Source organism: Coptis chinensis, chromosome 3 (assembly GCF_015680905.1).
Source record: "Coptis chinensis isolate HL-2020 chromosome 3, ASM1568090v1, whole genome shotgun sequence".
In the NCBI taxonomy this organism is placed as follows: Eukaryota; Viridiplantae; Streptophyta; class Magnoliopsida; order Ranunculales; family Ranunculaceae; genus Coptis; species Coptis chinensis.
In genome coordinates, this window is record NC_141458.1 from 44,014,058 (window position 1) to 44,086,146 (window position 72,089).

The window sequence follows — 72,089 nt, forward strand, 5'->3', positions numbered from 1 at the left end:
AAAACTAGACTTGTGGTCAAAGGCTTTATACAAAATGAAGGATTGAATTATTTTGATACTTACTATCCAGTTACAAGAATAACTTCTATAAGGATGCTAATAGCAATAATATAAATACATGGATTTGAGATACATCAAATGGATGTAAATACGGCATTCTTGAAGGGTGAGTTAGACAGAGAAATATACATGGAACAACCCGAAGGGTTTATTGCTCCTGGACAAGAAAGGAAAGTTTGTAAGCTTGTTAAATCCTTATATGGATTAAAGCAAGCACCTAAGCAATGACATGAGAAATTTGACAATGTAATGTTGTCAAACAGTTTCAAAATAAACGAGTGTGACAAGTGTGTCTATGTCAAAAGCACTTAAAAGGGATGTATCATTGTTTGTCTCTATGTAGACGATATGCTAATTCTGGATAGTAATATAGATGTCATAAAATCTACCAAACAAATATTGTCTAGTAAGTTTGACATTAAAGATTTAGGTGTTGCTGATGTTATCCTAGGAATTAAGATCTCTAGGATGGAGGATGGACTTGTTCTATCACAATCTCATTACATTAAGACGATTCTTGAAAAGTTCAAGAAATATAACATCATACTAAAAAGGTCACCAGTTGACGTAAATCTTCATTTAGCCAAAAATATTTGAGATAGCATATCTCAACTAGAATACTCTTGTATACTTGGTAGTTTACTGTATGTCATGAACTGTACAAGGCCTGACATAGCATACTCTGTGAGCAAGCTAAGTCGATATACGAGTAATCCTGACAGAAATCATTATACTGCAATACCGAGAGTTTTAGGATACTTAAAGTATACTCATAATTTTGGTCTACACTATACAATATATCCAGCCATTCCAGAATGGTACTGCGATGCTAATTGGATATCTAACACTAATGACTCAAAGTCCACAAGTGGATATGTCTTTACACTTGGAGGTGCAGCTGTTTCTTGGAAATCCTCAAAATAAACGTGCATAGCGAGGTCCACTATGGAATAAGAATTCATTGCATTGACAAACCGAGAAGAAGCATAGAAGAAGATATTCCAACCGGCTTAAACCCTTCAAATTTTTTAGAGGATATTCCAAAATGATTAAAACTAATTATTACTTCCAATCTATGTATTATATACACTAAAAGTGACATCCAATCTGATATTGGTAGAGCATTTTAAATTTTTGGTTAGCATGTATAACGGAAGTCTCACTATACACATAAATGAGTTTGTTAAATATTTTAGACATAATACCGTAATTTAGACAATTGCTTGTTTTAATGGAGTTATCTTAATCGACTATGTAAGGTCAAAAGATAATATTGCGGATCCGCTTATAAAAGGTTTAACAAGAGAGCAAGTGGAAAGATTATCAAGGGGAATGGGCTTAAAGCCTTTTAGATAATCAACCAAGAGTCCTCATAATGGAAAAACCAACCTAGTTGTCTGGAGATCCCAAGATCTAGGTTCAATAGGCCAACTGAATTATGTTTGTGACTCAGTTAGCATTAGAGAGTAATATTATACTCTAACCCATTCCTATATAAGACAGTGCATATCTGCCGCGAGAACCAGGATAAGTCAAGCTTTTAATGATTTACTATATTTTAGAAAGTTATGTTATCCAAGTGGAGTATTGCAATATACTCTTTATATAAATCACTTATGTTAGTGCGAAGTGGGGCCGCTTCTATGAGAATTTTAAAGGCAAATGTTTTAAAAGCACTATCTGAAACCAAGAAGTGTTCAAGGCCAAAATGAACACAAACGTGAGAACCAACAATATTCGAGAAGGTACTGCGTGAAGATGATTGTCTAGGTTTATACAAACGGCTGACAATTCAAGGACATTAATTGAAGTCTACTGATCGTCCAATTAAATCCGATCGTCTTTCACTAAGACAAGTTCAAGGCCTCCCATGCTACTTGACCTGATGCGGTATCTTTTCATTTGTAAAAGAATATAAATTCGATGTTTATGATAGAATAAGCCAAATTTTCATTCATGTGGGGGATTGTTAGAAAAATGGATTTGCACAAATCCATTGAGATATGAATTAGTAATTTGTCTCCCAAGTTATCCCACATTAAGATGAAATGAGTTTTTTTTAAACAGTACGTAAAGTGAGAAAAACCTTTTCGAAATGATGCACTGGTTCCCTCCCATGCTACTTGACCTGATGCGGTATATTTTCATTTGTAAAAGAATATAAATTCGATGTTTATGATAGAAGAAACCAATTTTTCATTCATGTGGGGGATTGTTAAAAAATGGATTTTGCACAAATCCATTGAGATATGAATTAGTAATTTGTCTCCCAAGTTATCCCACATTAAGATGAAACGAGTTTTTTTTTAAACAGTACGTAAAGTGAGAAAAACCTTTTCGAAACGATGCACTGGTTCGAAATAGTGCATTATGTCGAAAAAGTGCGATATTTCAAAATGTGCACTGGTTCGAAACAATACATCATGCTGAAAAGGTGTGACCTTTCGAAATAGGCATTTGGTTCGAAACAGTGATTTATGCCGAAATGGTGTGTCTTTTCGAAACATGTGACTTTTCAAAGAGTTACTTACTTTTTTCCAAGAGTCACTGTGTTGTTTCAAAGAGGCACCACTTACCTATAAATAGTGGATGAATTTGGAGAGAAAGAGACACCATATCACAAAGAGTTATGATATTTATCTTCTCTCTCTGTTCTTCTTAGTCAAATATTATGTTGTGTTCGCTGATTCTATAAAAGGAAATCCATTCTATTTTAGGAGATAGTTTCCCATCAATCTTCAAACACCGTGAGGGAAAAAATCTGTCTTAAAGACATAATGTATCCACACTAGGCTCAGATTTAACTAAGAAGAACAAGACACATATAATATAAATGACTTGTATAGTTTGGTAATTGGTAAAGAGTAAGTACAATTAAATTGTATATTCCTAACAAATACTACTACCACACATGCTAACTAATGTCCATGTGTTCAACAAATATGCAAACACCACTATACATATGCACAACATAAAATAAATTAAAATTTTCATGTTAGTCATAAACATAAAATGTGAGTGTGCTTGAAAAGTCACGTGGGAGTTTTTCGTAATAGTTACAATATTTTGATTTTGATTTTGATTTAAGTGATAAAAACTTAAATAAGGGTAATATCTTTTTCAGCCGTGATCAACCCGGTTTGTAGTGCAGTCTTAGTAGCCTTAATTATTCGGCGGAACCAAACTAGCCCTAATTAAAACGCAATTTTGTCATAAGGGCCCGTTTTCTGTTCAATCAATTGATCGTCATAAAATTTTCGTTGGTACAAATAAAGGTTCTGTCACGTGGGTGGGTCCAGTAGCAGCTGGTTTCCGATCAAAAGATTTTCGTTGACTAAAAGACATGGCGGAAGAACATTTTGACGTCCTGACCAAAACAGGCGAAAAAGCCGGGATCACTAAATCCAGGTGAAACAAATTATTATTATTATTATTATTCCAAATTGAATCTCATTTATTGTTATTATTATTGCGAATGGCAGGGGACTTGTGCATAGAGACGGGGACTACCATCGAGCAGTTCACGTGTGGATATTCTCAGAAACAAGTCAAGAATTACTTTTACAAAAACGTGCCGACTGCAAAGACTCGTGGCCTGGATTATGGGACATTTCTAGTGCTGGACATATTTCTGCCGATCACTCCTCACTTGTAACTGCTAGGTACTTGTTTTTATTAATTATTATATCTTTGGTTATAATCAATTAATTATTAATAGTTTTATGTTGTTTGTTTTCAGGAGGGAGCTTCATGAAGAGCTGGGGTTGCTTCTTCCAAAGGATGCATTTGAATTACTATTCGTTTTTCTGCAAGAATGGTTGGTGCTACTTTTTATGCAGCGTTGAGCATTTTTTATGTTTAAGATAACTTACAAGAGTTTTATTGTAAATAAATGATGATTGCAGTGTCATAAACGATGGTAAATTTATCAACAATGAGTTCAATGATGTATACCTTGTTACAACTCTGGCTCCAATCCCTCTGGAGGCTTTTACTCTTCAGGTGAGATTATATCTATACAAGTTATTGTTCACCTCAAGTCTGTGCTGGTAAATTAGTTTCATTGAGCGTCAGGGGCATTTTGGTTGAGATACTTTTTCCTTCAAGTTAACTATATGGCAAATGATATATTCTCTTGTTTTGTTATATTTATTTTTTATTTTTTCCCTGTAGGAGTCAGAAGTTTCTGCTGTTAAGTATATATACTGGAAAGAATATGAGCAGATCCTTGCAACTGAAGATTCTGAGTATGTCCCGTATGACATGAAGGGGGAATATGCTCAGCTATTCAAAATAATCTCAAAAAGGTAGCAAGTTGCATTTTTTAAAGAATTCAATAATTCATTGCTTCATTGAATGCTGAAAATGTCTTAGTTTTCTCTGTTTATATATGTTGGATTGAAACAAGTTTAGTAGCTATAATCTAAGTGGATTTGGTCATTTAGTCCCATGCAGATTAGAGTTTAGTTTGCTCCAAATTGTCTCGCTATGAAAGAGGCATGTTTTAAAAAACTGTATCTTTGATGTCTACTCTGTTTACTAGTGCAATCACTGGTTTTTACTGGACTACTTTTGATAGGTCTATGTGAGGTTTAAATTAAATGCATGTCGCATGGCCATACTTGATTGCAATATTCAGTGGGATGGAGTGAACTTTGGGATTATGTTTGGTTTGAATAGGAGTTATATTACACTGTATGACAAGGAAGATTTTAAAGCTGTTCTCACTAGAGATTGTTTTGAAATGCAACTATTATTCATTTTTGAGGAGATACCATCTTTAGGAAGTTGATGATGTTCTCATACATTCCTGAAAAGAGACATCATCTTTAGGAAGTTGATTGTTTTCTATAAATTTGTTTAACATATTGCGAGGAGAATGGAGAAAATGGCCGAGGAGGACAATTTCAATAGAGAATGAGGAAAAAGAGTTACACATTCCTTTCTGGTGAGGAACTTCCCATCTGGTGATCTGGGGAGTTTCCTAGTGTACAAGTAAATTTATTAGTTAGCTTCTAATGCATCAACAATCTTTGCAAAAATGGATTCTTTTTGTGCCAATTAATTTTATTCTCACGTTTCAGCTGAATATCTTTTGAACTCATCCCTGAGAAAGTATACATCTTTTTCAAACTCACACAGATAGACAATCATATGGATGAACTACAAGTAGCTTCTTAACTCTCTACCTGTTTATAGAGCTATTACAGGAGCGTCAAATCTCTTCCCGAAATAATGTTTTTTATCTCTCTCTCACTAGTGATTTGATGAAGCACATAATTTCTTCGAAGTAATGTGCCATCTTCAAGTTCATTCCATGTTTTTGTTGATAATTTTGATTGAAATTCCTTAGGTACAATATGGATATGAAGCAACACAGCCTGACTTTACAAAAGCAGCTTGATCGATATGCTTCTATTTGTCTTGATGCAGAGGTATATAACACCGTAATCTTGCATAATGACATTGCCTTGATCGTTTTTATCAGGACATCTGGTGATACTACTTTGCTATTAAACATGTAATCATTTGCTTAAAATTATATGCCTTGTGTTCATTATTGTAAAGAAAAACCATACTATCTTTTCACACACACACACTTTCTTATTGTAGGAAAATAGATTATTCTAAAAGAGATGACTATACATGCCTGTTTTGTGGGGCGACAGAACAAAGCCAACACCTGGTTGGGAAATCATCATTTTGATCTAGCACGTTCCGCTTAGGCTGTCGTTTATTAGGCCATCAAATATTTGCTGAACTTGCTTAAAACAAAACCTAACTGTGAGACTGAAATCTGTATTTTGATCCAAAATATTCTTCTAGTATTAATTGGAAATCCAGGTTATCTTACTGATCAAAAAATGAAAAAAAAGAAGGAAGTCCAGGTTATCTCGTTATAGGCAAAGTTCTGTCTGTCAGACATTAATAAACTGCTAAGTAGCCTAAAGTAGATTACAAAAAGTCTAGGTTACATGGACACACCATATTTTGAAAAAAATCTGCGTCGGATACGTATCCACGTGTCCGTGTCGGACACATATTGCATGTAATTTACCTCAAATTTTGATATCTTGCCGTGTCCGACAATTCGTATCCGTGTCCGATACAGCGTGTCAATGTAACCTAGCAAAAAGTAGGGAATGTATTAATATGAGAGACTTCTTGTTAAGGAAATATATACTCACAACATATACAGTAAGTCAGTAATAAACATAGCGATCTGTTAAAGATATGAAAGGGGTTCCCAAAGGAATAAGTGACTTCTTGGCCAAATGGGGTATGACATATCTCTATCGACAAAATAGTGGGAGCGTCTAGAAGAGCTGTATCTTCTGTGTTATATTGTTGTGTAATTGTTTCAATATCACATGCTGTAAATGTGGACTAAAGGGTGATGCTTCTGGTAATTCACCTCTATGTTTGTCATTTATTTAAGTAAAGGGCTGCTACTCTGAAGTTACAGTATGATGTCTCTGTTTTTTCCATATTTTTTGTCACTTTTTTCTCCATACAATTTTGTAATTTTTAATATGAAAATATAAATTATGTGGTACTTTCTGATTTAAGCTGAAAAGAGAATTAAGTTATGTGCTTTTCGAGGCTATTTTTTTCATTCAATTTACGGTCAGTATTTAAGACCGACTTCACAAAATGCTAATAGAAATTTGACTCGCTCTTATTTGATATATGTGGTACTGATCTTCTCATATTTTTCTGCTAATTTTTTATTTTTTCCTTCCATAGTTGACTGGACTTAAAGAATCTGACAGGGAAGTTCTTGTCGTACTTATTGAAGCTGCAGTTGTAATTGATGAAATCTTCTGTCAGCAGGTTTGTTATTACCTTTCACTGCATACTGGTGTTATGTGTATACATAGTTGTCAACTCTTGAATCGGAATGGGAATTGTTTTCTATTTTTACTAAATCGTATGGAAAAATTACAATTACAATTTTTAATTTTTAATTTTTATACATGTCAAGATTCTAGTTCTTGCTTGATACAATGCAAATCTCCTGAAAAACCAATGATCTGCCGGAATCTTTCATTTTCAAGTGCAAAATTTCTTGGTGAATGTATGGAAAATTAGATTTCTTTATCTTTGGAGCATCCAATTCAAAACCATTTGGCCATGAGTGGAGCAGCCCCAGAACTTATATACTGTTACACAAGGCTTTAAAGGTCTCATGAGGGACTGTACTAAGCAAAAGACAAACCAAGAGGTATATGGAAGTAGTAACAAGGCGATTAGAAGGTGGCCTCACAGTTGACGTGTTGGAAAGCAAAAGGACTCCTACCAACATTCCTAACTAGTACTTTTCTGTTTTTCTGGTTCCAAAAGGGGTGGCTAAACATTTAATGGAATTGTTTAGAAGGTTCTTGTGGGGTGGTGAGGAAGGAAAGTTGAAGACTGATTGGGTCGTGGGATAGACTTCGCCTTTCTAAGGAAAATGGTGGGTTCTGGTGTAGGCTTATTTTGCTAATGATCAAAGATTTGTTGGCTAAATGATTTTGGAGGTATGGAGAATAGGAGGGTCATTTGTGGTGGAAGTTGGTGATGGAGAAGTAAGGGGAAAGAGAAGCCAAGTGGTGTTTGAAGGAGCATAGGAATCCCTATGAGATTACTTTATGGAGGACTATAGCAAGTCGTTGGGACGATTTTGAAAAAGGAATCACTTTTCTTCTCGGTACCGGAGACTCCATTTCCTTTTGGGAGGACATATGGGTGAGGTTAATCCGGTTAGTGTGTAATTTAGTAGAATTTATTCGTTGTCGTCTAATGAAAAAGCTAAGATTTTGGTTTTATGAAAAGAGGGGTAAAATGGGTTGAATGGAATGTTACACTTTGAACTTTAGAAGGGGTCTGAATGATTGGGAGGTTGAAAGTTAGAAGACCTTTGGACCTCCATTCCCCAATTACGAAGTACTTTTGGAGAAATTGGATTTAGTATTAGACGCATGATATCATAGTGAAATAAATTTATCATGTACTGGCCAAGGAATATGCTTTGGAGGCAATTAATAATGATGATGTCCCATACAAGCGTGTTTGAAAAAAATTCTGGCAGACTTACTGTTTAAAGTTTCCTTCTTTTGTTGGGTCGCTTACTTGGGAAGGATTTAAACTATTGATAGCCTAGACAGAGGACTGTAGATCCTAACATTTGCTCATTTTGCGATTGGGTGGAGACTGTAGATCAGGTTCTCGTTATTTATTCCTGGGCATATGGTATCTGGAATTTATTTATTTTTTCCTTTCACAAGCCTTGGACACATCCTTCTAATATTGATATTGGGGAAGGACATTATACTTCACCGCTTCCTTCTAAGGCTTTTGGCTAGCTGAGCATCTACCGGTAGCCATTATTTGGTCACTTAGGAAATAAAGAAACTAAGGGGAGGTCAAGGAAACAAGTTTTGATTGGAAAATAATTTACCCTCCATCTAAAGTATCAGCTTCATCACATGATTAAACAACAAGGAGGAACAGCCAGCAAACGTGCACAGCAAAAACGAAAAAAAATCCCAAACTGAGAATGACAGAAGGCTTTATTACCTCACAGGACGGAATGCCATCTTCCATCCAACCTTTCACTCAAACCCAACCAGCAAACTTAGAGAAGAAAAATATTTTCCAACAAACATTTGTTCATCAGAGCTCAGGTCCAGCAGCAGCAGATAACATCACAAAGGACTGGAGATGACGTTATGAGTCACCAGCCTGCCTAAGATCAGAGGTTTTCTGCTACCATTAGAAGAACTAAAGATTTTATTGCTTGAATAATCAAGTGCATGAAGGATTACAAAAACTCAACCACAGGTGAGCTACGTGGGACTGAACCCATATACTCTACCCTCCTTGTGTGTTTGTGTGTGTGTCTGCATCTGCTTCTAAATTTTACAGTGTTCCAGTTTCCATTTTTACCTACCATTTCTGATGGCTCTGGTGTTTACGTGAATACAAAAAATGTACATGGTTTGTTATCGTCATCGTTACAGTATAAATTCTGTTGGGGTATTGGAGTTGATGTTTTAGTTTATCTTTGACAGGTATGGTACGACAATCCGGCATTGAGAGATTGGTTGAAGGAACATTCTGATGACTCTAACTTGGATAAGTTAAAATGGACGTATTATTCAATTAATAAGAGCCCGTGGTTAGTGATCTCTTCCTCTAACTCTTATCATCTCAATAAGACAGTTTAAGTATCTGGATTTGGAATAGTCTTGGAGGATTTTAATCCTTGGATATGGAAGTAAGAAGAAGAAGAAAAAGGAGAGAAAAGAAGAGAACGAGAGGAAGTGAGGTGCCTGAGATGTACCATTAAGTTTTTGTGTGCTCAAAAACAATTTCAAATTATAATGCAAAACTGATAACTATGTCGTAGCTACCTTCATTTTGTAACACCTACATCCAGTAGTTGGAGAGTGAACGCTATTTGTGTAAATTTGGAAAATCTGTTGAAAAGAATCCTGATTTGTATCATCATAAGCTTCCTATGATTTTATGTGATCAAGACTGAGCTGTTAACTATTAATCCCTCTACTAACAGGTCTTCACTCGATGACAATGAGGCGTTCTTGACAACTGCAGACTCTGCTGTCAAGTTGCTTGCAAAATCAACAAAGACTGTTCCTGGATGGAAGGGCCTTGAATATAAAGTTGCATTCCCCATTCTGAAACCCCCTGGTGCAAATTTCTATCCTCCGGATATGGACAAAAAGGTAAAGCCTGCATTTCTGATTTCATACTTTTCACATATTTATCTCACGATACTTCTGAATCTGTAGGTGTTAGATGGAGCCAAAACTTAGACCCCGTTAATGGATAATGACTTGTGAATCTTTTGATAGTCTTTTGTTTCTAACTTGTCATAGGAATTTGAGTTGTGGAAGAGCAGTCTAAAGGATGATGAGTGTCAAGCTGCTACCGGGTTCTTTGATGTTATTAAAAGACACAGCGAAACTAGTTTGGATGCTTCTATGGACAGTGCTACACATGGTAGTGGTGACAAGGTTGTGAGTTCGATTAATGATCTTTACAGTTTACCATACTCTCAAGAGTATAAGCATTTTCTTACAAAAGCGGCTGAGCTGCTGAGTAAAGCAGGGGATCTCACAGACTCTCTGAGGTAATCTCTTTGCTGAAGTCAAATGTTTTATCTCTTGGGATCTATTTGCACAAACTGTTGTGGACATTGAATGTCTGGTAAAACCTCTCTCTCTTTTTTTTTTTGGTAGTTTGAAGAGGTTTCTAAGAAAGAGAGCTGATGCTTTTCTTTCAAATGACTACTATGATTCAGACATAGCTTGGATGGAATTGGTCAGTATGGTTCTTAAGCTCATGAATATATGCTCAGTATTTGCTAGTGGTGATTTGGTCGATTCTTCTGGCATATACAATTGCATCTCAATAGCTCAAATGTAGGAAACGATTACCACTATGAAAACAACCTTATTATTCAAATAGGAGGGAATAAAACCAACTCTATTACCCTTTCTCAGCCCCCAACACCAAATCTTCCATTAAACAGGGAAATATATTCAAATCAATGTAAAATAAAAGAAATGTACTCAGGCGCGCTTCAGAATCTCATGGAGAAAAACGATCCTAAGCTATAGCCTCTCTTCTAGTTGAAGAGGCTTATGGTTCACACTAATGAGATGCGCACAACCCATGCCTCGAGGCTTGATTTCTGAGCTGCCTTTCTCGGACCTTTTTTCAGACTTGAGGCTTAAGCCTCAGTGGAGGCCTTTTTTTAAAGCTGTTTTGTATTTGTATTTGTATTTGTATTTGTATTTGTATTTGTATTTGAATTTGAATTTCCAAAACCGTTTCTTTCAAGTTTGCCAAGACCATATAAGTCCCATGGTTTTTATTTTATTGAATTTTCTGAGATTGAATTTTCTTTTGCTGTTTTTTATTTTATTCCTTTTTAGTATTTTATAAATCGATGCTATGTTAATACTTAATACATGTCTTATTGCTATCAACTTTTGGTTGGAGGTTGGAATGGAAATTTTGTTGCTTAATATTCCAAATATCCGATACCTCACCGCCTCGGGTACAAAGTCTCACCATTAAAAATGTTGTCATCCGTCTTGAGCCAGTTTGAGTCTTTGAGAGCGGCAATGTGAATGAGGACAAGTTTGGTGCTGCATCCCAATTCAATTATGGTCATACAAAGGCACCCACACCAGGGTCATACATCATCCAATTCAATGAATATAGTAAGGGCTGGGAAATAGTAAGGTTTGGGTTTATGACTTGACATGGTTTCTTGAAGCCACATCACCACATGAACAATGGGTGATCCCACATTCATACTTATTCTGTTTGCCATGGCTACACATGATGTTCTCCACCCCATGGACACCCAGTCCAAGACCTTCTGACTATCTGGTATTGCCATCATAAACTGCTAACAATAGTTTTTGCCTTCTTACTGTCCCAGCTTCTATCATACATTCCTACCTCAACTTCTCTTCCCTTTTGGTGTGGTTCCCAACCTCAGCTCATAATCCTCCTCATGTTGTGCTTCACTTCCCAATTTGGTATTTACGAGTTTGAAGTATTACTAAATAAAGTAGGAAATCGTGAATAGTTTTGAGGTTAATACTCCTTGTAAGTCTTAAAACATTGCTTATTATATATTAAGACTGACTTGGTTATTAATGTTTAAGCCTGACTCATCTATATGCCTCAAAACAGGAAAATCTTAATGAGCTTTATCTATATCCTCCATCTCCTTTTGATATCATAATCATCTCGAATGCTTTAACCAAGAAATAGATGTTGCAACATAAATCAGATTCCAGAATCCTACTTCAACGGCCATTTCATCAGTCAAAGCATGACTGAAAAATGGTTTTTGATTTGTTCAAAATAGTTATGCAGAATTTTACGTTCTTAGCGTTACATTTTCAAGCTATGTTTTGCTTTTAAACTGATATAACTATATAGTGAGTTTGAATAGATTTCCACCGGAGTAATTCTTCTAGTAGTTGGTTTAGATAGGATCTGGCTTTCCTTGACCCCTGGTGTTTTTTTGACCTATACCTAATCTAGGAAGCACGGATACCGATACGCGACACAAATACGACACAATACGGATCGCGGACATGACATTTTTCAAAAGTATAGGACACGGATACGTCATGGACACGTTTGAATAATATATATATAAATATTATATAATTGAGCATTTTTCACCAAATTCAAATTAAAATGGCAATTCTACTTCATAAAATGACTAATTCAAACACATTAAGCAGCAACTTACATGTATAACTTGGATTCACTTCATCTTTCTTCTCTTGCATCTCTTCTTAACTTGGATTTTATTTCACTTGTTTTTTTTTTGTTGAAGTTCCAGAAAAATTTCTTGTATGTGTGAGATTACTGTCCCCCGCGTGTCCCCTGCGTATCCCCCGCGTGTCGTAATTAAAAAATTAATTATAAAATCGGATACTCCAAATCGCATATCCGACATGTATCAGACGCGTATCGGGGCGTATCCGTGTCGGACACGGATACTTCACCCTTAGGGACGTATCGGTGCTTCATAGTACCTAATTTATAATATCTGGTGTCAGAGGTTCTTGGATGTAATTTGATTCTTTATCATCTTAACAACTTCTAATATCCACTTGCCAATGTGTGTTTTGGCTGTTTGTAGGACTCCAAACTCGACGTCACTATTGGCCCGTATGAGACATATGAAGATACCCTTTTTGGATACAAGGTATAGCTAACCATATATAACAATATAAAGCTAACCTTGCCATCTTCTGTTTCATTAATGTAGCAATTATGTAAATTTGTTTCTTGCATCTTCAGTTCATCTATTATGTTGTTTCTCTATCACAACTAAACACACTATTCACCAGACTTTTAGCACTATTACAACTTTCAACACTATTTTCTCACTTCTCTTTCTCAGCCGCCCTTTCTCTCCCTCGGACCTTTTTTCTTTTTCTTTTCTTCTTTTTTCCTCTCCTCTTCTCTTTTATATAATCCCTCACCCCTTTCTAGCCCTCCATTTGTCCCCCACCCCCAATCTTACTTACCTCATTCATTCCATTCCATGCGTAGGGTTTCCGTACCGCGACCACATGCCTTTGCTCCGATCCTGTACACTGCGGCTAAGTGCCATAAATTGACCTGGGCGTATCTACCCGCTGATATCTTTGGTCCCTTATCCTACCACCACAGATGCCCCCTCTCGAGTCCGCGATCCTCCTGCGATCGGGGGTCGGGGCCGGCTCATTCTATCTTTCTGTTGTGGCCTTCCACCTCCCTTGCATCGCTGGATTCACACGCCCCCCCGTGCCTCGCCTTCGCCCATTCGATTCCCCGTGGTTCCACGCCACATCTCCCTCGGTTTGGTCCTTTTGGTGTCTCCTCGATTTCAGCTCCTCTCAAGTTACGGTTTTACCCTTCCCTTTTTATAAAAGCCCGCTCAATTCTTCCTTCTTTCTCATTTTGCCTTCTACTCTCCTCTAGATTTATTTTCGCCACCACTCACTCATCTTCTCTTTTTGGTTACTCCGATCAAGTGCGCGGTCGTACCCTGTGTTTTCCTTCCGCTAAAGCTCCTGTATCAGCCACTCTCCCTTCCCCAGGTTGGTCTTCTTCTCTCTCTATTTCATTTTTCTTTTTGTACTGTGCATTCCCATTTTAAACTACGATTCTCTCTTTCCCCCATCTTTGTCATGTTGTGACCGTGTGTCTTCTTCCCCATTTCTGTCATTGACAACTTCTGGAGAGTCATGTATGCCGCGAACCACTACAATGAATCTGGGATACCCAAGATAACGGTTCGCGATATGACCGCTCACTATTACATAAAAAAGAGCACCAAGGACGTCAGTGTGGGATATCATTTCTTCTGCGTCCGCCCTAGAAAACAATCCTTTGTCCTCCGTGTCACCTCTTCATATAAAGTATGACACCATTATCCGCTGTACATTTCAGGAAACTTCCTATCCGCGGATCTTTCTCCTGAACTGACCTTTAATCATCTGGCCTTCCTTTCCAGTGGTGAGTCCCCTTTTATTTACTATTCAATATGTATGTACCGTGGTCCCCCATCTGATCTTGTAATTCTTTTCTACAGGTTGGCGACCAGACTCGAAGTTGCGACCTTACGACTATATCTCCTCCACTATTTTCCAAAAGATCCGCAACCTGGGACCCTCCCAATCTGCAGTTTTTGGAATTGATCCCACTATCGCCGCTCCGCTACTGTCAGACCCCCAATTGAAGGCTATTGGAGGGCATAGTGCCCCCTTTTTCCGTCCCCCTCCTCCCAAGGAACGAAACCTCAGAACTCACCGCCTCCCCCAAAAAGACGCCATCCCCCCAAGAAATCCCAACACCCCACAGTAACTACCCGCCAACCCCCACTTTATTCCTCCAACTCCCCTTCCCATTCCACAACTCATCCCTTTTACAAATCCCTGACCACTTGGGAAGATCAATAGCTATCCACTCATTCTCTCTCTGCGGCTTCCCCCCACTCTGACATGGGTGCTAACAAGAGGAAGTTATTTGACAGCGACTCGGACGAGGATGCCGTCACCGAGGTTGACCCCACCACTGTCGCCCGCTCATTTCCTGGCCCGGCTTCCAAGCGTCCGCGGCATTCTGCATTTGATGAGCCCCCCGCCAATCTGCATACTTCAATACCTGCTGCCCCCACCCGTCCAGAACAGCGGCCTAGTAAGGAGACGACTTCCGATCTGGCAAAGGGGTCACCGACCACGCCCCTCGCTTTACGCCTCTACCTTCAAGGTCCGAAATCGCATCGTAAATGCCAATGATTCGTCCTTGGAAAACCCTGCGGTGGCATCCTCCCTGTTCTATGGGTCTCACCTTCCCAAAGATCTCGCTTACGCAGAAGGGGGCTCATTAGATCATAACAGAACCTCGTTCTACACTGGCTGGGAGAATGTACTCTTTTCCTCCCACTAGGTAGCTTTCTTCCTCTTTTCTAGATAGCCTGACCCTTACTATCTCTTTCAGATGAGCTTGGATATCTCCTACATGATCCGCGGCCTCTTTGGTGCTAAGTCCAAAATTGAATTACTGGAGAAAGAAGTCGTCCGACTTGAACAGCTGAATGAGGCCGCGGAACTGGATAAACTCAGATCCCAGGACGAGCTCAAGTCCGCTGAGGCCTCTCACCTGGCATATATGGATAAGGTTAATGACCGCCTGAGTCACCGCCAAAACCCTACTCTCGCAGCATAACTAAGCCACCTCAGCTCTCTCCCAGAAGCACCAAGAAGACACAATGGCCCTTCTCAAGCAGCATGAATCTGATATGGATGAACTTCAGGATCATTTTCAGGCACTGGCCGACAAGAGGGTGGTCAAGAAGATCAAGGAGGAGTATGACTGGCTTATCAAGGAAGGCCGGCTCCTTCCAGAAGCCCCTCTCGCCCCTTGGATCCGAGGTCGCTGTGGTACCCGTGGATCCTGCTTCCTCTACTGCGGTCACTGCTCCCGAGATAGCGGAGTTGGTGGTTAGGGCCATTAATGCGGCTGCGGATGCTGTTATTGAGGAGGCCGCTGATGACGTGGTCCGCAAAGATGTTTAGATTCCCTTTGAGCATAGTTTCTGTGTGCTCTGTCTTGTTTTTATTACCGTTGTCTTTTGCTACACTTGTTACTCTACACTTTTATTCTCCCTAATGATTGTTGATGAGGATTGATTGCCTTCTTTTGATTGTGATTGTTGTGTTATTTGCCTTGCAAAATCAGTTTTGTTTATGCTTTATCTCTTTGTGGGCCCAATACAATGTAATGCACTTCTCGTAATGAAGCTCATGTTCCCACATTTACTCCTCCCTATTGAAAGCAACTCAATTTACCTTATCTTTTTTGGCTTAGCCACTTGATTGCCCTTGACTGTGTTGGGGCACCTCACCTTCTCCCCACTCAGGTCGGACCCCTCGTCCGCGGCATGTGGCAACTCACTTGCCTTGGATCTCATGTCCACCAGCCGGGTCAACTCACTTTGCCTCGGTTTGGTTGGGACCTCATATCTACAATGGGGCAGCTCATTTTTGCCCCAGTTTAGTTCGGACCTCTCGTCCGTGAAGGGCTCATCCCCTCCACCGCCTTTACTCTGAAGGGCAAGCGAAAGTTAATGCAACATTGTCCATCCCAAAAGTGCCATGGTTTTATATATTTACAAATAACTCATGCAGCTGATGACCTCTCGTATTACATTTACTCGTGAAATTTTTTCAACAATCTCACATTCCAAGGTCTCTCTTACCATTTTTCCCTCCATGGTTTGTAATTTGTAAGTACCTGTCCCTCCAACATCAACCACGGTATAGGGCCCCTCCCAATTTGGACCCAATTTCCCCTCACTCGCTTTCTTTGTGCTAGAAGTCACTCTGCGAAGCACCAGGTCTCCTACTTTGAATCTCCTCAATCTCACCCTCTTGTTGTATTGCCTTTGGAGGCGGTGATGATACTATTCCAGTCTTATGCGCGCGGTGTCCTTTCTTTCTTCAGCCAAATTCATGTCCCTGGACAGGATGCTCCAGTTTGACCCATCCTCGACAGCTCGGGTTTGGGTGGTAGCCGTAACCATTTCTGACGGTATCACGGTCTCTATGCCATATGCCAGTGAGAAAGGAGTCTCCTTAGTGGTTGTCTGTGGTGTAGTTCGATAAGCCCACAACATATATGGTTTAATTCGTCGGCCCAAACCCCTTTTTAATCCTCCAATTTTCTCTTGAGATTGTTGAGTATGGTTTTCTTGGAAAACTCAGCCTGTCCATTGCCCTCGGGGTTGTATGGGGTCAAGAATCCCTGTTTCACATGATAGACTTGTAAAAATTCTTTCACTTTAGAGCCGGTGAACTAGGTTCCGTTGTCCGCGATAATAGCGTGGGGTAGCCCGAACTGACATTATGTTCTCTCACAAGAATTTGACCACTTGCACCTCTTTCACTTGCTGCAGCGGCACGGCCTCAATCCATTTGGTAAAGTAGTCAGTAGCAGCCAACATGAATCTCCTCTTATCATTGGCCATGGGCAGTGGCCCCACTATATCGAGGGCTCACATCGCGAACGGCCAGGGACTAGACACATTATGCAGCAGCTCAGCTGGGGCAAATATCAACTGAGAAAACCTCCGACATTTCTCACACTTTTTGGCAAACTCCACAGCGTTTCTCTTCATGTGAGGCCAAAAGTATTCTTGTGTTAACAGTCGGTGGGTGTTGTCCTGCCCGCTGAATGGCTCCCACAATCTCCCTCGTAACTCACGAGCTCTCTTCTTGCGCCGCCTCCTCGACATTTTTCGAAAGGCGCCCTTGAAATTTTTCCTCAGATAATTCCCTCCCGTCAGGCGTACCTCTGGGACGCTTGTTCCAGTCTTCTCTTCTCTCTCTTATCAATCACCTCGTACCCAGATAAGAATTGCTTGATAGGCTCCATCCATCCTTCATCCTTTTCCGCGGCACTCAAGATCTCCTCCGAGGCTCCTCGTTCTTTGGCCTCAATCGATTTTCTTACTTTGATAATCCTCTCCTCTGACCCTGGCATGGCTGCGGCTGCATAGGCCAGAGCATCTGCATGACGGTTCTCCCCGCGGTTTAAGTGTACGAATTGGATTCGTGTGAACTTCGCCGCCCACCTATGTAAGACTTCAAAATATTTCGCCATTCGGGGACATCTCGCCGCGAATCCGCCGTTCGCTTGACATACCACCAGATTCGAGTCTGAGTATACGGTAAGTTCCTTTACACCCAAACCCTCAGCCATTCTCAAGCCCGCAATCACCGTCTCATATTCTGACCCATTATTTGAAGCCGCGAATCCCAACTTCATTGTTTGTTCCAATCTATTGTTTTCCGGCGTAACCAGTACCACACCTATTCCGCTGCTTGCATCTGTTGCCGATCCATCCGCGAATACCTTCCAACCATTCCTCTCATCCCATGGGTTCAAGTGATCCTGTTTCTCTTCTCGTTCGGGCTCTAAGACCATCTCTTCCCCCCACGTAGGATCTTCGCAGAAACTCGCCAAAACTCGGGCCATCATCTTTCTTCTCCACCGGGCCCGATTTGATATTGGATCTCATATGAACTCAGCATCACGGCCCATTTTAGTATTCTTCCTGATTTTTTAGCTCTCAGAGCTTGTTTAAGGGGCAAATTCGTTACCACGATCACTGCATAAGCTTCGAAATACGGTTTCAACTTCAGGGCTGAGAATATTAAGGCAAGAACATACTTTTCCACTCGGTTGTACTTAGTCTCCGCATTTAACAAAGTCTTACTCTGGAAATACACCGACTTTTCCATCTTATCCACAACGCGAACGAGGACCGAGCTGATCGCATACTCCGTGACCCCCAGGTACAAATACAACTTCTCTCCCATTTCGGGCCGCGACAACAAAGGTGCTTCCCCAAGATATCTTTTTAACTCTTGAAACGCTTTCTCACACTCTGCTGTCCATGCAAAATCTGTAGAGTTTTTCAACAACCTATACAGCGGCCTACATTTGTCGGATGATTTTGAAATGAATTTGTTTAGGGCCGCGACTCTCCCTGCCAATTGCTGCACTTCTTTCACCGTTTGAGGCGACGATATTTTCCACCAATTACCTTATCTGTTCGGGGTTAGCCTCTATTCCCCGCTGTGTCACAATATACTCCAAAAATTTTCCAGTGGTGACTCCGATTGTGCATTTCTTTGGGTTGAGTTTCAAATTGTGCACTTACAGTATCCTAAATGTCTCCCTCAAACCCTCCAAGTGCTTTTCCTCTGACATGCTTTTCTCCACCATATCGTCTATGTATATCTCAATTCTCTTTCGAATTTTGCTCTCGAACATTTTCTCCCCCAACCGTTGGAAAGTGGCTCCTGCGTTTTTTAACCCAAATGACATTCTCGTATAGCAGTAAGTACCCCCTTCCACCACAAAAGGCGTCTTTTCCTGGTCCGGTCCATACATCGCAACCTGATTGTATCCCATGGATGCATCCATAAATGAAAACATTTTGAACTCCGCAGTTCTGTCCACCAACTCATCTACTCGCGGCATAGGATAATTGTCCTTGGGGCACTCCAAGTTTACATCCGTAAAGTCAACACACATTTGCACCTTGCCATTTTTCTTTGGGACCGCGACTATATTAGACAACCAGTCCGTGAACTCCACCTCCCTTATGATTCCCGCTCATTTCAGCTTGGCAACTTCCTTCCGGATTCCTTCCGCGTACTTAGGTCTCACGCTCCTCATCTTCTGTCTTACTGGTTTCGCATCCTCCCTCATGTGCAGTCGGTGACATGCGAAATCAGGGTCCAACCCGGTGATATCCTCTATCCCCCATGCAAACACATCCCTGTTCTCCGACAAGCACTGTACCAACTTACTTTTCCACTCTTCCGACAAATTCGACCCTATTGATGTAAATTTCTCTTCTTTGCCTGCCCCAGGTTTACTACCTCCACCTCATCTAAAGTCTTCGGACCCATCACGACCTCCTCCTCCCCCTCCACCGCCCCGCACTGTAATTGCTATACCTGCCTTTTCCTGCGGTTCAATGATTCTCCTCCAGGTCCGCGGACCATCTTTTTAACGGTATCCTAATGACTGTTCTTCGATGCCACCTGATCGCCGCGGACTTCATACATTCCCATTGAAGTGGGAAATCGAATAACTTGGTAATAGGTCGAAGGCACCGCTTTCATTTTGTGGATCCACCTCCTTCCTAGGATCGCGTTGTATTGGGAGTTAGAGTCGACCACCATAAATCTTGAGAACACAATCACAGGCCCTGTCGTCACTGGTAACAAAAGCTCTCCCATAAGCTCCGTGACACTCCCATTAAACCCATACAAACTGGACTGCGGCGGCCTTAGTTGCCCCGGATCGATCCTCATTTCATCTAACGCTTCCCTAAACAGCAAGTTCACCGCACTGCCACAATCAATCAGTACCCTTTTGACCATGTAATTGCCCATCGCCACTGTAATGACCAACGCATCTTCATGTGGAGTATCGACGGCGCGGAGATCTGCACTGGAAAATATAATCTTATCTTTCCCGTTCATTGTCCCTGCACTATATCGCGGTCCTATGGTCGACTCATTGACTTGCTGAATACTTGCCGTCTTTCTTACCTTATCTCTGTGGGCGTTGTGACTTAGAACTTCTCCACTAAAAATAACATTGATGGTTCCCAATATTCTCCCTGGAGCTGGCACCGGCTCCACATTCGGGGCCTCTGCTATAAACTCTCTCATCATTCCCTTCTGTATCAATCTCTGGACCAACCATTTCAATGCATAACAATTATTAGTTTCATGATTGCGTACTTGGTGGTGGTACGCACAGTAACTTGTTTGGCATTTCGACAAGGATAGTTCGCGGTCCCTCGTACCCTTGCATGTTCTTGATCAACGACAATATCTTACTCAGCGGCCTGTTTAAAGGCGTATGTTCTAGCTCGCGGTATGACTTCCTTTCCCTCTGTTCTCTCTGCGCTATCTCTCTACTCCTTTCCGGACGCGATGGATGTCCGCGATATCGTTCATTACCTCGGTCCGCCGACTCTGTCTTTCTGCGATCACCTTCTTTCTCTATCGATGACACTGCCTTTGCCACTCTCTTAGAATCCTTCTGCATTGTGTCCTCGTATCTAATATACTTCTCTATCTGCGGATATAACTAGTGCAAGGTCGCGATCTCATTCTTTACAATGGACTGATGGACCCTTGTTCCAGGCCGCAGACCTCTTTCAAACGCTATCACTGATGTCCTTTCATCCAAATTCTCCACCTTCAAGGTCTCGGCCTTGAAGCGGCACAAATACTCCCTGACCGATTCCACAGACCTTTGTCTTATATTAAACAAGGCTGCGATGTCCACAACCCGCCTTTTTTGATGTATAAAATGATCTATAAACGCTTTCTCCAACTCTTGGAAGTTAGTTATACTCTTCAAAGGCAACCGATAATACCAGTCCGAAGCTCCCATTTTCAAGCTGGCCGGGAACATCATGCACCGCAACCCATCGTACCGTGACTCTTGCCAGAGTGACATCTATTGCCTAAAATGATGAATGTGATCTGTTGGGTCAATTGTTCCATCGTACCTTTTAAACCTTGGTTGATTGAACCATTTTGGTACCTCTGAAGTCCATATCGCATCCGCTAGCGGGTTGCAGTTCAATCCAGCCACCACCTGACTGGCTGCGCCTGTTTGATTCTTCGTCTGTTGAAGATTTGCCTCCCAGTCGTTGTTTATCATCTCTTGGACTTGCTCCATTGTTAGTCCAGCCACTTGGTTTTCCACCAGATTTGGTCCGTGCTCCTCCTCGTCCTCAATTTTCTCACTCTCCGACCCCTCACTTGGCTCTTCCCCGACCTTTTCCTCCACCCTCTCTCTTTCTCTTCTCAGCTCCTTGTTCTCCTCTCTCAGCCTCTCAATCTCTTCTCGCATCAGCCGTGTTTCTTCTGCTGCTCGACCCTCCTCTCGTTCATCCCCTTCCTCAATCACTGCTTCCGGCATCAGTTCGTGAACCCTCACCTTCTTTGGTCTACCCGCTGCTCTCTTCGGTGCTATTTCTATGCTGCTCGTATTTTCTCCACAGACGGCGCCAAATGTTGTTTCTCTATCACAACTAAACACACTATTCACCAGACTTTTAGCACTATTACAACTTTCAGCACTATTTTCTCACTTCTCTTTCTCAGCCGCCCTTTCTCTCCCTCGGACCTTTTTTCTTTTTCTTTTCTTTTTTTTTCCTTTCCTCTTCTCTTTTATATCATCCCTCACCCCTTTCTAGACCTCCATCTGTCCCCCCATCTTACCGCCCTCTTCATTCCACGCGTAGGGTTTCCGTTTCATGCCTTTGCTCCGATCCTGTGCACCGCAGTTAAGTGCCATAAGCTGATCTGGGCGCATCCGCCCGCTGATATCCTTGGTCCCTTATCCTACCACCACATGTTAGATCCGTCTTTTACTCATTGAATTCCCAATCTGACAAGTACAAATAAAGCAAGAGGGAAAAAAAAGAAAAAAATCTGGGTGGAACCAGAACAAAAAGGAAGTGACACAATATGTTTAAGTAAATTATGCTGATGGCTTGAAAATGGAAGGCTTTGTACTGACATGTGGTTTTGCTTGAAATATTATGCAAAACGCAGACACATGAGAATGTAAAAGGCGAGTTGAATAAATGGAATGGACATATATAACCGGTCTCCATGTTTGCAGATCAAATAATAGCAAATGAATGAAATTACTTGAGGAATTAGTTACTTTAATGCAAGGCTTTAGATACCCGATGTGGGATTTTATAAATCTCAACACGCCCCCTCCCGTGTGGCGTATTTTGAGCCAAACACGTTGACAATTTTTAAAAGGGTGCGTAAATGGGCCCTTTGGGCCACAGAAATAGTTTTGTCTGTACCATAAATTTGGGCATCCAACTCAAATCCAATTGGCAATAAGTAGAGAGGCCCCAAAATTTATTTACTTTAATCCAAGGCTTTAGATACCCGATGTGGGGTTTATAAATCTCAACAGGTTCAACTAGAACCTGTTGTATTTGTTTGTATTTTTAGGTTTTACAGTTGATCTTATTATTTTCATGGCATTTTACTAGGCTACATTTGAAGCATTCATTGGAATACGAGATGATGATGCAACCACCAAAATTAAACTCTTTGGTGATTATTTGCAGGTACACCTAATTAATTTTTGAATTACTTTGATTTTCTATCCTAAGATATTTATAAGAGTGACACTATGTGACTAGGTCCTCGAACAAAATCTTCCTTTGGATGATTCATTCAAATCAAAAGATGTTGTTGCTGCTCCTATTCGTGTAATACAACTTGTTTATAACGCAGGGGTGAGTAGTTGGTTTCTTTTAATTATTTTTATTGTTTTTTTTCATTTCTTGATTTTGTTTGTTGAAATCTAGCTGTAGGCCATTTTAAGTATGTGATAGAAATTGAACTTGTCTACTCATAGCTACTTATTGAATTTTCTCTTAAAAGAGTTCAAGAGGGCCAATAACAACTTGTGAAACACTTTTTGAAAATTCTATGCCTTTTTTCTTAAAAGTGTCTGGTAAACATAGTTGGCCAATCAGCTAAGTTCCATCTTCCCGGGACTATCTTATAAAGACTGCAATATTTTCCTTGTTATGTATTTGGTCTAGGAAATTCAAAAACTGTCCCGCTCGTGGGTCCTGATCTCAGTTTATCAGTACGGATCTGCTTAAAGTTGTTTTTGATCTCTTTGATGATTTTGGTAGTTTGTGCAACAAATCAATTGCATATTTGGTGTTGGAAATTGAAAAACTATCCTGCTCGTGAGTCCTGATCTCAGTTTATTAGTACGGATCTGCTTAAAGTTGCTTTTGATCTCTTTTATGATTTTGGTAGTTTGTGGAACAGATAAATTGCATATTGCAACCGATCTTGTTAGATAGTGTATTGCAACATATTTCAGAATCAGGTATGATCGCTAATGGTAGTGTCAACTAATTCAAGACAATTCTAGAAAACCTAGTAGATAAAAACAAGTAACATGTTATATGTGCATACTTAAATGAAGCCAACATCAACTTCCTAGAGATTTAAAATAATGAATACAGATGGTTGCTGAAAGCATGGGAAGATGTTCAACCAGTTCTAGTTAGACCCTGGTTCTCAAATGTGAAATTAGTCTGTTTTGATTATTGAAAGATGAAATTTTGTTCAAGTTTTATTTAATTTTTATTATTATTTTGACGTTAACTTTTAATATTGAATTTCATGTGTACTACACACAATGGACAGGAGCGGGTGTTCCTTAATTTGTTTTTAGCAAGTTTGGGTACACAGAAAAGATAGGATACAGTTTTAAGACCTCTGGTGCACATACTGTTTTTTTACTGAACCTGTGTAAACAGAATGGATTCACATAGCTTAGAGAACATTACTGTAAATTTAAAATAAGCAGTGGTTTGTGACAGTTTTTAATTTAGTAATTGTGCACTCGCTACTCCTATTTGTACTCTTGAGTCCTTCAAGAAGTATATATCTCTTACTAAAGAGTAGTTAAAGTGGTTATATTCAGATTTGATCTAGAATTATATCCGACTTGAACCTTAGTAGGTTGCGTAAGTTTTCATTGTAAGATTTGTAGGATCTGTAGAAATAGTTTGCCCAGGTACCAGAGTATATCCGGATCTGACCCATTTCATTCCCTGTTCAGATTGATTTAGTCATCTCTATATATTTTGGCTTCTTGTCTCTTAGTGTGGGAAATATTTTCTTACAATTCTACAAACTTTATTCAGGATGTAAAGGGTCCTCAAACTGTCGCTTTTAATTTGCCAAATGATGAGCATATAGTAAATAAGCGTGGAACATCAATGGTGATGTTGAAGAATGTCTCAGAAGCCAAGTACGTGTGTGTGTGTTTTTTCCTTATTATAAAGTTCATTCCTGGCCCATTCTTTTCCATCTCACAAGATTTGGTGCAAGGTCTGTTCTGCAAAAAATTAAACTCCTTGTTCTCACTGAGCAGGTTTAAGCTTATTCTTCAACCTATAGCTGGCTTATGTATTACCGAGGAACAGAGGAAACACGTTGATTTTGAGTCTTTCTTCACGCATACAATTTGTCATGAATGCTGTCATGGGATTGGTCCTCATACCATCACACTCCCGGGTGGGCAAAAGTCTACTGTGAGATTGGTGAGTTACATTTTCGGTTAGCTCATTTAATTGTTCAAATTTGTATACAGAGCATGATCACTGTGCTGTTGCTTAAATTATTCCTTGCTACACTTCATCGTATCTTGCTTTATGTTATCAGATATCTATATACCAAGAATGAGTCAAATATAGTAAAAGTAGCTATTGACTAAGAGAAGAAGAAGAAAGTCTGGAGAAGGAGAGAAAAGACTATACGGTCTTAATTAGTCTCAGCTTTCTCTCACACCTCTATATATAAGAGAATAGTAGGGTTTACACAGTAAAAGCATTAAAAAGAAGAAGAAGAAAGTCTGGAGAAGGAGAGAAAAGACGATACGGTCTTAATTAGTCTCAGCTTTCTCTCACACCTCTATATATAAGAGAATAGTAGGGTTTACACAGTAAAAGCATTAAAAAATATCCGTCTTTAGATGCCCTCAAATAATTCCCCTAGAACTCTAACAATAAAAGACTGAAGATCAACACTAGCAGAGCTACAATATCAACTTGATTGAGATACGCAGTGTGACATCAGCTTTTTGTGACAGGACAGAAAATGATACTCATGCTAAAGTTCACAAGTAACACACAGAAATACTCACACAGACTTACCTATCCAGGGGCATAAATATCCATGTCTTTTTATTTTGGCATATGTTTGGTGATTTGATGGTTTTAGTAGCTTAGTTGGGGCTTTTATAAATTAAGTTGAGGTCTACTTCTTAGAAGGTGGGTTTCTACCTCTTAGGTAACTTGGCATACAGATTACGAAATATGAAGTCATGATTTACGGGTCCGTGGGGGAAGAACTGTAATAAGATTGTTGTATCCTAGCAATAAGTTTATCTTTTCTGTCAAGTCTTTTTGCTTTTCTGTTCTTCTTGGTTGGATATGCCTAGTACTATCACTCTTATTCCTCAGCATCTTGGTCCTATCATTTGGAGAGTTACGTAGGTGTCCACAGGTCAGGTATTGGGTTTACTTCAGAAGTGGGTCTTGGTTCTTTCTTTTTCTGTGGGAAGAGGTTATCTACTAGCTTTATACCCTTAACTAACGACATATTGAAGGCTTCTCAGCAACACAGGAAGAGGTTATCTTATCATTAGAAGCTTAAATGTTTCGGTGGTCCAAAGTCTTTAAGGAATTTAGGGTGGCTTTTTACTTATTTGTAGCTAGAAAGGATTGGTTGCAATGAGTGGATGTTGTGGGAATTTTCTGTTCCTTTGTGTACTTGAAGGCACTCCCAATTCACTCTGTATCTATCAGTGAATTATCATTTTATCAAGGAGAAAAGGGAAAAAAATAATTGTGGGGTCAGACTTCTGTCTTACGATTCGATGCATGACTCCAGTAATTAATTTATGAATTTCAACACGCCTCAAGGGAGATAATATGTGTAATGAACATTGCCTACTGTGATTTGATTTCTAATAAATCTTATTTTGTCCCATTGGTTGCATGAAGGAACTTCAAGAACTCCACTCAGCTCTGGAAGAAGCAAAAGCAGATATCGTCGGCCTTTGGGCACTTAAGTTTTTTGTCAAGCAGGTTGGTAACTTAAATGTTAATCTCGTCATTGATGGGCTCGTGAGCATGCATAGGATTTAGTGACGCCTTGATGACGTTACTTGAGCTACATTTACAATAATGATACAGAGAGTCACTTTTGATTGCATCACATACAATAGAAGAAATTAGGATCTCTGACAGATACCACATGGTATCTATACTAAACAAACATCTAGGGAATACCCTACATCCTCATAAATGCAATTTGATTTATAATGGATTTTACACAAGATAGAAAAGCTATAAATGTTGAATTTTAACATTCAAAATACACAGAATTTCATAATTGGTACTTTGATTACTATAATAAAGACCAATTAAAAGATTTTAAAAATAAAATTTATGATTATATAAATCATAATAAAAAGGTCATACCTTTTGTACAATGGTTTGTGATCTCACAACAAGATTTACAAGTTGATATATTAGAAAGTTTTCAAAAAATATGGAAAACTATAGATGATAAAGAAATTACATCTGCACATCCACCAACATCATCTGTGTATTAAAAGATAGTTTGGAAACTGTGGCTTATATTAAACCACACGAAGATACTACGAAATGATTAACAACTTCTGATGTTAATAAGATTTGTAGACAAAATAATTACACTAATTTGTGTTTACAAACAGTTGGAGCTCAGTTAATTAGAATTGAGTCAAATATTGAAACAATTTTAAAATATCGACCTAGAAATGAAAATATTCATTCATAAAAATTCCTCAATAAATGGTAGTTCTTTAAAACCGAACAATATACCAAGTTTAATAAGACCTTCATTTCAACCTCCTTTGGAAGTTCAGAATTTTAAACTTGGACTTGGACAATCATCCAAGGATGATTTCTTTGAAAAATTACAAAACCAATTAAGTAAATTGATCATTAATGTTTTATGTCAGCAAGATTCAGAATTAAATCAGAAACTGAATAACATATAACTCGTGATAAAATATTTGAAATACAGATTAATTTTCAATCATCATCAAATCTTAATAAAATTGCTTATGAAAATAAAATACAGAAAACTGCTTTTGCAAGACCAAGTAGGTATTATTATCCTACAAGCTAGAAATTTGTGTGAGAGGATAGGCATTGAAGTTGAGTACAAGATGGAAGTAACCAAACTGTGTCCTAGGGTCTCCCCATCGTTGGAAGGTTTAAATTGATCATAAATGGAGCATTGAATGGCATTGGAAATGGTCATTGTGGAGTAATTAGGGACTTTCATGGTCAGGTCGTAATGGCGTTTTCTGGTACAGGTGGCTCGGAGACGGCCATCTTTCATGAACTTAAAGCTATCGATCAAGGTCTCATCATCTGCCTAAATATGAGTCTGAAAGGCATTGAAGTGGCTTCTGATTTTCTTAGAGCGGTTCAGTCCGTCAATAAGATTGAGAAACCTCCTTGGTTTTGTGAAGACTCGGTTGTTTCAATATCCAAGTTGTATTGCCAATTCACCTACATCTCCATAGTCCATGAGTTCAGGGAAGCAAACAAAGCTGCTGATTATTTAGCTTCTTTAGTTGTAATGTAGAATATCCTTCTCTAGTTGTTTTTACTCCTCCCTTAGATAGAGTTCTTTAAGACCATGTAGAGAACGATGCTTCTGGTGTACAATATGTAAGACATGGTTCTTGATATATAATAACCTTGAGAATAATTTAGACCTCCCTAATTGGGATTATTCCAAGGAGTCTGTTAGTACACTTAACAGCATCAACAAGGATAAAACCTTGGAGTCTGATTATATCAGCACCATTGCGAGTTCTTCGCAATCTCCTTCTAGAAAGTTTAAAAGTACTGGTAAAATAAAAGTACGATATGATGATCTAGAGTTACCTTATGTCTATAATAACAGACATAAGTTCTTTACAAACTAGAAGCTTCATAGTTTTCATAAGTCCATTATGGACAATGTTATCAAATCATTTGAACAGAATGATAAGAGGAGTCTTATTCAGACCCTCAAGATTACTGCTAAATATTTTAGCAAAAATAATTAGGCTGCAACTAGGAATTGTACGAACTTTCAACAGTTCCGAAAGTTGAAAGAATCTCATAATTTAAAGAGATCTCTTGATTGTGTCTTGGAGTACTCTCTCCAAAGACTTTTCATAATCATTTTGGAATAAAGCCAAAATCTCCCTTCCATCACCATTACCAGAATTAATCAAGAACCTTTTACCCTCCCATTATCAGAAATGGATTGATAATTGGAATTCTATTGTTTTGGGTACGTGTCCGTTAATTGTAAAAGACATTGCTCATATTACAGAAGGAACACAACATGCATCCGAATTTACATGTTTATCTTATTGATACTTTTTGGCAGCATTTTTATTCATTGGATATATATATCTTATTGATGAATTACTAGAGATGGGATTTATCAAATCCATGACAATTAGCACAGATGTGTCATTAGAAGTAGGAGATAGTGACAGGACGTTCTTTGCTTTTCCCCTGGTCACAGCTATAGAAAATGCTATGATAAAATAACATCAAAATGTGTACTGTGAATTTACCACAACATGTCCAGAATACGAGTATGAAACTTATCTAGCAATACATTTGGTCAGAATTTACAGACAGAGCTTCTGATATCTCAAAGGTTATTACTTACTGTTTTGGAAGCCAAAGAGAAATTTAACGTCATTACTCAAGAGGAAAGATATAAAGAAATGGCAGATATTCGGGCCATTGGTCTCTATCAAATTAAAAGGACTATCAAGCTTAATTCTGTATAGCAGAATCATAGATTTAGACTTTTGTCTGAATCTGATAGATATTTTATTTAAACAAAACTATTGGATTATTCTAATAGAACCAAATTTTATGAAAATTTGTGTAGAAAGAATTGTTTTCCAATCAGCTCTTCTGCTAGGGAGACATGGAATCTCATTGAAGAAGTTGCCTCGTATGATTTTCTCACTCACCTTGGGGATTTTACTTCTGCCTCCGAAACAGAAGAAGTGGAAGATTACTTAGTCCTTGCGCAAATTGCTGCTAATTTACAAACCCAGTTTGACACTTCTGACCAATAATCTTATTGGCAAACATTATCGCCCATGAGAAGGACATAAAACAGAAAGATAAAGATTCTTATCCTTACAACAGGATTACCTAAACAAGAAATGCTTTGTCAAGGTGGACCTTTGAAAGAGACATTCTAACTTTTGTTTTTTTTTTAAGTTAAAAGATGAATAAAATTTCAGCATTATAAAGATTCTTATCCTAAATTTCAGTATTATAAGGATTCTTATCCTTCAACCGAAAGTAAAAGATAAGGTGGCCCAGTCGACTGCAACCACTACATCACACGTAGTTACCTTCTGTGCGGACTCCAAATTATATTTTTACATCCGACTATTATAAAAGGAATACTTCATTCTTGTTGAGGAATATTTTTCAATTTTATCTTTCAGTTTACCTTTGAATTTTTCTTAAGTCAAATGTGCTCTCTCTTTCCCCCCTATAACATAAACATCCATCTATATAAATAAAATCAGTTTGTTTATCAAGTGTTTTTGTTGCACCTGATTAATGTAGAAAGATCAGTCAGCAGTAAGAACACTTGATAAACAAACTGAACTTTTAAATATATGTGGAGAATTATGTTACAGGGGGGAATGAGAGCTCACTGGACACTGGAATGTAAAAACAAATTGAAAGATATTATTAAAGGATATTTCTCAACAAAGGTGAGGTATCCCTTTTATAGTAGTCGGATTTCAAAATATAATTTCAAGTCTGCACAAAAAGTGGCAACGTGTGCTGAATTATTGCAGTCGGTTGGGCCATCATGACAAAACATACTTGTCTTTCACTTTCGGCTGAAAGGATAAGATTCCTTATAATGCAAAATCTTATTCACCTTTTGACTTATGAGAAAAACAAAAATTAGGATGTCTTCTTCAAGGGACCATCTTAAGGATTATTCTTATCTTGATAAAAATGATGCCTCTTTCTATTTTAGATCCTTTTCATGGGTCATGATGTTTACCAATAAGATTATTGGTCAGAAGTCATAAGTTGGGTTCGTAGATTCTCAGCAACTTAAGCAAGGAAAATATCTTCTTCTTCCACTTTTTCTGTTTCGGAGTCAGAGGTGAAGCCACCTAGATGAGTGAGGAAGTTATACGGGCCTTCCTTTTCAACGAGTTTCCACGTCTCAAGAGCATAATAACTTAATGCATAAGAATTCTTTTTCCACAAATTCTCATAGAATTTGGTTCTATTGGAATTATCCAATGATTCTGATTTGATCAGAAATCTATTAGATTCAGACAAAAGTATAAACCTTGGATTCTTTTGTACCGAACCAAGTCTGATAGACTATTTAATCTAATGGAGACCAATGGCAGGAATATCTGCCATCTCTTTGAATCTCTCTTCTATAGTAATGGTGTGAAATTTCTCTTTGGATTCCGAAAGAGTGTAAGCCTTCGAGATATCAGCAGGTCATTGTCTGTAAATACGGACCAGATGAACTACTGGATAAGTTTCATATTCATTATATTCTTGGCGGCTGTGGTAAATTTACAGTGAAAACAGTACAGTGCCATTTCATCATAGCATTTTCTATAGCTTTAACAAGAGAAAAAACCAAGAATGCCTTGTTAGAATCTCCTGCTTCCAAAGACACTTATGTACTTATTGTGATGGATTTAATAAATCTCATCTTTAATAGTTCATCAATCAGATACATATCTAATGGCTGAAAATGCTACTAGAATGTACCAGGGAGAAAAATATGCAAATTTAGATGCATGCTGTGTGTTCCTTCTGTAATATGTGCAATGACCTTTTACAATTAAAAGACAGGTACCCAAAACAATAGAATTCCAATTATAAATCCATTTTTGATAATGAGATGGTAAAAGATTTTGGATCAATTCTGGTAATGGTGATGTAAGGGAGATTTTGGCTTTATTCCAAATGATTATGAAAAGTCTTTGGAGAGAGTACTTCAACACACACAATCAAGAGATCTCTTTAAATTACGAGATTCTTTCAACTTTCGGAATTGTTGAAAGTTCGTACAATTCCTAGTTGCAGCCTGGTTATTTTTGCTAAAATATTTAGCAGTAACCTTGAGGGTCTGAATAAGACTCCTCTTATCATTTTGTTCAAATGATTTGATAACATTGTCCAGAATGGACTTCTGTGAAGTTTCTAGTTTGTAAATAATTTATGTCTGTTATCATAAACATAAGGTAACTCTAGATCATCAAATCGTACTTTTCTTTTACCAGTACTATTAGATTTTCTAGAATGGGATTCCGAAGAAATTGCAATGGTGCTGATATAATCAAACTCCAAGGTTTTATCCTTGTTGATGCTGTTAAGTGGACTAACAGAGTCTTGGGAATAATCCCAGTTAGGGAGGTCTAAATTATCCTCAAGGTTGTTGGTGTATTCAACAACATCAACAATATCCTGTAAGGATCTAGAGGCCACTAATGGTTGCTCTGTAGGCTGTCCATATAATGGAGTCTCCAATGAACCAAATTGGAGCATTCTGTATTCTGTAAAAGATAACAAATAGCATCTTAGATTTACAAGATATAATCCTAGAGAAATATTCTCTTGCCCAGATAGAGTATGTCTTTTCCAAAATATTTGGATACTCATATAATATGAAAAAGATTATGAATTATATTTCACAAATCTGCTGAGCTGATGCTTGCAAAGGAAAGATGAATTCGAAAACCATAGGTTGGGTCTCAAAGTTAGCATAAATATCATTCTCATCAATCTTTGTAATAGGCAAAATACTATTCAAAAACAGAGTTCCCAGTATAATTTGCTGGGTAAGATTTTTTATTAATAAAAAGGATAAAGGTATACTAATCTCATTTGTACTAATAAAAACCTTTGTTAGCTTATACTGAGTAGCAATTTTAGAACCACTAGCGCCTGTCATAGTTTGTGTAGTGTTTTCAAAATACTGTTTGAGAATCAAATTTTCTTGGATGCAATTCATATCTGCACCTAGGGGTGTGCAAAAATCCACCTTAACCGACCAACCCGACCCAAACCGAGTCGGTTATCCATTTAGTATCGGTTGGGATCAGTTTGATAATTTCCAAAACCGACTATATCGGTTCAGTTGTCGGTTTATATTTATAAAATCCAAAAATAACCGAATTCAGGTGTTGCGGATAAAATAATAACATACCAAATAATTTGTTGCACATACGTGTTTGTTAACACTTTCAATTCACGTGTACTCTTTTAAATTGGTCCCACGTGTCCACTCACACCTTTAAAGTTTAAACTACAGTAACAATCCAAAGAAAAAAAACTATAATTCCCCTTATACCCTCATCCTTACCAAACATCTAGATACATCAGTATGACACATTTAGAGAAACCGGACTTTCAAAAAAGAAACCAGACATTCAAATCAAAGTCGCGAAACGAATTTGATTTTATTCTGGCGTGGATTGCAACAAACTTACCAGATGTATTCTTATCATCAAACCTTGAACCCCAACTCGAAAATGAAATAAAAAACTCTAAAATACGAAAACAATTGAGGTAGCACAGAATTTTTGGGTCAAAATATCGATTAAAATCGTAAAACATACGGTTCGGATCGGATATCGGTTAGTTTGCAAATTAGTCGGTTCGGTTTCAGGGCGGTTAATCCTAAAGTATCGGTTCGGATCATGTAACACATAAACCGATGTGGTCGGTTCGGTGGTCGGTTTCACTCCAAAACCGACCCGAACCGACCTGTGCACGCCCCTATCTGCACCACTGTCGACCAAAGCAATATAATATTTGAGAATATATTTTTGGTCAATAATTAAAGTTATGAAAATATTCCATTTGCGAGAAAAGATGGTAGAACTAAAACTACAGTTTTCGAAGTCCTTGTCTAACGTCTCTTCTCTATTCTCCTTATGTTGCTTTAATTGGGTTAACTCAGTTTGAAAAACCCTTTGTTTATTTTTTAATTGAATTATCTCATTCTTAAGATAATTATATTCCTGTTGAAGGTTTGATACAATATCCCTGTCCTGATGAACAATAGATTTAGAAGTACTAGGTGTATTATTTCCTAGTCTATCAAACACTTTTTTAAGATTGTAGCCTTCAGAAGGATCAACAATCTCTTCTTTAGCTTCTTTAAAACAAGTTTTAATTAACTTGAGCTTAGTTTTTGGATTAGTGAGTGTCAATGAGATCCTGAATAGACTGATGTTCAGTGGTTAATACATTAATGTGCAAACCATTCATCTAGAAGATAGCTTCCATGCTATCACATTTTGATTATAACATATTACAATGACATGGAGTCTCATTCCCATAAGAACTAGATTGAGGGTCATCCTCATAATCATTATCTAATTCAGACGAACTAGTATCAAGTAAAATTTTACTTAATTGTAGCTTAAGATCTTCATCAATCTCTAAATTATTAGGCTTCTGTTTGGTTTTTCACCTGTTAGCATAATGGCCAACTTTTCCACATTTTAAACAAGTAACATTTTTATTATGTTGATAAGGAGTTTTATAAAACTCTTTATTAGGTTTCCAATTCCTTTTGGAATCTTTGTTACGAGAGTATTTTCTCTTGTAAGGTTTCTGTGTCTCGTGTGTAGAAACCTTTTGTTTTTTAGGAGGAATGTCATAAGCAAATTGCTTATAGAATTCTCCTAACTCTTTCTTACCTGAAAGGTTTTGTTTCTTCAGTTGATTTTGTAATTTTAAATCATTACAAAAGCTAAGACCTTCCTGGATTACTTGATTAATCAAACTACCGTAGGTATGAGAATCATAAGGGATATTAGATCCTCCATTTAAGTCTCTAAGTTTCTTCCCAACTCTTTCAGTAAATAAAGTAGGGAGACCATCAATGAATTTAGATTTCCAATGCTCACTATTAGCATCGTGTAATTGTAGCACTTTGGCTAAGAAGACATCTTTATACCATCTAAAATGGGATAATGATCGACATTTAAGATTCTGAAGTAATTCTCTGTTCTTCTCCGCTTTCATATCTTCAGGTCCAACAAAGTGATGAATAATAGGTAGACATAAAGCATAAATTGTATAAGATCTAGAGACTTGCATATTTGATTCTGTATCAATCTCTATTTTGATTGAGTTAATAATCTCAGATTTCTGACTGTGAGTGAGAACATTATCCCACCAACCTTTTAAAGTTCTAGTAAAACCAAGAGGTATAAACTTACAGACATTTGCATCTGTATTACCATTAACTTTGCATACACTTGCATACATAAGCATTTGCTGCAAAGTGTGGAAAATCTGATATTTTGATTTACCATCAATATTCCATGTATAAATGGTTTTAGCATGATAAGAAGTTTTATCATCAAAGAAGTCCTCTTCATAGATAATATCTTGGGGAGTAGGACGAGGGTAGTAGTGCCTACTAGATCCAACATGACCCATTAATTGAGTGTTCTTATCATCAAGTGATTTTATTAATAGTAGATGAAACGAAATTTGTTTCAATGTTCAAAATATAATATTAAGATTTAATTTACTGAGTTGATCATATAATTTTTCAATAAAGTCATTTTTGGATGACGATTGTCCCAACTTGAAGTTTGGGACATCCAAAGGAGGTTGAATAGTTGGTCGAATATGACCAGAAAGAATATGTTGTTGTAAAGAAATATTTTTTAAAGGTTTTTTATAGAACTTGTCATCCTTCTTAATATTATCTATCCTTGGAATATTCTTAAGGATATTTTTCGAATTAGTCTCAATTCTAATTAATTGAGCTCCAATAGTTTGCAAACATAAATTTGTATAATTATTTTGTTTACAAATTTTGTTAATATTATCTGTCCTAACAGATCTGTTATTATCGTCATGTGGTTTAATATAAGCTACAGTTTCAAGACTATCTTTTAGCTTTAAAGGTGTTGGTGGAGGATGAACAGTTGTTATCTCCTTATCATCAGTAGTCCAATTTTTTTGATGAATCTTTAAAACACTAATATACTAATATAATTATCAGTAGGTTTAGACTTACTATATGTTTTAACCTCAGAATCTACAAGATCAATATTTTATTTGACTTCAGATTTTACTGATTGATTAGGTAAATCTATTTTTACCTCAGATTTTGTCGATTGATTAGGTAAAGTAATAATCTTATTTGGTAAATGATTACTATCTTGTTTTACCTGATGAGTAGGTAAACTAGGTTTTACCTTATCAATTAACACATCATCATCTGATAACATACCTTTGGATCTTAAATACTCCTTAATATCCTGTTGTAGAGTAGTTGTTTTAACTTTACATTTAAGAACGTAATTATTCTGATATCTAAGACAAAACCATTTAGCAAGAGTTTTACCAAAATACCGGTATTCTTGAAAATTATCTTGATATTCTCCAACCATAGGTTTCAATTTTGTAGGAGTAAATATAGGAGTAAAATATTTACTCAACTCCTCATATTTTAACTTATAAAATTCATTTGTTTCATATGGTGTATAATCCATTACAAAACAAATTCCATCTCTGATGCTGTGGGAGATTCCCTAGCGTTCTGTCAATAGATACCATATGGTATTTGTTGATTAGAGATACGAATCTCTTCTACAGATTGATTGTACTGAGATAAAGATTCAGCTTCTGAAACTGAATTTCTAGAAGATTGTGGGATGGAGATCTTATAAGAAGATCTCGAAGACAAACTTTTACTAACAAAAGGTTTCTTTTAATATAACTTCTCCTTTAGTTGATTGAATTATCTAATCTAATTCATTATTAATGATTGACTGTGGTTGAACAACGTTTCTGCAAGTCCATGATTAGTAAAATTGAATTTCACTCCAAGGAATCATCCTACGTGTTGCTACATTAGGCCTACTCAAGATCTCTTATATGAAAAAGATTTTCTTCACAATAAAAAAATCTTACCATGGAAAAACTATCTATGCATGGATATCTATGTGTGGAATATAGATGGCAAGACAGATAATCAAATCTATAAAATGGTAAATGAAACATTAATGTATGCTTTTGTATGTAGAGCATGATGCAAAAATTGCAAAATTCATTATTAATGGGTTTATTGGAATCCTAAAAGGATGGTGGGAAAATGTTCTCACAATCTCACATCAAACCAAAAAATAGAAATTCATCAATTAGTAAAATTTGAAAGAGACCCTTTCACAAATGTCGATACACAAAAATGGGTTCATAACGAGAACTCTATTATCGATGGAACATGTCCTTTAATTAGAAAAGGTTTAGCCCAAATCACAATGGGACTAAAAAATGATCATCCTTCTCTTCATGTAGAAATTCCCCCATCATAGAAATGGGTTTTATTAAATCCATTATTGCCAGTATCTTTATGTTTTTTGAAATAGGTTTTATAGGAAAAACATTTTTACCATTACCATTAGTAAATACCATTGAAACCACATTTCTTAAATGACATGAGATTTTCTATTTTTTGTGAAATATATGTCTGTCCACAATATCATGAGTATGAAACTCATCTAGCAGTATATTTTGTACGACTTTCAAAAATAAGCTAGAAGATATATCGGAAAAACCTAGAGTTTTTATTATCATAAAATCAGTTGACTGGTTTAGAAAAACTACTCCTGAAGACAAAAATAGAGATATAGAAGATTTATGTGCATATGGACTCTATAATATTAAATGGTTAATTAAGATTAATTATGTTTAAGAGAACCTTAGATTCAGTTTTCTCGACTGTTTTACCATTAAGACAGAATCCTTGGACGTCACAATTGATAAAAGGATGTTTAAAAATATTTATAGAAGAAATTATTATGTGTCATTCTTCAAAAAAATTATTTAATATCCTTGAAGAAGATGCAGCAAAAAGATGGCTATCTCAAACCATTATAGACAGCGGCACTAACGAAGATGAGAAAATCAAGTATATGCTTATAATGTGGAGAACATACTGGAATAGACTTAAAGTAGAAGCATTATAAGACAAAAGAACGTGGAGATGGCCCACGAAAAAGACTTAAAGTCTAAAGCAGGATAATAATTCACGTAACGTCAAAAAGCAAATAGTTTTTTTATGGAATCTTATCCATAAAGCAAGAAACAAAGAGGATATTTCTTAGGACAAGATGGCCCTTGACTACATCTACCAGCACACGGCGCCATATGCTATGCGGACTCAAAATTTATAATTTCAAATCCAAAATAGGGATACATCACCCTTGTTGAGGAACACATTTTTCTTTTTTAAGTTAGAAAAGAGAGTTTGCAAATTGGATTTTATTTATATGGATGGTTGTAAATTACAGGGGGAAGAGAGAGAGCACTCTTTAGAAAAACTTTAAACCAAGAAAAATAACTTCAAATAAACTTGAAAAAAAAACTTGTTTCTCAACAAGAGTGAGGTATCCCTTTATATAGGTGCTGGACTTAAAATTATAAATTTGGAGTCCGCATAATATATGGTGACGTGTGTTGGTAAGTGCAGTCGAGCAGGCCATGTTGTCCTGAAAAATATCCCTTTTTCTACGTGCTTTATGGATAAGATTCTATAAAAAAACTATTTGCTTCTTAACTTTAAGCAAAATAATTCATAGAAATTATTCACTTTTTGACATTATGGGAATTTTTATCTTGTTTTAGACTTTAAGTCTGCCTTGTGGGCCATATCCACTTTCTTTTGTCTGATAAGGCTTCTGTTTTGAGTCAATATATTCCAGCATGTTCTCCATATTATGAGAGCATATACTAGATCTTCTTCGTCTTTGTTGATGCTACTGTTTATAATGACTTAATGTAGCCATTTTTCTGCTGCATTTTCTTCAAGGATATTAAATAATTGTTTTGAAGAAAGGCTCATATAATAATACCTTCTACAAATATTTTTAAATATCATTTTATCAATTGTGACGTTCGGTGATTCTGTCTGAATGGTAAAACGTTAGTTTCACAGAGAAAACTTAGGGTTCTCTTGAACATAATTGACCTTGATTAACCATTTGATATTATGGAGTCCATAAACAAGTAAATATTCCATATCTCCATTTATGTCTTCAGGAGTAGTTTTTTAAAACCAGTTAAATGATTGTGTGATAGGAAAAACTCTGAATATTTCTGATATATCTTATGGTTTATTCTTGTAAAGTCGTACAAGATGTACTGCTAGATGAGTTTTATATTTATGATATTCTGGACAGGCAAATATAATTTCACAGAAAGCAGTCTTGTGCCATTTAAGAAATGTGGTTTCAATAACATTTATTAATGGAATGGTAAAAATGTTTTTCGTGTAAAACCTATTTCAAAAGACATAGGGATACTGATAAGAATGAATTTAATAAAACCCATTTCTAGAAGATACATTTATGGAGTAGAAAAATCCAACCAATATGATGGGGAAATTTCAACATGAAGAGGATGATAATTTTTTAGTCCTATTGTGATTTCAGCCAAGCCTAGCCTTTTCTGATTAAAGGGCATGTTCCATCGATAATGGAGTTTCAGTTATGAACTCATTTTTGATAATGTGAGGGGGGTTGCAGGCTAAGTATAATATTTGGTAAAGGATAAGGAAGGAATTTCCTTGCTTGTTCCCAAATTTGTTGACTGTATTGATGGGAAAGAAAACTCTAAGAAACACATTCTCTAGACTTTTTACGGTTTTGAGATTATTTAAACAATTTTACTTGTTTAGATTCTGTCAATTTCCCAGTTTCATTATGGTTAATTGTACCAAAGTATTTGGTATTAACTTTTAAGGTCTCAATTAGACCTGTCTTATCATTTTTATGAAAAGACTTGATAACATTTTCCAATAAAGAGATTTGAAAGTAGTTAAGCTTTTCTTCTGTAAAGAACCCATGTCTGTTATCATAAACATACGGTAACTCTAGATCGCCATGTCTTACCGACCTTTTTACTAGTAATATATGACTTTATAGAAGATGATTGCGAAGAACTCGCAATAAAACTGTCTGAATAAGTATTCAGAACGTTGTTGTTGATATAATCAGACTCCCAAGGATTTATCCTTGTTGTTACTATGAACAGTATTGTGGACAATATTTCACTCATCTGGACCTTTATTGTCCTCTTGTTGTACTTCTCCTTCTAGAGGATAGTCAAGAGATCCAAAACGGATTAATTGCAAGTTTGTAATACAACATCAAAACGGATTAATTGCAAGTTCTTCGCAAAACTCTTCTTGTAGTAAGTCAAAATATATTGGTAAAAGACTAGTAAAATATGACAAACTCGAGTTACCCTATGCTTTTGATAACAAACATACATTCTTTACAAATGAAAACCTCAATAGCTTTCGGAGACAAGTTCTCAATAATGTTATCAAGTCTTTCATGAAAATGATAAGACAGGTGTAATTGAGACCATCAAGGTAACTACCAATATTTTGGTGAAGTTCACCAGACTGAAACTTTGGAATTAACGAAAAATAAACAGATAAAACTGTTTCAAGAATCTTAAAACTCGAAACGGTCTAAAGACTGCGTTCATTGGGGTACTTTCTCTAATGAATATGTACAATTCCTATGGAAACAAGCCAAAAAAAGTCTCCCTTCACCCTTACCTAATATCATTCTAAAATTAGAACCCTCTCATTACCAAAAATGGCTTGACAACTAGAATTTCATTATTGATGGTACCTGCCCTCTACTAAGAGCTGGCCTGGCCACAATCACAATAGGAATAAACAGTTCTCATCCTTGCTTACACATTACCATTTTACCATCCTATTGGGCTAACTTTTCTCCTTTTGAAATGTATTTGATTGATGAATTATTAGAAATGAGATACATTAAATCAATCCAAGTTAGCTCTTCTACTTCTTTTGAAACAGGTTTTAATGGGAAAATCTTTTTACCATTTCCCTTAGTCAATGCCATTGAAATTACCCTTGCTAAATGGCATAATACTGTTTATTGCGAGATTTTTACTGCATGCCCAGAATAACATGCATATGAAACTCATGCAGCTGTTTACCTTATAAGGATTTATAAACAAAAGCCTTCTAAATCCTCTAGAACCTTTACCAATCAAATAATTGGTTTAGGAGAATTACTATTGAAGACAAACAACAAGAAATGACAGATCTTCGTGCTTTTGGTCTTCATCAAATAAAATGGATGATTAAACTTAATTATGTTCAAACCAATCCTCAATTCAGTTTTCTATATGAAACTGGGAGATATACTATCTAGACTAAATCTCTTGACGTCAGTAATGAAAAATATATGTACAAAAATATCTGTAGAAAATATTTCTACATGAGCCCGTCTTATAAAGAGTTATTTAATATTCTTGAAGAAGATGAACCTGAAAGGTTACTCCATCAATTTGATAATAGCGATAATTTTGAATCTGAATGGGAAAATGAAAATCCGGTTATTGCTCATAATATTGAGAACATGATACAACCATGACAGCTTGGCAATCCATTAGCAGAAGTAGCAAAATATATTCTTTATCAAAAAGAAGAAATGACCTGAGAAGACATAAAGAGAATATATTATTATTCATCAGACAATAAATTGAAAATGTCCCGCAAGAAGACTTAAGTCTAAAAGAGGAAAATAATTCTCTTAAAGTCAAAAAAGGAATAGTAATTATGGATTATTATCTTAGAAGAAGAAAAAGAGGAAAATCTCGCTTGATTGCATTATCAAGCACACATCACCACTTACTATGCGAACTCGAAAATTATATTTTTAAGTCCGACTACTATATAAGGGATAGCATCACCTTTGTTAAAGGCACTTATCATCATAAGTTATCATTTTAAGAGTTTGTTCATAGTCTTTCCTTTCCTTCCCCCTGTATACAATTCTACTTATAAATAAAAGTTCAATTCCAGTTTCTTATATTCTAATGCTGATCGATCTCTTCTGCTTTGATTGTAAGTATTTTACTTTATTATTATTATTATTATTATTATTATTATTATTTCTTAAAAATGAACAAAGTAAAATGCTTACAAAAGAAAGCGGAAGATCATATCAATCAACAACAATATAAACTTGAAACATGAAATTAGAATTTTATTTATATAGGTGAATGACTGTCTACAGGGGGAAAGAAAGGAAAGGACTCGATACAAAAACTTGAAATAAAAATTGAAAATTGAGTTATGTCCTCAACAAGGGTGAGGTATCCCTTATATAATAGTCGGACTTGAAACTATAATTTTGAAATCCGTATCGGAAGTGACTACGTGTGCATTTATGCAGTCGAGCGGCCACCATGTCTGGAAATATCTTTCCTGATTCGTGTTTTTTGAATAATAATTCATAGAGAAATATTCTTTTTTTGATTTTAAGAGAATTATTTTTCTCTTTTAAAATAATAATTTTTTCTCTTTTATGTCTTTTCATTCTTTTTGAGTAAGAAAATTCTTTTGATACTACTGAACTGTCACGCTGTCGTGGTTCTACCATGTTCTAAATACTGGTTCTACCATGTTCTAAGTACTGAGCAATGACTACTGGGTCATCATCTTCCCATTTCGATTCAGAGCTGCTGTAAGTAGATTCTCTAGTTCATCTTCTTCAAGAATGTTTAATAATTCCTTACAAGATAGACTCATGTAGAAATATTTTGTACAAATATCTATACATAAATATATTTGTGCTAATATCTAGTGATTAAGCCTAGATACTAAATTGTTCAGTTTCATATAAAAAATTGAATTGAGGTATTGGTTCAGAGAGAATTGATTTTAAGAAGCCATTTTGATGAAGTCTAAAGGCACAATTTACCCCTTCTTTTCTAAATGTAGATCATCAATAATAATTTTTCCGCACCAATTATTAGATTCAGAGGTGGTGAAAGTTCTTGATGATTTTGAAGGCCTTTGTTTTTGACTTCGGATAAGATGAATAGCTGGATGAGTTTCATATTCATAGTATTCTGGGCTTGCTGTGAAAATTTCACAGTAAATAGAATTGAGCCACTTGACATGGGTGATTTCAATGACATTTACTAAGGGAAAAGGTAAAAAGGTTTTTCTTGTAAATCCTACTTCAAAGCATGTAGGGGGAGCTAACAAGAATTGATTTATGCTCTGTTTGGTAGTATAGATTGGGTGACCTGTAGAATGAATAAGACCTTTTATATGGTATTTGGTTGTTTGGTCCGGTCCATTTTCAGTATATGGGCCACAACTTATGAATAAGGGAAACAAAAAAGGACCCATAACCGGTATAATGGTATCTGTTGGAATAGCTCCGATTACGTTATTCTTTGGTGTTAATCACTTTGGAGACCGAGGAAATAAAAAAGAAAATCGTGATCAAGAGATAAGAAAAAAAAAAAAAACCTTTGTTCGTCTTCCCCTACCCTGGTTCTCTGGAATTTCCATAGTAGCTTTCTCTTCTCCACCTCAACTCTCTCTCTCTCTCTCATTGTAGATCTTCTTCATTAAATTGAGAGAATTCTAAAGCTTCATCTCCTTTATCTTCTTCTCTTTAAAATTGAGGATTTATTGTATTGGGGATTTATTGTATTGGGGATTTATTTGTTTGTGTTTCTTGGTGGGTTTGACAAAGAATTTGTTTGAGCTTATGAATCAACTCTGTGTGACAAATATATTGTATACAAATAAATTTCAATAACTTTTTTGAAGATTTTTGTGGATTTTAAATTGGATTTTGAGTTTCAGTAACTTTAGTAATCTAATTTTTGACAAATATATATGAATGAGAATGTGGACCAAACATCTGCCAAAGTAGCCAACTTCTTGTGTATCTGCCAAAGAGCTTTTTCCTTTTAATAAAGGATTCAGATGGTAAAACATCGATGTGCTCAACTTGCTCTTTTCCTTTTAAAGGAAATTCGAGAGATCCAAACTGAATCATTTTTTGTAATCAAGTGAGCGGAGCAGAACATGTTTTGGGGAGGTATGTTGCCAAAATATCATTTGGTTGGTTTATGTCTGTCCTCATTTTTTCTCTTCGTCAATAACTCCTCCCTATCCACTCTCCACGCCCTTTCAATCTCCCCCCTCTCCACTCCTCCCTCTCCACTCTCCACCCACTTCCAATTCTCCGCTCACGCCCCCACTGCTATGCAGTATACTAGTGTATTATGATTAGCAACAAAATATGTTAAATCAACAAATTATATATTGCAATGTGGATATTGAGATTATAAATACAATATGTGGTAAAATGCAAAAGATATAATCCTTTAGGAATATTTTCCTTTCTCTTTAATTGAGGAGAATACTGCTGCCATTTGTTGAAAAACTGAGAAATATTCTTAGGAATTGCATCGAATTTTGTGCCAAAAGATTGACACCATTTTATTATCAATTTTATTATCAATTTGACTCTGATTCACTTGTATTAAGTAAGATTTGACTTAATTGTAATTTCAAATCTTCATCAATTTGAAGATTATTTAATTTTTGTTATGTTTTACATTTACTGACATAATGACCAATTTTTCCACATTCATTTTAAACAAGTAACATATTTTCTTGATCTACTTCTTGGATTTTTATGAAAATCTTTATTATAAGCAAACTGTTCACAAATTTTTTCTAATTCTTTCTTTCTAGAAATTTTCTATTTCTTTAACTGGTGTTACAATTTTAAATCATTGCATAAAGCTAATCCTTCTTGGATTATGAAGATTATAAGACTTCCAAATGTATGATATTCATAAGGGAATTTTCATTCCTCCATTTAAATCTCTTAATTTCTTGTGTAATTTTTCAGCAAAGAATGTAGGAAGACCATCTACAAATTTTGATTTGCAATGATCACTATTAGCGTCATGTAGTTGGAGAACTTTTGTTAAAAATATATCTTTATACCATCTAAAATGGGTAAGAGATGGACATCCTAAATTTTGTAGTAATATTCTACTTCTTTCATTATTTACTCCTTCTGGACCCACAAAATGGTAAATTAGTGCCATACACTGTATATAATGCATCTGATTTTTGTACTTCCATATTTGATAAAGGGTATATTTCTGTTTTTACTGAAGAAATTATTTCCTTTTGTTGAGTAGGAGTGAGAACATTATCCCACCATCTTCTTAAAATACTAGTAAATCCATTTACAATAAATTTTGCAATATCTCCATTAGAATTACCATTTGTTCTTGCATACAATTGCATACATTAATGCTTCATGTACCATTTCATAGATTTGATAATCTGATTTACCATCATGTTCCATGCATAGATAGCTTTTCCATTATATGATTTTTCATCTTGAAAAAAATCTTCTTCATATAATAGATCTTGAGGAGTAGATCTAGGATAATAGTACCTACTTGGACCTGCAAAAACAATTTTCTGTGTTTTATTTATCCTATATTTCAAATATTCTATCAGGAGTTAATTGTGATTCAGTTTCTGAATTTGAATCCTGTTGTGATAATACATTAATGTTTAATTTACTTAATTGATTTTGTAGTTTTCTTAAAAATCATTTTTGGATGATGATTGTCCAATTTTAAAATTTTAAACTTCCAAAGAAAAGGTTGAATTGAAGGTCTTATTAGATTTGGTATATAGTTTGGTTTTATAGAACTGTTATTTGTTAAAGAACTTTTTGATGAATGAATATTTTCATTTCTAGGTTGATATTTTAATATTGTTTCAGTATTTGACTCAATTCTAATTAACTAAGCTCCTATAGTTTGTAAACATAAATTTGTACAATTATTTTGTCGATTTTGTAGTATCTTCACGTGGTTTAATGTAAGCCATAGTTTCTAAACTATTGTTTAATTTTCAAGATAATGTCCATGGATGTACAAATGTAATTTCCTTAATCATTTGTAGTTTTCCACATTTTCTAAAAACATTTTGAAACATCAATTTGTAAATGTTGTGATATTACAAACTATTGAACGAAAGGTATAACCTTTTTATTATGATTAATATAATCATAAAATTGATTTATAAGATCTTTGAGGGTATTTTTAGTATTCTGTGTTTTTCCGGCTAAAATGGAGGATGGTATATGGTTGATTAAATAAACAGCTGTGAGAACTGCATCTGCCAGTATGGCTTAGGCACGTGCATGTGAAACATAGAGTATGGGCGACGCCAAGGATATGGCGATGCTTGTGCTCTGCCACCCCATTATGTTGTGAGGTATGGGCGCAAATAGTTTGATGAATTATACCATTATCAGCACAAAAAATTTGAACGATATCTTGGGTATACTCACGAGCATTGTCTGAATGAATAACACGAATAGAAATACCATATTACACATAAATTTCCTTATAAAATGGAAAAAGCAAGCGTGGTAGTTCAGAACGATCTTTAAGTAAATAAATCCATGTTATACATGAATAATTATCAACAAAGATAACAAAGTATGAAAAACCAGACAAACTTTTTATTCGACTCGGACCCCAAATATTCGTGTGTGAACTATATCAAAAGGACGCAACTTACGATGCTCGACACGACTAGGAAATGGACTACGGTGGTGTTTCCCTAATTGACACCCTAATTGACACGCTTCACATTCTAGTTTAGAATTAGAACTCAGATTAGGAACAACTTGGCGCAACTTTGACAATGATGGATGTCCCAAGCGATAATGCAGTTGGAGAGGAGAAATACTAGCAGCCATGGCAGAGTGAGAAGAGGGGTGATTTTGATTTAGATAGTATAGATTGTTCCTCTTATGCCCCGAACTAATCACCTTCTTCGTTAAAAGGTCCTGAAAAACGCAAGAATTTGGAGAGAAGGTTACTAAACAATTCAAGACTTTCGTAAGCTGACCCAAGAGGAAGAAGAATGAGCAACTAGCCTGCTCTGATACCAAGTTAAGAGACTAGTTTAGTGAAATGAAGTTGAGACAATAAGAATAAACTAGTTCTCATCTCTCATATTTATATTAGTAACAAACCCTATATAAACGTGAGGCCCAGATACACATAAAAGCGAAGTAAACACAAAATACTAAAAATATCATGTGCCCACATCCGATCCCTCGCCCTTATCTAGTAGTCAGGGGCAGTCTAAAACTACATCAAACAAGGAGATTTAGGTGTACAAGTGTCGTCCAAAAGCAACTCAGGTTCATCCACCTCAAGTGTCCTCGACATCTGTGCATTTTGTTGATCGCCCTATTGCTCTTCGAAAGGGTATCCGATCTTGTACCACTCATTCAGAGCTTCAATCTCAAGTGCCCCGACATCAATGCCTTCCACTCATGAGGATCCTTCCATTGATCTTCCTATTGCTCATAGGAAAGGTACCAGATCTTGTACCACTCATCCTGTGCGCTAATTTTGTTATGATAAACTTACTCTTGCGTTTTGGTCGTTTGCAATGGCTCTCTCTGTTGTTTCTGTTCCCTCTTCTTATAAGCATGCATTATCTTCTCCGGGTTGGAAACAAGCTATGGATGAGGAAAATTAAGGCCTTGCAACAAAATTGTACTTGGGAATGGAAAACAGGTTGTGGGATGTTGATGGGTGTACACAGTTAAATACCATCCAAATGGGACTGTTGAGCATCTAAAGGCACGGTTAGTAGCTAAAGGGTTTACCCAAGTGTATGGAGTTGACTATTTTGAGACCTTTTCTCCCGTTGCTCGACTGAATTTTGTTCGGATTCTTTTATCTATTGTTGTTTGTTGGGGATGACCCTTATATCAACTAGATGTAAAGAATGCTTTCCTGCATGGGGACTTACAAGAAGAAGTTTATATGGAGCAACCTCCCGGTTACATCTGGTCGTCAGGGGATGGTATGTCGTCTTAAGAAAGCTATTTATGGACTAAAGCAGTCTCCCCGAGCATGGTTTGATAAATTTAGTTATGTGGTTATTACTTTTGGGTTCCAACGCTCCTCGTCAGACCACTCTGTATTTGTTAGACGATCTTCACATGGTGTTATAGTTCTCATTGTCTACGTTGACGATATCATTATCTCTGGAAGTGATTCCTCCGGCATTGCTCAATTAAAATCTCATCTTAGCAAACAGTTTCACACTAAGGACTTGGGTTCTCTTCGCTACTTTCTTGGCATTGAGGTAGCTCGTTCTCGCCAAGGCCTTAGTTTATCACAAAGAAAGTATGTCCTTGATTTGCTAAGTGAGACTGGTATGCTCGGTTGTAGACCTGTTGATAGTCCCATGGATCCTACTACCAAGTTAGATGCCACTTTAGGTAGTATATTTGAATATTTGAAGATCCCGGTTGTTATCGTCTATTGGTTGGCAAACTAATTTATCTTACTGTCACTTGACCAGATATAGTCGTCAATCGGTTTATGCATATGCCTCGACAACCTCACTGGGATGCAGTTTGTCGCATCCTTCGCTACTTGAAGCATTCTCCTGGTCGTGGCTTGCTTTATCGCCCGTCACTGTCATTATCAGTTGTTGGATTTTCTGATGCAGATTGGGTTGGTAGTAGATCTAATAGACGGTCTACATCCGGTTATTGTACGTTTGTTGGAGGTAATTTAGTAACTTGGCATAGTAAGAAGCTGTCTGTGGTTGCTGCTGAGGCTGAGTACCGTGTTGTGGCCCATATGTCAGCTGAGATGGTTTGGGTACAATCATTACTATATGAGATGGGTGTTTCTTCCTCCAAGTCTATGACCATGTAATGTGACAACCAAGCTGCCATCTTCATTGCTAGCAATCCAGTCTTCCATGAGCGGACAATGCATATTGAGGTGGATTGCCATTATATTCGTGATTTGGTTATGTCCAAGAGGTTTGGCACATTGTACTTGTTGGCGTCTAATCAGCTTGGTAATATTCTTACCAAAGCCTTGAGCAGGAATATGTTTTCCTCGTTTTGTAACAAGCTGGGCATGCTTGATACATATGCTCTAACTTGAAGGGGAGTGTAAGAGGGTATTTTTAGTATTCTGTGTTTACTTTGCTTTTATGTGTATCTAGGCCTCACGTTTATATAAGTGAGCCAACTAGGGTTTGTTACTAATATAAATATGAGAGATGAGAACTAGTTTATTCTTATTCTCTCTACTTTATTTATCTAAATTAGTCTCTTAACTATAATAATCAAAGTACCAATTATGAAATTCTGTGTATTTTGAATGTTTAAATTCAGCATCTATAGTAAAATCCATTATAATTCAAAATTCATTTATGAGCTGGTGGAGATTCCCTAGATGTTTGTTTTGAATAGACACCATGTGGTATAAGTTGATTAGAGATCCTAATTTCTTCTATTATTTAAACCTTGATTTTTGTTCTAAATCATTATTAAGGGTTAAATAGTATTACCCCCCCCCCCCCAAATACACAAAAAAAAAGTCAAATTGGGTTGACCGTGTGTTGACTTTTTTTTTGTGTGTAGTTTTTTTGGTGGGGGGGGGGAGGGACCCTAATTTCCCATCTAGTGGGGGGAAATCCTGATTGGCTCATCTTTGGGTGGGGGGGTTGGGGGTACTTAATCCTCATTATTAATAATCGGTTGTGGTTGAATAGCATTGATTACTGTCGGTGATTCTCAGAATTGAACAAGAAATCTTTTTTGGTGTTGCTATACTTGTGAGCAAATTTGTGTCTATTAAGTATTAGCACAATTTTTCCGGGCATGGTTTTATGCCTGGCATTTGGAGTTAAAGTTTGTAAAACTTTATAATAGATTCAATATGTAATTCCAATTACTTCATATCCAGGAAGGAAATTTTATCATTTTGTTTGAATCTGTAATGATATGGAATCATATAGATTTCTATCTGATAAAGACAAACTTAAATTAGGATAAATATAAAATAAACTGGTACATGACATAGACTAGTTTCTACTGCACCCATGAGAGGGTAAATAGTCTAAACACCAAGCATCTCTAAGTGTTGCTTGAATACAAACATACATACCTAATAAAGTCAGAGGTCTAAATGCAACCTGTATTGATCTTATATGAATGAATTTAGAATTCTTCATATAACGATGCAAGTCTTTAGGACTTAATAAATTCAAACTATTATTCATGGAATTCAAAATTATTCTTTTCTCCATGGTTTTCACTGTTATTTTATTGGTTAATTTATTATACCAGTGACCATAATGATATATGGTTCTTGGATCTATATTTGGAATAGTCTATTTATTCATTTTTTCTTGTGTATCAAGTCCATATTTAATTAATTCAGAGTTCTTTATTGAACTCATAACATCAGATGATGATGTTGCCATGGATGTAGAGGTGCTAGTGCAATTTAAGGTGGCAGAATAATCTATAATAATTTCTAGAATGAACAATTCAAAGTTTGATTGTTATAACTATGCGTCTTCTTTTCTAACATTATAATAGTAAAACCACGTCTGTCAACGACTTACTGGGTGAAAAAGCATTGATGCATATCCTGCTTAGTGGCTGCAAACCCCATACACATTGTTGCTGGTCCAATAAATGTTCAAGTTGAGACTGTTGTACTTATACTGATAAGTAAACCGGGGAAGCGTAGTTTCATGCAAGTCATTGTTACTGTTTCCCTAACATCCAATTCCCTGCAGATGTGGCTCCTGATTTTTTGAATTTGAATATAGTTAATGTTTCTTGCAAGTTAAAGCGAGTATTATGTTTTCAGCATCTCTGGACATCTTGCACTATTATATGATGTCATCAGACAAAAGTCACAAAACTGATTGATTGGAAGTTCCAATCAATTAATTATTTAATTGTAATCGATTTCTTTTGTAGATCTTCTGGGTTGTGCTATCAAATAATTGCAGCTCTTATCCCATTCTTTGGGATGATTTTCATAGTACTTCTATCAAATTAAGTTTGGCCAATACTACCTTGGGTTTATGCATCAGATACTGATTTAAATCTCATAACTAGAATTAATATAGTATCAGAAAAATAGAAAAAAAAAGTTCGCTTGAAGGCGGAGAACATTTTTTGTTGGCAACAAATTTTCCATCTCAATTACCTCCTTTTTTTATCACAAGAATACAACACTTTTATCATTTTTCCGAGTATCTCGACATAATCTTTTCTCATTTTTGCAGGATTTACTTCCGAAAACCTTGGTCAAATCTATGTATGTTTCTTTTCTTGCCGGATGCTTCCGCTCAATACGTTTTGGATTAGAAGAAGCCCATGGGTAATTAAGTGTTTAAATCTTACCTTGCCACTCCCAGTTTTTGCTGCTACATGCAGTAATACATCGTATTTGTTTTGACTACTTTATGTTGAAGCAGAAAGGGACAAGCTCTGCAGTTTAACTGGTTATTTGAGAAAGGAGCGTTTATTTTGCACTTGGATGGTACATTTTCTGTCAATTTTGGGAAGGTAGATATCTTGATTCTTTCATTTCAAGATCTTTTATATGCACAAATCTCAAGTGTTGATACTTTCTCCTTGTGTTTTGAAGATTGAGGAAGCTGTTGAGAGCTTAAGCAGGGAGATACTGACAATACAAGCAAGAGGTGACAAAGCTGCAGCAAAGTCACTTCTTGTGGTATATGGTCAAATGACACAACCATTACGAGTTGCACTGGATAGATTAGAAAGAGTACAGGTACATTGTTCTTACTTTTTTGAATGTTACTTTTATCGCCGTAGTTATGAATGGGGTTATTATATTCTTTATTCTAGACTGTTGGTTGCTTGGGACGGCATCGCCGGCATGTATAGAGATTAAAAATCATGTTCCATTAGATCGGGCGTTAACTGGTAATCTGAAATATGTAAACCCTAGGTAGCCCTGGTAGTGCATTTATATGGTAGTATTAAGCATTAACTATCAATTGTATCTCATGTACAAGTAATAGTCGCTCCGACTGTATTATTTATTGGTACATAGTTCTTCATCTGTTACAGATGTTACTTTTATCACCTAGTCATGGATGAGGTGTACTAAATATTTTTTCATATAGTGTCCGCTGCTTGTGGTGGCATGCATAGGGATAAAAAAATAGCGTTCCACGGGTTTATGTCTAGGTAGTTCTAGTAGTACATTTAGATGGTAATATCAGCTATCAGACGTACAACTAATAGTCACTCCAATTGTATTCTTTACTGGTTATAGTTCTTTATGTGTTGTAAGTATTACTATTATCGCATGGATGAGGTATATTATATATTCTTTTATATAGACTTGGTAGTACACTTAGATAATAGTATCAACTATCAACTATCAAATGTATCTCAATGTACAACCAATGGTCACTTAGATTGGAATGCTCAAATTCCTTGAAAGAATACAAGCATCATTCAAAATGGAAGTCAGGCACTTGTGTTGGTAATGTCAACAGGATATTTACTGATTGATGGCCTTTATCACCTTAAGGAAAGTGACTATTGTGTGATTTTTATCTGCCACTTTTATCGACTTAGGGATCTCGTGCAAACAAAATAACCATAATATCTCTTGAGTTGAGTAACCAAATAAATAGGCCACTTTTACAACTTAATGCTTAATTGTTGTTTTTTTTTAGGGCGACTCCATGCTTACTTGGGATAATCTTGTACATTAACAACTGCGTCCTTAGGTTATTTGATTGTTCTTATATTTGTTACTGTTTTGGAGTCTGTGATTCGTTAGTACTCGCTAAATGGTGGTTTAACACTTTCATCACGATTTTAGCTCTTGTCCATCACCTACATTAGCCGGGATGGATCAAAAAGTGGTAAGGGTGGGTGTAATTGTATCATATGTTTTACAACTATCATCTTTTTATGGATCAATTAAAAGAAAATGTTAACTAGGAAAGTCCATAGAATAGGTAGTAAAGACATTGCTAGTTGATCTGGTTTCGCTGAATGAGCTGATTTCCAAGGCATTCAGACATTTGAGATGTACTAAGCTAAGAAAATGGAACCTAAATGCTTGTCGATTCTCGTTACTTCACTTTATATTTATACGAGTATATAATTTAGCGAATACCACTTCTGAATTTGCCACAAATATCTATGGTTAGGAACATTGTTTGATGTAGTCCACAACCTGGAAACACTTTCTTGTGGATGCATCTATCTTTCTAATCCTGAATGAGACTGCACAATTTCCTTTTACCTCCCATCCTCATTGACTTATTGCTCCCTACTTCTTCAGGTACCGGTGGATATAGCTCCCACATTTACTCTTGCTGATAAAATACTGCACAAGAATTGTTAGAAGCGACTATTATTCTCCCCATAAATAGGGGCTCACAGTGTTTTCTTTTGGTCTCTTGAGCATCGGAAACGTAATTGTGCGGTCAAGTTGCCAAATTTTGCAAATGGCATAATGAGGTGGATGAGGCGAGTATTTGCAGAAAGTAGGGTATGTAGTCTTGGCTGGTCTCTGCAGCAGTGCAACAACATGACTGGTAGCATGGTGGCCCTATTCTGCCAACATCCAAAATGTTCTGTCCTGGTTCTTTGGTTTTTTACCTTGTTATCTTAGAAAGGATCGTGGTCCGCATATTATCCTTGCAATAATGATTACCTTGTTCCAAAGGAATTAATCAGCTGATTCGAATATCGCTACTAGGAAATTAATGTAGACCAAATTTGTAACAATAAACATGGGCTTAGTGTGTTTTTGTTCTCTTCAAATAATGGAATGGATGTCAAATATAACCGGACTATTGTACTTTCAAGTGTCTTGGGACGTACTTTTTTTTCGTTTCTTTGAGGAATGTAAAGGAGCGTTTTAGTTCACCTTTACATACAAGGGAAGAAGGAGAATGGGATTGGATTTGGGAAAGACCGAGTTTGTTGATGAGTGAACTGTCTACGTATCTTCTCTTGATTCTGGGGGGAGAGAAGAATCAGGTCTGGTGTAGTTCATGTGGGAGGTATTTATAGATGGTGAAAGTGAATCTTATCCCAACACGTGTAAAGATCAACACACATGTAGGGTGGAAATTGAGAAGGCGTGCGAGAACTGTGTTGATAGACATGTTGTAATGATGGGGATTAGTAGCCGTGGTTAGTATTGTGGCAGTGATTTGTGTAAATGCATTTTGCGGCAGTGATTTGTGTAAATGCATCTTTGGTCATGATTGCTTCTAGAAGATAGGCTGAGTCATGATATAGAACGATCTGCGTAATGATATGATCTGTTCTGGAGCGACCTCGTAGCTCGTGGACGCGAGCTAGAAGTAAGTCAGTGGTTAGTGTGGTATTTCTGTTTATGCTGGACACGTGTCTAATATTCATTAGACGTGAATATTTGAATATTACTCCCTCACATAGCCCCTTCTCAGTAGGTCGCTTTATACGGAGAAGTGATATGCTGAGAAAGAATGGTGACACGTGTTTAGCATGTGAGGAGGCGAACGGATGTGAATAGAAATATTCACCGTGCTGGAGAGATCATTCCGTATTATATAGCGAACTGTTAGTGGATTGAAGCAAACACGTGATTGGCATGTGTTTAGCATAACTTTTGAGAGTGCGCGCGAGAGCTAAGTAGCCTTGGAGCTCAAGAAAGCGTATGGTGTTGGAGAACGTTGGAACTCCTGAGAGTTTTTTAGTTCGAATAAATGGTTGGCTCGTAGAGAGCGTTCTGCACTGAGTTGAGCGTAGGTCGAGGGACCCTTAGAGAGCTCGAGTGTGCGTTCTAGCGTATGTAAGCGTGTTGCTCCAGTAGGTCAAGGGACCTTGTAGCAAGCGTTCTGCTCGCGGAGAGCGTAAGTTAAGGGACCTTGTAGCACTTATGGAACCGTTCTGCTTGCGGAGAGAGTAGGTCAAGGGACCTTGTAGCAAGCGTTCTGTTCGCGGAGAGCGTAGGTCAAGGGACCTTGTAGCGCTTATGGAAGCGTTCTGCTCGCGGAGAGCGTAGGTCAAGGGACCTTGTAGCGCTTATGGAAGCGTTCTGCTCGCGGAGAGCGTAGGTCAAGGGACCTTGTAGCGCTTATGGAAGAGTTATGTTCGCGGAGAGCGTAGGTCAAGGGACCTTGTAGCGCTTATGGAAGCGTTCTGCTCGCGGAGAGCGTAGGTCAAGGGACCTTGTAGCACTTATGGAAGCGTTCTGCTCGCGGAGAGCGTGCTAGTTTAAGGAAGCATATTGCTTGCTGGGAGTGTTTTTACTGAGTTGATCCTAGAAGTATATGTCCTCAACTAGTGAGAATTGGAGAGGCTATGGAGTTTGTAAGCTCAAGAGAGTGTGCTGCTCACGGAAAGCGTGGTAGCTTATGAAAGCGTATTGCTCGCTAAGAGCGTTCTCACTGAGTTGATCCTAGAAGTATAGGTCTTCAACTAGTGAGAATTGGAGAGGCTATGGAGCCTGTAAGCTCAAGAGAGCGTTCTGCTCACTGAGAACGTGGTAGCTTATGAATGCGTGTTGCTCGTGGAGAGCGATTCTTGCTGTATTGAGCCTAGAGGTGTAGTTCATTAACTAGTAAGAACTGGAGAGGCTATGAAGCCTATGAGCTCGAGTCAGCGTGTTACCCAGGTGGGCATCGTGACGCGAGTGAGTTTGCTTGCTCGAGTGAGCGGGTGGCTCTAGTGAGCGCCCTGATTTGGAGATCGCAGTTGATAGCTAGCCTTGAATTGGCGTGACTATAGGTAGTCCCAATTTTGGAGCTTTGATTGACCTGTAAAAAAAAATGCGAGCTAGTACCAAAGAGTTAGTGCGAACTAACAGTAGTAATTTTGGAGATGCATGGAGCATAATAACATAATTGAACATGTTTAGATGGCAATAATGAGTCCCAGTCCGGAAATGGTTGTGGCTAGCCCCCAGTGTGCATTGGAGCTTGATTGACCTTCACTAGATCGAATTGTGGGTATGGCTGTTGTGAGCCCCAGTTCGGTGTGTAGCTTTTGCACAGTTTGGTGTCTGATCATTAACATACATGCAATTTATTGATCTATACTGGAAGATCATTAGTAGAAAAGGCTGAATTTAATAGAACTAGTCCAAAATAAATTGAGTTAGTTGGACGGGCAAGATTGGTTGTATCTAAGTCGCTCCTGGTTCGTGTTGTAAACAACTTGACAAGGAGTGAGCTGGATTAGTTGTAGCCTTTGTCCAAATTAATCAACGCTGGCGAGGTCACTTATCAACACCGATAGTTTACTTAAACATTGGTACGTTCTTGGTGGGACAAATGACCTGCAAGCTAAGCGGTACTAAAAACAGCAATAGCTAGTCTTTATTGAAAACCAATCACATGCATATTTTGAGAGTATAAAAGATAGCTAAGATGTTGAGCTATGGATTTGAGCTTCGAGGCTTGCCATGCTTCGTGGGCTTGAGGATTTTGTTTCTTGGTTTTGGGATTTGTGAAGTGGTTTTTCAAGAAATCGAGACTACAGACGGCGCCAATGTAAAGGAGCGTTTTAGTTCACCTTTACATACAAGGGAAGAAAGTTAATGAGATTGGATTTGGGAAAGACCGAGTTCGTTGATGAGCAAACTGCCTACGTATCTTCTCTTGATTCTGGGGAGAGAGAAGAATTAGGTCTGGCGTAGTTCATATAGGAGTTATTTATAGATGGTGAAAGTGAATCTTAACCCAACACGTGTAAAGGTCATCACAAATGTAAGGTGGAGATTGAGAAGGCGTGTGAGAACTGTGTTGGCAGGCATGCTGTAATGATGGGGATTAGTAGCAGTGGTTAGTAGCTTGCGGTAGTGGTTAATAGCTTGCGGCAATGGTTTGGGTATGTACAACTTTGGTAATGATTGCATCCGGACAAGGGATGATGTCATGAGATGAAGCGTTCTGCGTGAGTTCGTCCGTTCGACCTGTGTCGCCCTGGAGCGAGCTCGTAGGACGAATATTTTAGATCAGGCAATGATGTCATTGTTTGTAGTACGAGCCAAAGTAGATCGCCTACATGAGGCGAGTCGCTTATGAAGCGAGCTCGGATGACGAGGACATGAGGTCGGTAGGATATTTCTGTTTATGTTGGACACTGCACGTGCATGATATTCATTAGATGTGAATATTACTCCCTCACAAGGAAGACACAAACTCCTAAATTAGTACTCAAGTCACGGCAAGGGCGACTTAAAACACTAAATTTGCAGTTGACTGCTGACAGGTTGCCTGGTTCTCTTACTAAAATTTCATCTCTTCCAACAAGTGAGCACATCAGCAACTATTCGTCGAAGAAGTCATTACAGCTCCAACTAAGACATCAGCTAAGAAAACTTTTTTGTTAACCTCAATGAAGCTCCATTGCTCGAACTGAGATATCAGCAATTTAAAGAGGTTTATTTTGGTAAATCTAAAAATGAAGTTCGGTCATCTTAATGGTTTTCGTTCCCGTGGTTCCATGTATATCTATCAAATATGACATTCCATTCAATCTAGGGTGTTTTGCACTTTGGTCCTAGTGATAATAGTGATATTAGGGTTTGGTCTACAGTTAATCATTTATTGTACCAAAAAATGGGCCTTAGCCCCCTCAATCCAATCCGATTATATGTAAACTCCTCCCTCACGAACGTACCCATATAACCTCCCTATTATTTACACCTTACCAATTAACCTCTTTGTTTTCCAATTATGAGCAATTTGCGGTCTAATTTTTATCCCCTGAACTTTTATGTTTCCCATTCTATCATTTTTATTAAATCAGGCCCTTAAATCAACTGGAGTGAAGATTCTTCATTCTTACACTAAAGAAGAACACCGATTTCATTGTGATAAAAAGTGGCTATATAGATAACCATTTTATAGGTACAAAATTGAGTGGGGGAGAAGTTGAATATGCTAATTGCTTGTAGTGTATTTGTGGAAATGCCCATGAGAAATATAATTGCATGAACCACAATTATTTGCCTGTACATCTCAATTCTTTATTCTCAATTCTTTATTCGTTGTTTCTTTGATACCACGTGTATAATATTGTGATTTTTGGTTATATTGGTGAAGGAATCATAAATATGTACTGACTACTTATACTCTTCTCTTTAATTACTTTTGGAGAGAATGGTTAATGCCTTGATGGATGAAGCACATCGTGATTGGAAGGGGCCATGAACCTATTACTGCCATATTCAAGTCCATTGGTGGATATTTTCCCTTTCTAAATCACAAAATGTTTTTAATTATAGGAATGAACTAGCCATTCACACCGTACCAATTTTAAAATCCGAACAAGCTCGACTTCTGATTTTCATGTGGAAATTTAAATTTACATAGAGAATTGACATACAAATTTGAATTTACATATGAAAATTTAATTTTACAGAGTAGTTATTTAATATATGAAAATTTGAATTTACATAGTAGTTTGATATAAGAAAATTGGAATTTACATATGAAAATTTAAGTTTACATAGCATATTTGTGAAACAAAACAAGCCTAATGAAAAAACGTATGAAAATATATTTTTGCATATTAGTTTTTGAAACTAAACATGTCGGTAAAAACTTAGATATGAAAATTTATATTGTCATGTTTAACCTATGCCAATTTGTATTTACATATGAAAATTTACATTTTCGTAGTAGATTACTAAAATAAAGCAATTCTAATATCAGACGTATATCAGACGTATGCTATGAAAATCTTAAGGGTTAACTAGTATTACCTCCCCACTAGATGAGGCAATTAGGATTCCCCTAGATGGCCAATTAGGGTCTCCCCCCTAAACACACGGTCAACTTGGTTTGACCGTTAAATTTCAAGTCAATCAATTGAAAATGACATAAATGCCCTCATTTTTTTTAAAAAAAATGCTTAATTTTAATTAGGTGAGGGCATTTGTGTCATTTTTAATTGTTTGACTTGAAATTTAACGGTCAAACCAAGTTGACCATGTGTTTAGGGGAGACCCAAATTAGCCATCTAGGGGGGGGGGGGAGGGGGGGTAACACACTAGTTCACCCAAATTTTAATTACACAGAAGATTAACCTATAAAATTTTTAACCCGCATAAGATGTAGGAGTTCTTTTTGTTCAAGATGGATAATGACTATTGAAAAAATGAAAATGTTTATAATAACACTTTCTTTCTGACATTGGACTACATTTATTTCCATAAAAATGAATAACAAATACGATTCATGAATCACCATTGTAATCATACAACTTTCACCCAAACCAAATGTTCAAACCCTCACATTTTCTTTGTATGTGATTATATTGGATTTTTGGTTGTCAATTTCTCCTTTGTTAGCTTCCCAATAATTTAAGCTTACGCAACATACCGAAAAAACTCAACATTAGCTAAACATTGGTACTATGCAAACTTAAAAATGCGTAGTAGTAGTATTATGCAAACTTAAACTAACTAAATTTTCATAGACGTTTTTTCTAACATCTGAGTTCTGGAAGGTGACACAGGCTATGCAATAAAAATTCATATTTTCATATGCAAATATGAATTTACATATGTGAATACTAATTTACATATGCAAATATGAAATTTCATATACGTTTTTTTTGACATCTGACAGGTGACATAGGTTATGTATGAATACAAATATGAAAATATGAATTTACATATATGCACATCGATTTTCACAAATATTTTTTTTGTCATCTGACAGGTGACACAGTCTATGCAAATCTGAATTTACATATGCAAATATGAATTATTCTCATAAACTTTTTTTTGACATGGCCTTGGAAATCTGATTGACAAACGCATCAGGCTCATTTTTTGCATTACATCCAAAATTTAAAGATCAAGAATTCAAACAAAATTAGTATCCAAAAGTTACATTCATAATTTAAAGACAAATTGACATTAAATAAAGGATCAAAGATTTACATCGATAATTTAAACAAAATTAGTATCCTAAAATGATCCACCAGACCACCAATAAAAACACAACAGATCAGTTCATGATCTCCTTTTTTTGGTATGTTTTCTTAGTTTCCACCACATAGATATCAGACGTTTTCTGTATCCTTTTCCATCCCTTTAAGTTATACATCGAATTAGGCTTTCCCACTCCATTGTCCTCTTCCTCCGCATTTAACTCAGTCTCTCCAATGTCCTTCAACAAAACCATAAAAAATTTGCCCAAGTTTCTTTTGTCTCGGTGATATGAACATCGATCTCTAATTCTTCCTTTGAACTCTTGCAAAAGTGCTAGCCTAGGCAAAACAGTAGAACAAAACACCTTGGTAGAGCGTAGGTTTTACCTCCTGTTGCAATAAGGGGAAAATAAATAAGTCTGTTAAACTGACATTTCAAAATTTACTTTCACATATATGAAAATACAAATTTACACAATAAATTCAGTTATGCAAGTAAACTTTTACATATGAAAATAGAAATTTGCATAGTTATTATTGTAACCAAAACAATATTGATGAAAGGAAGCATACATATGCAAATTCCAACATACATATGTAAATTTACATTCACATGGAAATATTAATTTACATTCAAATCTGCATAGGCTATGTAAATATGATTCAAATTCAAATCTTCATATCAACTACATAGTACATGTTAACTAAACTCAATTTCTGACAACTTAAAATATGCTTAAATATGAATTTACATATGAAGTTATATATGTAATTTACAAATTCATACATATATATGTAATTGTACTTTTATATATGAAAATGGAAATTTATATAATAAATTAAGCATTTGCATATATAAAAATAGAAATTCTCATAAAAAAATCGTATTTACAAACAAATTTTTTAAAAAAAAAATATGATTCTCACCTTAGATTTCATCTTTTTATTGGTTGTTGCTTTCTTTTCTTTTGTTTATGATTGAACCACTTGCTTCATTCTCACTAGAACATCTTTTTTTGGAACTTTTGATTTCTTTGTTTTGTTGGTTGTTTCTCTCTTCTTTTTGGGTTGTTTTGCCATCTTATTTTCTATGTGAATTTAGTTTTGCAGGATTTCTAGGGTTTGCAAGAAGAGAAGAGGCGGCGAGATGAAAGAGAGAAGAGAGAAATTTGAGATCTAGGTTTCACGAGTCCATTATGTGTGGGGGTATTTTAGTCAGTTTGGGTGTTTTAGAAAAAGAGGGGGTTTTTATGGGTTAGTTTGTACTGAGAGGGTTTTTATGTAGGCTGTTTATGAACCAGGGAGATTAAACCCAAAACTTGAAACTTTGGTCTAAAATTGCAGTGCCCATTAGCCCGTCTAAAATTTCATAATACCACATTTAACCTTACAATCATCTGCCATTAACGGGTGTTTTACATTTTGGTCTTAGTGAGAATAGTGTCATTACGGTTTGGTCCTATTGCCAGGCCACCATACATAACATTTCTTCATTTCAATAGCACACAAACGAAAAATATAGAACTCAATGTTCCAAAATTTGTATTGGATGATTCAACGACACATGACTCGCCAAAGGGAAGAAAATGGAATTTGTTGACCCAAATTCTGGCTATTAACATTTCAAATATATCTCAATTAGTAGAGTATACCATAATTAACATGGACATTTAAATTGGACCAACTTTTTTTCTACCACTAAATACCCTTGATAAAATATTCAAACAAATTATTCAATGCTTTTAAGAAGGACTACTTTGTCATTTCAAAATTTACTACCATTTATACCCTTAAAATTACATAGTATCTTAAGGACATATATGTAAATTCAAGTCAGAAATCAACTACACGCTACTATTCAATTCTTTGCGACTTAACCTTCACATTAATTGCCAAATTATTACCATTTATGCATAATTTAAATGCGAGGAAATCAGTGGTCTCTCTCTTCATCTGCTCTTCTTCTTCTAATACGCACATTTCTCTCTCACTCTTAAAAAGGTAAAAGCCAAAAAAAAAAAAAAAAACATATATCCCAGACGTCTTTCTCTTTTCTCTTTTATGAGTTTTATATCTCTCAAATTTTCCCTCATTCAGTTACCAAAAAAGAAATCTCCCCTCATTCGCTCTCTCTTAAAAAGAAATCCCCTCAGTTGAATCTTTCCTTGCATCATAGTTTGTTACTATTGTCGATTTAACACTTTCTGCTGAATATATCTGCCTCTTTATTTTCCTCGGTTTGATAACAGATTATAAATCCTTCGATGTAAAACCCTCTCCAAGATTTGGTATGGCACGGGACAACAACAAAGTGTCATCAAGCTAGCGATAGGTGAGACTAATTTCTAATAATTCATTTGCTCTAAGGTCTAAAATGTGCATTTTTGTCGGTATTGGAGGAAACCGAAGCAATAAGTACCGAGAGAACAGTTTTGTTGTAGGTAAGAAAGTAAAAATGTTATCGCCTTGCGCAGAAGTGAGTCCGCCTAGTCAATATGATAAACCGGTTAAGTTGGCCATTCCTTTCATCCGAAAAGATACTTTGAGATAGCCATGGGGATTTGGGTGGGTGTTCAAAAATGCTTGGGATGGATAAATCTTTTTGTAGTGGGGACTTTTCCATGTGATAGTAATCAGATGTATCGTAACTCCCTGCCTCGGTACTTCCATTGGAGAACTGGAGCAAGTGAAAAATCAGGATTCTCCTAGCTTGAATATTTTCATATTACAAAGTCGGGTTTACCATTGAAAATTCTCCCATGCAATCAAAACACCATTAGATATTGGTACGATCCGATTTCGTGGTTGTCATATTCTCGACATATTCAGTTTCCAATGATGATTAAGTTGGCTAACCCATTATTGTACATTATACACTTTGGTTGACTAGATTTAATCACTATTAATTGAATGCCACATTTCATCTGCTTTTACAGCCCACAAGTGTCGGAGTTATCTCGGACCTCATTTAGGAGAAGCGTCTCATAGGCTGCTTCGGAACACACTCCAAATGAAACCCGTACATCCGTGTTGTTGGATTATCTAGCGAATCGGTATCATGCTCCAAACAACCATACGATTGGACGTGCCTAAGCCGCCAGGACCTTCGGGATATGAAAGAGGATATGGCTAGGATCAAAATTATTTCCATGGGAACTTTAGCAATCCTAGAGGTACAAACTGTTAATTCTACATCAAAGACCTTCTTACAATGAAATGTGGAAAGAACATAATTACAGAGCACAAGAGAGGTATCGATTATCAAGAACAATACCACTTACGGATTTAAAAGTCGCCTTTGACAATCAAAGATGTTCCAACATACCAAAGACTCGGGCCCACTAAGGAAGCCTAATACTCTATTTTCACCAAGCCCACGATAGATGCTCAAGATGTGTGGGTCAACCACCACGCCCACCAACCGATTGGATCGATAAACCAACCCTATGAAAACCCCGGAATGTATGTCATACACCCCGAAAATTCTGAAAACACCGGGATGTATGTCGACAACCCGAGGTGCTCTCATCTAATGTGTATGAGAAACAGGTAAGAATGCTTCTGCCTCCACTGCCGATTATTATTAGAAGTAAAAAAAAAAATCTCTGTTTCAAAATAGCCCCACTACTCAAAACCAGTTTCTTGGATGTGGTACATTTTTGTCCCCCCCTCGAAAGGTATGTATTTAGCTTGGGATTTTCTCATGCGGAGAGTCTTTCAATGTTTAAGAGGCAACCCTGTATTTTTCGTACTTTCAAAAGAGAATATGCAAAGCAGGGTCGAGTTTTTCACTGTAAAACAAAATTTTGAACTATCGGATATTGTGAAAAATCCAGTGATACTTGCTCTTAGTCTTGAGAAAAGGATCATTCCTAGGTGTAATGTGTTGGAAATTCTGTACTCAAACGGTTTGATAGGAAGAGTGAATGCAGGTTTAGTCACTTCAGCGTTGACATTAAATGAGGAGAAATTCATAGAGAAGTATGTCACTAAGTATCAAGTGACAGTCCCTGAGATGGTACATATTGGGCTTGCAGATTTTGAAAGAGGGAGATGGGTTTTACAAGATGTAGAAAGTTGAGGTATGTATTCATTTTCTTTTGTGGTTTTTGGTCCTTGACAACTATATCCATCCTACTTTTGTTGCTACGGTAAATGTGAAGAATGAATGTGATTTAATGTAATCGTACTTGGTTACTTTCACAAGTTGTACATTAATTTTTAAGCTCTGCAATTTGTTTGCAGTGTCACTATGTGTCTCACTATATCCTCTGCTTTAATTGTGTTTATAATCAGTGGCACTGAAATTCTCTTTCGAATTCTCACTTTTTGGAGTGGTTTTTGAAGCATACAAAAATGTAGTATTAGCAGTTCAGTCAATGGGCAAGACATGTTATCTGTTTTTCATCTTCATATGGTGCTTGACGCTTTGACATTTATGCTCTTTGAGGATATATGAATAAACTTTCTTAAGGGTGGATAATTATTTGAATACAATAGTTGCAAAATTATGTTTTAAATGCGATTCGATTATCCGGTCGATGCCCATTTGGACACATGATAGAGTTTGAATGCTAAAGATGTGCTCTCTGATAGGCAATGAAACACTGGAAAGTGGTCCGAGTGACTCCATGTACCTGGCAGTAGAGATGGTTAGTTAACATTTTAATCAAATTGGTCTTCTCTGTATTGCTATAAATAATTGGAATACTATTGAGAGAGTTTCCTTCTCAGTAGTGGTTATTATCTTTTACATACTGATGGCATTGTTAACTGACTTTTCTCTTATTGGAAACTAACCGTACTTTAACTTAAGTTGGAGATAGATACTAATTTTATATTTTTTCAAACTTAGACATTTTGTGCTATTTTTGGTTTATGCAGGTCCAGGAGGCAAGGGCAGCAGCTGAAAAATCTCAGCAATTGCCGCTTAACGTGGCCAATAGGAAGAGAAATAAGCAAGATTAAGGTGACTTCAGATCATCATGAAGAAGTGATTAAGGTTGGGATCAGTCCATCATTGAAAGAAAGTGAGTCATTTCAGAAGTTTCTCTATGTCATTGCAAGCTATCCATGTGATGTCAAGTACTACTGAGAATGCATTATGTAATAGTTATTTATTTATATTTTTTCTGAAAAAAATGAATTCATCTTAAACATTACAAGGAGTCACCTTGGTTCAAGCAACAAAGTTTACAGGTTCGGTATCGATTGCAAATAGTTTTTGTAATATGTTTATTGCTTTTGTAATAATCTGTTTGCATCAGTTTTTTGGCTTCGATAATGGTTTTGTATAATTGTGATAAATATAAAATGAATAGTTTTACCTACGAGATAAAGCGATTAAACTTCGAAACGCAAGTAAAACTAAAACTAGACTTGTTTCTTTCTTTTATCAATTTTCTTCTACTCGATCAATAGACGATAAAATGAGTAGAGTGATTCGTTCCACTCTTAGTACTTCCGTATGCTTGTTTTCTAGTCTCAATACTCTACTTAAAGCCAATGAGAGCTTTACGAAGGGGCAACTAAACTATGGTGCAACTACCCACAAGATGCAACTAGTCGATTATCAGACAACTATGGGAATGCTACGGTGATTCTATGATAAGGAGTTAGAGGGGGATTGATTCCACCTTAACTCAACTTAATCCACTAACGACGAGTCGTCGTAATCCGAATTGAACTGCTACACAGAACAATCGGTTCTTCCTAATCCCTAATTACACATGGCATTTCTACCAATTTATAACTAGCATGTGAACAATTAAACCCATTCTCATGGTGAACTAATTATTTCTCGGGCGTGGAATAGAAATCACGACGACTTTAATGCGTTAAACGGAATCAAGCTTTCATCAAGGCTTCTCAACCCCTCTAATGGAGGTTTAGCCTTGAATCATTCCGCAATCATTTCCATTTAGATTAAAACTAAACATAATATAAAGCATTGAAATTTACTTAATTAAACAATAATGGAATCTAATTAATAACTAAGAATTGAATGGTAACAAGAATTGAATTTAGATCTAATAAATTGTAAAATGACAAAAAACGAAATTGATAAAGAACACTACTTTATTGATCTAATCAAATTTAAGAGCAAGATTCAAATGTTTAATCTAATACAATAATTTAAATGGAACTAAACTTAATTAAAACTCTTAAATAAAACTAGATCTAGAAGCTATTTTAATGGCTACTTTCTATTCTAAGCTACCTCTATTTTCTAACCTAACCATCTACCATTGACCGCCATTAACACTGAGTCAAGCTTTTGTTTTATACATCCAGATCTAAAAATCGTGCATGGGCTTGGAGCCATGTTTTGGGGCCGTAGAATCGTGCCCAAAACCCAATTCTTTTCAAATTCAAAAAGGCCTCTTCAGCTGCAGTTGGCTTCCACAGACTTTTCGTCCACTTCTGCTCCTCTGATTGGGTCAAGGCTTGATCATTGCAAAGCTCTTTCCGAGCCGGTCGTTTTGACATAAGGTAGGCCTCAATCCGAGGTCTGAGTCCAAAGATATGGCATTCGAAGTTCTGGCGACTTTTGCTCCTTTATCTCGCTAAAGTGGCACATTTCTCGCACATAATGGACTTTGAAGCCCGAAATGCATAAAAACACGTAATCGATATTAACTTTTACTTATTATTCACATAATTGGTCTAACAAGATGATTATTAAGGGGGTTAAAACTACAGTTTTGGGCTCTTATCAAACCACCCCCAAAACAAAGATTTTGCTTGTCCTCAAAAGAAAGATGAGAAATTAGAATAAGTGACCAAAAATGGAGTTCTACCTAATCTCGTTTCACTGAAAGTCATTGCATTGACCATATGCATGCAACAGGCCTTAAACCACTAGGAATTCCCTAGTGGACGAAGTTATAGTCTCGTGAGAGTTTTCCAAAGAAGGTACTCACAAACTTCATCTATACTACAACGACTAAGAAAATAAAACTATTGTTTCCTTATTCATGCTCCAAATTATCTATACGCCTCACTAGCTATGAACAAGAATAACCAAGTCAAAACCCTAAGCTAATATATGCATAATAATCTATCATCTACAATAAACATATACATAATGAGTAGTACTATAAAATGTTTAGCGAGTTTGTTTCGAGAACTTCTAATAGCGTCCTTAAGTAGGTTCTCACAATAATAGTCAAGAAACAACACTGATTTTTCCACTCAAGTTTTCTCTACTCCAAAGGTGTACAAGGCACACACTTTACCTTACAATCTCAATGACACCACGTGAGAAGCCGAGTCGATCAAACACATCCGCCACTTACTATCACACTAACCTATTCCTAATCGAGCTAGAGGTCTTTTATTAGGTGTTACGGGGATTAGGAGATGGTTTAAGAAGGAAGGAAATGGATATTCTAAAGGACAAGTCCTGAGATAATAGAGTATTCATATTATGTAACTAGAAAACCTTTGTTATTTACTTTTGCTTCTCTACAATTTGTTTCCATCCTTAGCCATATTTTTTTTTTCTTTTCTTTGGCTTTTGACTCCATTTTATTCTATTTTTGGAGTTTTTTTTTTATTTATATATATATATATATATATATATATATATATATTTTTTTTTTTTCCTTGGATGGAAACTTTTTTTTTTTTTTTTTCCAAGAACTAACTAATTTTTGTTTTACACGTGTTTTTCTTCTTCTTTCTTCACTCATTCTATTTTCGGACTTATCTTAATTGGGTAGGTTGATTTATTTTATATATATATATATATATATATATATATATATATATATATATATATATATATATATATATATATATATATATATATATATATATATATATATATATATATATATATATATTTTTTTTTTTTTTTTTTTATTTTTATTTTGTTTTTGTTTTTGTAACAGGGGTAAAGGAATTGTGGTTTATGGAAGGGCTAATGAAAGGCTCAAAGGCTTAACTAGCGGAAAATAATTCATAGTTTTGAATTTCTCGCTATATCGATCCAAAAAGGGCCTAAATTCTCGCTTTTAGGATATGGTTTAGTGATCAAGCAAGTGGACGTGTGATTTCTCTATCCGATTTTTACTTCTCCTTGTGTCATTTCTCAATTGTTTCACTCATATAAGGCTTTAGGCTATATTCTCACAGATTTGTAGAATAAGTACTCTAGCCTAGATTTCAAAACTTATCTGCCAAACAATCATAGATACTCATGTAATATATTTATAGATAGATGCAAAGATTATTACCTACATATTAACCTAAGTTCCTAACAATTATTCTCGATGCAAAAGCTATGTGAGACTTCTAGATTGTTAAGAGCATAGAGAAAGAAACAATACCAATATTCCTAAGTGTATAGATAACTTATTTATTTATATTTATAAATTTTTGAAATTTTTACTAGAAAACAAATGCATATTATACATATTTATATCCTAGCAGATGTCTTAATTACACGTGTTTCTATGCCCCCAAACAAAAAGCATGCTTTGTCCTCAAAGCATTTAAATAAAGAGGTAGTAAAAATACCATTGAAGCGCGTGGAATTCGCGAACATCCTGCAAAAGAAGGTTAGAACGCACTAATATAGGAAATAAACCCACTCAACTCTATATATGAAGTTCTACCCATTATGGGGTTAAAAGAATGAAATTGCTTTGGGACATAAGCGCATTACTAACAAACTAAAACTTACCTCCCTCCACTCCGCTGTTATTTATTCGTCATCTTCGCCATCCTCCACTTCTATAAAGAAGTGAGGTTCCTTCGGCCCCGCCATGCTATGATAATTTGCCGGGCTTCACGCCATTTATCATCTATGGTTGCTAACCTATTAAGTGCCACTTGGTCTGATGGGGTGTAGGTGCAACCCGGTGAGGTTGTATCCGCCACCCTTGCCAAGTCATTGCAACGGAAAGATCGAATAATACTATTGGTGGGTCGCGACCGTTAATCCAATCCGTGAAACGTGTACAAAAAAGCAGGAAAACATAGCATAATACGCGAAACTAGAACAGGCATAAGAAGGTACTTATGCCTCATGGTATGGGCTCGTGCTAAACTAGACATCAAAGTTCGAAGGTCATAACCGGGCCCATTGGCTAAAGCAAGGAAAATCGCCGCAAAGTGGCGCCATTCATCAAGAAAAACGCCATTCCCTAAAATGTTTAGCATAATCCAAAACATAACAGTTCCTATGTTCATGGACAGGCTACCAAGGGGCAACGTTATAGTCCCCTTTGGTCCTCAATACGAATATGCCCGCCCATAAGCCTCGTGCAAAGACTCATAAGTGTAGACATGCATATTATCGACCCAATAGCACCATGGGTCTTGTATCTCAAATGCATAGCAAGTCCAAGAACAAATGCTAGCAAGAACCCGTAATTTCCATTGGTTCATCGTCAATGTTGATGGAGAACACTTGTTCTCCGTCCGTCTCTCAAAGAAAATGCAGTTATTATAAAAATAAGATGCAAGTCTTTGGAGAATAAAGTTCAGCCGGTCTTACCATAAGAGGTTCCCCCAACGTATGTGATCACCTCGCTAAAACCAAGCACCGTAAGTAAAGTGTGCTTTGGAACAAATCTTCGAAAAGATCGTTCGGTGATCAATGTTGGAGATGTCATCTCAAAATTACGCTTTGGAATAGCTGCGAAAGATCCGGATACTACGCCGCCAAAAACTGGAAAATTTCTGGTCCACGAAGTCGGGCGCCGAGAGCCAACTAGGGCGCGAAGTCGCTTCTTTTGTAATTTGGAATTCCATTAAGTAAGCTGGTCGCTTTTGACTTGTATGCTGGCGCGCTTCTTAGTATTTTGGAATTCCAGTGTTTTAGCCGAAGTCGCTATTTATGGCGGGCGCCGAAAGTAAAATTTTCTTTGAAGTGTAGAGCGAGAAGCATTTTAAGAGCGCTGGCGCTCGAAGGTGCGATTTGCAAAAATGAAGTCGAAACGCGGAATCGCGGGTGTGAAGGGTGAGTGATGGAGTTTAGGTGTAGTGTGAGTTGTGAGAATAGTTTGTATCAAGTTTATATAGGTTTAAAGTTGCTAAAAAGGATCGGAAAGTTGCCAAAACTAATTACGGCAGCCCGAAATCCTAAAATTTCCAAACTCGAAAACGGAAACAACTCATAACCCTGGATTCTAATTCAAACCCCAAGATCTTTTAGGTTGATTTTATGATAGAATGTACCTATTTAATCTAGATTTCATCCTACAATGATACTTGATCATATTTCGCCTAAACAACCATATTTTCACCTTGACTCCGCAATTAATTCTAATACGAGGGTTATACAAAAATCATGCTTGAATTGATAAAACCACCCCCAAACAAGTTGGGAAGGTGGGGTCAATATGAAACAACCATGCATCATGAAAATAGGCCCTTATATTAAAATTTCATTCGAGTACCGCTACAAAATTCAAATTACGGAAATAAAAGTTACATTACAATAAAACAACAAAAAAAAATAAAACAACAACTACTATCAATCCTCGGACTTCTAAACAAATCGCCAATCGGTGGCGGGGCACACTTCTCTAGTGGTGGCTCCCGGGCTCCGTAGGTCCAAAGAAAGTTAGCCGCCCTTCGGCCGACGACGCCATGCCTCGTAGCTATGTCCTCGAAGCCGAAATCCAGATGGAGGTGGGAAGCGTGCAAGCATATCCACTCTAAACCGGCTCTTCCATCTCAGCCTCGCTCGCCCCATCTCTCATCCTCTCTCGTGGGTGCGGATCTCGGTTGTGATGAATAGTCACCGTCGAAGTCCGGAGGAGGTCAGGCAGATAGTGTTTAGTGAACGATGCCCCTATGAAGCATAGCCATGCGCTCGCGTCGACTAACACCTCCGGAAGGCATCCGCATCAAAGCAGTCACGCCCTCCTCATCCCTCGGAGGCATCCTCATCCTCCTCCTTCATTCTCAGCTCCTCCATCCTCTTCTTCTTCTTCTCTATCCTCAGCCCTCCTCCAAACTTGTTGGACACACTCCCTATAGATACGCGCTGTTACGGTTACGGCGGGTAATGTAAATCCTCTCGCACACCGGAGTCGCTTTCATCTTCGAAGATGATCTTGGTGATTAACACAGAAGAGGTGCCAAAGACCTTCCGACCCCTAATCATGCTCAAAAAAACTCCGGATACGTAAATCGTGACTTCCGCCTCCCCGAGTACCCATAGTACGTGGGAGGCAGGTCGGACCGATGTCGCCGACCTTGTCCTTCCCTAGGACATTCCGACCAATCCATCGGGTCAGTACCGGGTTGGTCCCGGAGGATGCCCGCGAACACAATGGGAGTTTGTATTGTAGCTCCCATTGATGACAAACGCCATCAATGGCTCCACCCCTCGCCAAACCGGGTTCCCGTAGGAGTGACATCCGGATGGATTCTAGGCGAATGCCTAGAATCTCGATAACAATTCAATGAGTCAACTCCCTTCTTCTTCTTCCTTACCATCACAAAATCCTACTCCCTCCAACTCCCCGGTGTTGTAGAAAACGCCGGACCAAGTCTTCGTGGTAGAAGGCTTCGGTCGAAAGTACCGAGACTATTCCAGTCTCTACTAGCCATTTCGTCACCGTAAAACGGCGCCGAAATGGTCCGCAGGAAAACTTGTTCCGGTATAATTCGGCGGAGCCATCTAGTGTTTGGAATGGAGTGAGGGTTTAAATATGATGTGGTGGTGGTGGTTTAGCTTGACCGACCGAAAAGACCAGTGGTGGTGGTGGCGTGGTGGCTAAAGACCAAATTTTTGAATTTTTTCGTGGGTTTTGTTATTTAAATCGGTGGGGGTTGTGGTGGTTTGGTTTTAGAGACGATTTGGGTTTAGGATTTGATTTTGGCGGGTTTATGGTATTTCTTTTTAATTTTTATTTTTCTAGGTTTGGAGCTTTGTTAATGGCGGTGGAAGATGAAAAAAAACGATGAACTGCTGTTGAAGAAGGTAAAAGGCTAAGCGCTACCGGTCGTGGGCTGGTTGGGCCCAAGCCCAAAATCGAAATTTTGATTTTTTTTTTTTTTTCGCTAATTTCAAATCAAAATTGCCGCTTCGCTATCGGCCCGATTTTTGCGAATGAATGAGATATGGAAATGATCAGGAGGGAATTTCCTATCCAATGATCCATAAAACACTCTATTCCGACTTCAGATGACATACGAGATAGTGGAAAACGCCTCGAAGCGCGTGCATGACGTAAGTTATGCTAATGAAGGAACTCTAAATTAATACATTATGTCAATCCGCTGTAATACAATAAAACGCCTAAAGCAACTCTAATGGGACATAAAACATTTATTACGGAACATTTAACACTTCTACCCCCAAACAAATTTTTACAACGGCTTAGAAAATTTGTTTTAGATATGGTCTTTTAAAGTCGATTCCCGACTTCCTAAATTACTATGTTTATTTTTATTTTTATTATTATATTTTTTTATTTTATTTTTAGAAGGAAAACAATAAGCAATAAAGACATAATTCACACCATAGAGAAACATGACTCAAAAAAATCCGAAAAAACATGCAAGAGTGGAAAAACGTGAACTATGTGAACCGTGGACTTAGGATCCGGTACTTACAGCCACACACTCCATAGGGAGGGCCCGGTTACCTTAATGGTGCACTCACCAATATATTAAAGTGAAAGGAAGTGCACCAAACATAGAAATTGAGTCGTTTATAGTCAGATACTCGAGACTTTATCTAAAACATATGTATGAACATGAAGTTGATCATATATCAACAACCGAAATAGTTGTGGATCATTCCATAAATAAATATCACATAAAACATATCCAAACACAATCAAGCACCAAGATTTCCTCGACGCCTTCCTAGTGGAATGAAAACGGTCGGATAACCCTATTGTGTAACCTATCATGCACCTTATTTTTTCATTTTTGAATGAGTGGGTGTTCTAGTAAATAAGTGTGGAAGAGTGAATGGTTGTGGAGAATGTGGTGGATATGGATAAGTTGTAAAACAGCACCGCACAATAATGGGGATGTGGTTTTAGCACCGAACTCATTCATTGTGGTGTGTAGGGACTGCCTCAATTCTGAAAATGAAGGTGTCAAATAGTTTGTCCTTCCTCAATTAT

At 36.9% G+C, this 72,089-nt stretch overlaps 1 protein-coding gene across 8 annotated transcripts; it reads left to right on the top strand.

Moving 5' to 3' along the window:
* The first annotated feature begins 3,150 nt into the window (after positions 1 to 3,150).
* Positions 3,151 to 52,914, top strand: NUDT3 (nudix hydrolase homolog 3). Of its 8 annotated transcripts, XM_086601956.1 has the most exons (21): positions 3,178 to 3,468; positions 3,543 to 3,722; positions 3,800 to 3,877; positions 3,966 to 4,062; positions 4,234 to 4,367; positions 5,414 to 5,495; positions 6,808 to 6,894; positions 9,114 to 9,220; positions 9,617 to 9,788; positions 9,942 to 10,195; positions 10,305 to 10,386; positions 12,743 to 12,808; positions 22,712 to 22,789; positions 22,865 to 22,960; positions 24,398 to 24,504; positions 24,628 to 24,796; positions 26,261 to 26,344; positions 50,343 to 50,437; positions 50,535 to 50,625; positions 50,708 to 50,854; positions 52,391 to 52,914. In XM_086601956.1, exons 1-21 carry the CDS (start codon positions 3,404 to 3,406, stop codon positions 52,451 to 52,453), a joined length of 2,334 nt encoding a protein of 777 aa, XP_086458082.1. In that variant the 5' UTR covers positions 3,178 to 3,403; the 3' UTR covers positions 52,454 to 52,914. The 8 variants fall into 8 exon arrangements, with proteins under 8 accessions (XP_086458085.1, XP_086458089.1, XP_086458088.1 ...); XM_086601959.1 differs by lacking the exon at positions 26,261 to 26,344 and having other exon boundaries at positions 3,151 to 3,468; XM_086601958.1 differs by lacking the exon at positions 22,712 to 22,789.
* The last annotated feature ends 19,175 nt before the right edge of the window (positions 52,915 to 72,089 follow it).

What these genes read in the sequence shown, in the direction of transcription:
- NUDT3 (XM_086601956.1), top strand. Translation starts at nt 3,404, where the DNA reads ATGGCGGAAGAACATTTTGACGTCCTGACCAAAACAGGCGAAAAAGCC. An exon ending in TTCAAAATAATCTCAAAAAG is followed by an intron (nt 4,368 to 5,413) that starts GTAGCAAGTTGC and finishes GAAATTCCTTAG; the next exon opens with GTACAATATGGATATGAAGC. An exon ending in ATAGATTAGAAAGAGTACAG is followed by an intron (nt 50,855 to 52,390) that starts GTACATTGTTCT and finishes CTACTTCTTCAG; the next exon opens with GTACCGGTGGATATAGCTCC.